The sequence below is a fragment of the Athene noctua genome, chromosome 22 (genome assembly GCF_965140245.1).
Source record: "Athene noctua chromosome 22, bAthNoc1.hap1.1, whole genome shotgun sequence".
NCBI lineage: Eukaryota > Metazoa > Chordata > Aves > Strigiformes > Strigidae > Athene > Athene noctua.
This window is the reverse complement of record NC_134058.1, coordinates 8,743,900-8,813,090: the sequence shown is the minus strand read 5'-3', so window position 1 is coordinate 8,813,090 and position 69,191 is coordinate 8,743,900. Positions and strand designations below refer to the sequence as shown.

The 69,191-nt window shown below is 53.0% G+C and overlaps 3 protein-coding genes across 5 annotated transcripts; 2 read left to right on the top strand and 1 right to left on the bottom strand.

The window, feature by feature from the left end:
• The first annotated feature begins 17,658 nt into the window (after positions 1–17,658).
• On the top strand, positions 17,659–18,946 carry LOC141969316 (ankyrin repeat domain-containing protein 26-like). The gene is made up of 2 exons (XM_074924947.1): positions 17,659–17,982; positions 18,673–18,946. The coding sequence occupies exons 1-2, from the start codon at positions 17,659–17,661 to the stop codon at positions 18,904–18,906; spliced, it is 558 nt and encodes a 185-aa protein (XP_074781048.1). The 3' UTR covers positions 18,907–18,946.
• Positions 18,947–43,681: 24,735 nt separating this feature from the next.
• Positions 43,682–55,988, bottom strand: LOC141969233 (uncharacterized). 3 transcript variants are annotated; one of them, XR_012635008.1, is made up of 9 exons: positions 55,903–55,988; positions 55,350–55,414; positions 54,696–54,719; positions 54,152–54,196; positions 53,668–53,710; positions 51,012–51,104; positions 48,170–48,309; positions 45,635–45,811; positions 45,146–45,282 (listed from the first exon to the last, which is right to left on the bottom strand). XR_012635008.1 is itself a non-coding variant. In XM_074924799.1 (7 exons), the coding sequence occupies exons 2-7, from the start codon at positions 47,286–47,288 to the stop codon at positions 43,715–43,717; spliced, it is 1,137 nt and encodes a 378-aa protein (XP_074780900.1). In that variant the 5' UTR covers positions 47,289–47,456; positions 47,681–48,142; the 3' UTR covers positions 43,682–43,714. The 3 variants fall into 3 exon arrangements, 1 of the variants encoding a protein (XP_074780900.1); XR_012635009.1 differs by lacking the exons at positions 45,146–45,282; positions 45,635–45,811 and adding exons at positions 47,288–47,456; positions 47,681–47,769; XM_074924799.1 differs by lacking the exons at positions 48,170–48,309; positions 51,012–51,104; positions 53,668–53,710; ... (2 more) ...; positions 55,350–55,414; positions 55,903–55,988 and adding exons at positions 43,682–43,857; positions 44,316–44,425; positions 46,125–46,277; positions 46,968–47,456; positions 47,681–48,142 and having other exon boundaries at positions 45,050–45,282.
• Positions 55,989–59,084: 3,096 nt separating this feature from the next.
• LOC141969407 (uncharacterized) lies at positions 59,085–64,118 on the top strand. The gene is made up of 9 exons (XM_074925138.1): positions 59,085–59,332; positions 59,521–59,672; positions 60,069–60,157; positions 60,377–60,865; positions 61,556–61,708; positions 62,022–62,198; positions 62,551–62,783; positions 63,408–63,517; positions 63,976–64,118. Exons 1-9 carry the CDS (start codon positions 59,085–59,087, stop codon positions 64,116–64,118), a joined length of 1,794 nt encoding a protein of 597 aa, XP_074781239.1.
• The last annotated feature ends 5,073 nt before the right edge of the window (positions 64,119–69,191 follow it).

Below are 69,191 nucleotides of genomic sequence, written 5' to 3'. Positions count from 1 at the left end.
CAAGAAGTGAGTGATCAAGATGAGGCTGAAACCCGTGTACACCACACTAACCCATTTGTCGTTAGTGAGTATTATGACCAACATCAGAGGGGCCCTGCCTCCAGCCAGGCAGAGGACAGGGACAACCGAGTTTATTGGACCGTGTGGATTTGATGGCCTGGCACATCAGGCCCCCTGCACTATAAGGCTCTAGTGGACACCGGTGCGCAGTGCACCCTAATGCCATCAAATTCTAAAGGAGCAGAACCCGTTTGTAGTTCAGGAGTGACAGCGGGGTCTCAACAGCTGACTGTATTGGAGCCCGAGGTGAGCCTGAGTGTAAAAGAGTGGGAAAAACACCCCATTGTGACTGCCCCAGGCACTCCATGTGTTCTTGGCATAGATTATCTCAGGAGAGGGTATTTTAAGGACCCAAAAGGGTATCAGTGGGCTTTTGGTATAGCTGCCTTGGAGACAGAAGGAATTAAACACCTGTCTGTGTTGCCTAGTCTATCAGAGGATCCTTCTGTTGTGGGACTGCTGAGGGTTGAAGAACAACGGGTGCCAACTGCCACTACAACCGTGCTCCGACGGCAATACCGCACCAATGGAGACTCTGTAATCCCTGTCCATAAACTGATTCATCAGCTAGAGAGCCAAGGAGTCATCAGCAAAACGCGCTCCCCCTTTAAGAGCCCCGTATGGCCAGTGCGAAAGTCTAATGGAGAGTGGAGGTTGACAGTGGACTATCGTGGCCTGAATGAAGTCACACCACTGCTGAGTGCTGCCGTGCCAGACATGTTAGAACTTCAGTATGAACTGGAGTCGAAGGTGGCCAAGTGGTAAGCCATGACTGATATTGCCAATGCATTTTTCTCCATCCCTCTGGCAGCAGAGTGCAGGCCACAGTTTGCTTTGACTTGGAAGGGTGTCCAATACACCTGGAATTGGCTGCCCCAGGGGTGGAAACACAGCCCCACCATTTGCCATGGAGTGATCCAGACTGCACTGGAACAGGGTGAAGCCCCAGAACATTTACAATACGTTGATGTCATCCTTATATGGGATAATACAGCAGAAGAAGTTTTTGAGAAAGGGGAGAAAATAATCCAAATCCTTCTGAGAGCCGGTTTTGCCATAAAGCGTAGTAAAGTCAAGGGACCTACACAAGAGATCCAGTTTTTAGGAGTAAAATGGCAGGATGGACACAGTCAGATTCCAGTGGAGGTGACTAATAAAATAACAGCTATGTCCCCACCAACTAACAGAAGAGAAGCGCAAGCTTTCTTGGGTGTTGTGGGTTTCTGGAGACTGCACGTTCCAATTTACAGTCAGATTGTCAGCCCTCACTATCAAGTGACTCGGAAAAAGAATGATTTTGTATGGGGCCTGGAGCAGCGACAGGCTTTTGAACAAATTAAGTAGGAAACAGTCCATGCAGTAGCCCTCAGGCCAGTTCAGACAGGGCAAGAGGTTAAAAATGTTCTCTACACTGCAGCCGGGAAGAGTGTCCCTACCTGCAGTCTCTGGCAGAGAGCACCGGGGGAGACTCTGGGTCGACCCCTGGGGTTTTGGAGCCGGCGATAGAGAGCATCAGAAGACTGCTACACTCCAACCGAAAAGGAGATACTGGCAGCATACGAAGGAGTCTGAGCTGCTTCAGAAGTGATCGGGACTGAAGCACAGCTCCTCCTGGCTCCCTGACTGCCAGTGCTGGGCTGGATGTTCAAAGGGAGGGTCCCCTCTACACACCACACAACTGAGGCCACGTGGAGTAAATGGGTCGCATCAATCACACAACGGGCTCGAATAGGGAGCCCCAGCTGTCCGGGAATATTGGAAGTGATCACACAGTGGCCAGAAGGCGAAGATTTTGGAATGGTGCCAGAGGAAGAGGTAGCATGTGCTGAAGAGGCCCCACCATATACTGAACTACTGGTTAACGAGAAGCGATGTGCCCTCTTTACCGACGGGTCCTGTCACATTGTGGGGAAACATTGAAGGTGGAAGGCAGCTGTGTGGAGCCCCACACAACGGGTCGCTGAAGCTGCTGAAGGAGAAGGTGAATCGAGTCAGTTGTCTCGCTGAGCGAGAAAAATGGCCGGTGCTCTGTCTCTGCACTGACTCATGGATGGTGGCAAATGCACTGTGGTTACAGCAGTAGAAACGGAGCAACTGGCAGCGCAGACGAAAACCCGTCTGGGCTGCTGAATTATGGCAAGATATTGCTGCTCAAGTAGAGAATCTGGTTGGGAAAGTACGCCATGTAGACGCTCATGTGACCAAGAGCCGGGCCACTGAAGAACATCAGAACAACCAACAGGCGGATCAGGCTGCCAAGATCAAGGTGGCTCAAGTAGATCTGGACTGGCAACATCGGGGTGAACAATTTCTGGCTCACTGGGCCCATGACTCCTCAGGCCATCAGGGAAGAAATGCAACATATAGATGGGCTCATGACTGAGGGGTGGACTTAACCATGGATGTTGTTGCACAGGTAATCCATGAATGCGAGACTTGTGTGTGCTACAATCAAGCAAGCCGAATGGTTAAAGCCCTTTTGGTATGGAGGACGATGGTCAAAATATAAATATGGGGAGGCCTGGCAGGTTGGTTATATCACATTCCCTACCATGCACCAGCCTCTGGGAAAATTGAGCGATACAATGGATTGTTGAAAACTACACTGAGAGCAACGGGTGGTGGAACTTTCAAACACTGGGATGTGCACTTAGCAAAAGTCACCTGGTTAGTCCGTCCCAAAGGATCTGCCAAGCCAGCTGGCCCTGCTCAATCAAACCTCCTACATACCGTGGTTGGGGATAAAGCCCCCGTAGTGCGCATGAGGAATATGTTGGGGAAGGCCGTCTGGGTTGCCTCTGCATTGGGTAAAGGCAAACCCATGCACGGGATTACTTTTGCCCAAGGACCTGGGTGGACTTGGTGGGTGATGCAGAAGGATGGAGAAGTCTGATGTATGCCTCGGGGAGATTTGATTTTAGGTGTCAGTAGCCAATGAACCACACTGTCAAATAACCCTGTTCTTGCAATTTGTGCCTCGCAACATTCCCTTGCCAAATCCAAAGCCTCCTCCTCCACCGACTGAGCCAACTCCGCCTCATTCCTCAGCCTTATAGACTGTCATGAGAGATGGAACACGAAGTTATGGGCTAAATGAACTCATCAGACTTCGTGGAAGGATGCCCATAGACTCAGGGAGTGGTATCTGTGAGACCTGGGGAAAAAGGGGGTGGTGATACCTTAAGATGTATTTGGAAACCGGATCATAACGTCAGTGGTATGGAATAAGAGGTGGAGACTGGCCTGGTTTTGACCAGGATGAAGTTAACTTTCTTTGGAGTATTTCATACCATGTGATGGCATGCCCGAGAGAGCCCCGCCTGGGATTTTCGAGTCTGGCCCGGGTGTGTGTTGCTGTGGGGGCAGTCACTGCACTCAGTAAGGCACGGCTGCATTTAACCTGTTTCTTTTTGAACTCACTATTTTTACTGTAGTACTCTTGTTATATTTAGTAAATCCTTTTCTTTATTTATTCAGCCTATGAATCTTCTCTTTTTTGTCCCTCCCCTATTTCACCAGAGAAGGCAGGGGGGAGGTGAACTGCCAGCTACGTGACATCTGGCTGCTGGCTGTGTTCAAACCTCAAAACCTGAGCACAAGCCAGGAGCAGGGCGGTCGACTCCTGCTTCTCCTGTGCTCTCTCCAGCTCGAGTGCCTGAGCTCTAATGATCTGCTCCAGCTCGTTTCTCCAAGAGGCGACAGCGGTGTTCATCTCTTCTATTCTGGCTTTGGCTACTGCCTGTACCTAAAAGAGAAGATGCAACTTCAAGAAACGGGAAGACAAAGGCAATGCCCAGCCCTCTCAACAAACCTGCTCTTTCCGCCACTTTGACATAAAAGCTCTTAAACAGCCTAAACGCTGCCTGGACGAGGAGCAGCAAAATGGCTGCGTGTTTTTCATGCCCACTGGTCCCAGGACACACGACACACAGACTCTGATGCAGCCTTTTGCAGCTGCCCGCCTTCCCTACGGGAAAGCCAAACCCACAGCACTAACAAAGAGAACCACGTGCCCAAGACAAAACCCCCAGAAGTCGTGAGCGCAACCACAAGAGGACGCAACACCGACGACAGATACCAATGGTACATGAACTGACCTGCAAAAGCTGACTCTGATATCGCTTCTCTTCCTGCTCTGCTGTGGTGTGAGCTGGGCCAGGAGTCGCCAAGCGATCTGACAGAGTTGTCACCATCTGTCCCATCTCCTTATTTACACGTGTGGGCTGCAGAGATTTTTGGGACTGCAGCTTCAGCTGTGAGGAGAGTTCGCGCACCTGTATGTGGGGAAAAAGAACCTGCCTTGAGCAGAGGGGTCTCAAGTCTCGGTGAAACTCCATCAAAGGGATGCATCGAGATCATGGCTGTCAATGCACTGAGTTTGTATTTCAACCCAGGGAAAAGGCGCTTGGATTTCGGAAAGTACGTGCGCCTTTCAAGCCCTTGCCAACAAGATGCTCCAGCTTCCACCCATCCCTCCTTTCCAGACAGGCTCCGCGGCAAAGGCGCTCACTCCTCCTGCAGCATCACAGCACGTCCGTGCCTCAGAACAGCTTCAGAGACATTAACGTGTTGACAGCCGTTGTATACCTTGGCCTTCGCCTTGTCCAGGTCCTCCTGCAAGCGGGAGTTTTCTTCCTTCAGGCGACTGCACTGGTGCGTCGAGTCTTGCAGTGCAGTTTCTGCTGTGTGCTGCTTTCTGACAGCATCAGCGAGCTCTCCTTGCAGCTGTGCCTCTGTTCTCTAGGGAAACAACGAGTACAAAGAAAAATAAGCCCAAGTCCGTATTTTTACTTCCAGTTACTAGTTCACAGACCGAGATCAGTTTTCTAAGTGCATCGCAAAGCAAAGCCATCGCATCCACGGGAAGAAGAGGGCATCTGCACAGCTGATGGTCTCCAGCCATCCCTGGCGAGTGAAGACGACTGCAGAAATGTCATCACTCGGTGAAGATTTCTGTCTCCCAGCACATTCCCCTCGGAAGATGCCGAGACTGTGCCTTTGTGGGGTTTGGCTTGTTCCTTAAGTTAATGCTAAAATCTAACCGGAGGCCAACGCGGGAGCTGTCGTTGGACTGCAGCCCTTTCTCCCGTGATCCCAGCCAAGGCTTCCTAGAGCCAGCTCTGTGTATCAGCCTTCACGCCATTGTTCTGCTACACAAACGCAACCCAACGTCTGCCTCAGCGTTTCTACGTACGTGTGTGTCTATAAACATCTCAAGGCTTGTCAGAACCTTCCGCGATTCCAACAAAACCAGCGCAGAACAGAACCAAGCCGAGCGAAGGACTCCCGCGCACGTACCGCACACCTGCCGACTCTTAGAAGCGCCAGACGGCCTTGGGAACCGCTCTCCTTTAAGTCAGTCTTGGCCAGTGCTCACCTCACCTCTTTTTCTACCTTGTCGGCCTCGCATGTAAAGGCACCACCACTCACCATTCGTTCCTGGGCGGCCTTGTTCTGCGCGTCTCCCAGCTGCTGACGCAGCAAAAAGCGTACAATTTGGAGCTCGGCCAGTTGTTGCTGTAGCACTTCAGCCTTCTTGATGGAATTTTCTCTCTTCTTATTTTTCTTAAGGCAGAGACCATACAAGTCCAGTGTCTGCCTCTTGGACCTTTGTAATTCTCTTTCTGCCCGGTCTAAAGCCGATGTCTTTTCCAAGAGGGCTTTTTTCAGTTGGTCCACTTCCTTTTCCAGCCCATCAGCTTTTCTTTCGGCTTTGCTCAGCTGACGAGACAAGCTCTTGATTTCTTCTCGCATCTCAGTGATGTCCTCATAGAGCTGTCCTTGCACGCAAAGGCACTGGTGACATTCTGTCAGTAACACTTGCGCCTCGACACTTTCTGATGTCTGATGTGTCCCAGGGCTCAGGTGGGAAGGGGATGAATCTGACCCCACCAACAGTACTCGGGCTCTGACATTTTCTGCCTGTTCAAAGTTACAGAACACAAATGGACAGCACTTAGGGAATCAGCTCAAACCAGGAGACAGCAGCAGCATTTCATACAACCAGAAGAGGACTGTCAGCTGCTTGACATCAGATGATCAAAGAGTTTTCAATAACTCTGCCTTAGACACGATTCATGGAAAAGTCTGGCTTTGCATTAGCACGGGAAGGAGGACTCGAATTGAAAATCTCTGGTTTTGCATACCTCCGGCCCAAAGCTCTGGCTCTCCTTGACGCCTTCTTCATCTGATGGCGACTTACGGACGGCCGACTCCAAGCAGGCGGCAGGCTCATCTACATTAAACACACATATTGTTGAAACCAGAGTGAGCTCACACAGCTCCTTGATGCCTACAGTGCTTTCCCAACCGTCGTGCTTCCAGAGACAACCCTAGCACAGCCACACACCCCAAAGCCAGGGGGACCTGTCAAAATGCAGATTCCAGACACGTCTCTTTTCCCTGTGCCAGGGGGATGACGGGATGGCTCAAAGTGATCAGCAATGAGCCCCGAAGGAATGAGCGTCTCGAGAGTTCTGCTTTGCAGGGACAAGGCCCGGCAGTGCACGTTTTCCTGGATCCTCAGCCACACCACATCATCGTTTCCAAACGGCCCGTCTCCACGGCAAGCCGCCACAAGGGCAGGCGACAGGCCTTCTGCCCATCCCTCCTCCACCCCGGAGAGTCCTACCTGCTTTCGGCAGGGCGGGTGCACACCGCCTCGCTGCTGCCCCACGGGGAGTGCTGGGTTCTGACACCCCTTTGGCTTGGCCTGGAGCAGCTTCTCCATTCTCTTCCCACCCTCTGCCGTCCACGGGCCGCGCGCTGTGACTGCGCCTGCGCCTGGAGAGACAAAGAGCAGAGCCAGTCGTGGGCACAGCTCACGGCAAGGAGAAGGGCCCGTTGTTGCCCGCCCTTTCCGTGTTGACCTCCCTCGAGGACCAACGTCCCCAGGCACAAAGCTGAGCCCCAGGGGAGGAAAAGAGCCCCGGAGCTTCCCAGCCAGCGCCTGCCTGCCTGCGCCCCGTTACCTGTCGGCCTTGTCCCGGCAGTCGGTGTCGCGCTCCTCCACCAGCGGCTGCGCTGGGGCCCAGTTGACGGTGGTGGCTGCACGGTGCAGTTCATCCCGTGCCTCCGGCGGCAGCTCGTGGCCACCGCTGATCCTGGAGGACACGGGACCCTCCGCTGCCCCCCTGCTCCTGTCCTTCCTGCACAGCCACTGCCAGATCCTCCTCAAGGCCCGGCGGGGGTGGGCACTGAACCGCCTCCCCTCCTCCATCCCTGGGGACCGGTGCCAGGCAGGACTTAGTGGGCGCTGCCTGGTGTCGGCTGCCAACAGAGGAGCCAACCCCAAGGAGTGGCAGGGCACGGGCAGCTGCCTGCAGGCTCAGCCACCACCAGCAGCGGTGGCAGCACCGGCTGCACCAGTACCAGCTCCACCAGCGCTGCCACCAGCTCCACTGGTAGCTCCAACAGAACTTGCACCAGCAGCACCAGTTCCCTTGGCAGCACCAGCTCTACCAGTGCCTCCAGCACCAGCCCACTGGCACAGCACTGGCAGCACCACCAGGTACTGTGTGTGCAGGGCCTGTGCCAGAACCCCTTGACTGTGCGCTGATGTCATAAAGGGCTCAATGGGGGCTGGGAGGGGCCCGTTGCTCAGGACCTCTCTGTGTGTGTGTACAGGCCCCGTTGCCAAGGAAACAGCCCCTGGTGCACGTGTCCAGGGGCACAGGGTTGCCCAAGGCCACCTCTCCAAGGTTCCCACCTCCCTGTGGACCCCTGTCCTCCTCTTGCCTGCCAGGCTCGTCTGTGTGGGAGACAGACGGGCTCGGCAGAGCGGGCTCTCGCCAGCAAGGCTCCCTGCAAGCACAAGAGGCGGTGGCTGGACACGCCCATGTCCCTTTTTGTGCTTCCTGGGTTCTCAGCCTGAGTTTTGGAACACCCTGGACCCATTTCTGTGCCTCTCTCTGCATCCCTGGAGCCCTGGCTGTCGCTTTAATGGCACCCCAAGTCCCCGGGCTCCATTTCAGGATGCCCTATACCTCGCTTTGCTTTCTGGTGTGCCCAGTCCCCATGCACGTGCCTTTCGATGCACCCTGGACCTGTGGCTGCGCCGACTGGGTCTCCCCTCACCCCTCAATGCGCCTTTCGATTCACCCAAAACCCCCTGGTGTGCCCTTGGTGCACCCTGCAGCCCTCTGTTTGTCAGAGGCGCCTTTGGTGACATCTCCACGTCCCTCGGGGGGCTCCCTCCTGCACCCCCGGTTGCAGTCAAGGTGACAAATTAATCTGCTACGAGATTAATCCCCTTGAGATCGAGCCAGTCCTCAAAGATTAGAGGAGCTGGGGGTGGCTGGACTTATCTCTTCAGAGCTAGGCCAGTTACTGCCAGAGAGGGCCATCCTGGACAGGGGAGGAGGGGGAGGTTTCTCCTCTGGTTTAACACCTGCCGGTTCTTGTATGGGGAGGATTTTAGGTGCTCCCTTCTCTCTTAGGGGTATGACAATAGGGATGTCTTTGTGCAACCCCTGCCCCTCGGCAGCCCTTTTGGCACACCCTGGACCCCGGGGCTTTTGGCCGCTCTCTGGCTGAGCCTTTTGCAATGTCCTTGCTGATCCCAGCAAGAGACGGCTAGAGGCTTTTAAGTCTTGCAAAGATTTTTTTTTTCTTTTACTGTGTTGTCATTCCTCCTTCTCCTGTCCCCCCAAACAAATTTCTGTTAGCTCTGTGGAGAGAGACCCTAGGTATGGAAACAAGTGTCTAGTACAAAGGATAGTTAAATTAAAACTAACTGATTTATTAGTGAATTGTCTGACAATAGAAAAGAATTTTGTGCCCGCAGTGGTGGTCGTGCTCTGGCTTAGGGATAAGCCGAGGATACGGGGAAGCCTGGAGGACCACAGGGTCTCTTCCCTGTCCTAGGACCCAGTAAAACTATTTCCTTCCTGGAAGTATTTCAAAACATGAGGGGGATGATAAAGCTCTTTTGATACAAAATTGATAGAGCTTGGTTGTGTGAAAGTCACCGAGAGACCTGACCGCAGAGCGGGTGGCTCAGCCACCCCAGACTTGCAGGTAGTTGCTGATTGTGATGCTGCTCAGCTGTCCCAGTGGACTTTATTACTTCCATGAAGCTCAGCAAGCATTGCAGATTGCACCAGTATTTGTGATTCATAAATTACACTTGCTAGAGTTCCACTTGAGGAGCAAGGACAGTCACACTGACCACTCGAAATGGGTCTGTGTTCCTGTCTCGGAGCTGAGAGTAAGCTAGACAGAACAGGGGAGAAAGAAGCAAAGGCTAGGCAAGCAGAGCAGCAGATGTGGAGCTGCACATGGTACATTACTGGCATCTTATCTTCCTGTTAAGTTTGTCCTCCTAAAGAACGTCTGTCTTAAGTAGAAAGGCAGTGAAGGGAGGCAGGTTGCAGCAAGGCAGAAGAAATGGGGCTGAAGTGACACAGGAAGGGGAAATGATCTCAGGGAAGGGATCTGACCCCTGTGCTGGGCACTGGGGAGGCTGCACATTGGCCCTGAAGACATGGCTTTCTGGAAGCAGGAGGTCAGGCCCAGCCACAAGTCCCGAGGAAAAACTCCACAAGGCCACGGCTTTGACCTGGCTGCAAAGGAATTACATGAAGCCCTGAAAACGTACCAAACGTACATGGAGAAAAGCAGATCCCTGTCTGATCCTAACTTGGAGCGGGTCTTCCGAAAACCTCCTGACCACTCTCCTTTCTCAGCACATCAGGATGTGGATGTTCTTGAAGAAAAGGTGCAAGTTTTTGCCGTCGGTCAGTGGCCTTGTGTGAAGCTCTGCAGGCTCGGGTGAGCCTGACTACCAAAGCTGCAGCGAGGAGGTGCCGGCTGCGACAGGGAGGGGACGGCTGAGGGCCGTCCCCAGCACCTGTGACAGGGCTCTCCTCCCCTCCTGGTAGTGCAGGTACCAGTGGGGCAGGAGGCAAGGCGTGACGGGTGCCCCAGCTGCCGATACATGCAATTGGAGCAGGTGGAGAAACGACTAAATGAGTGGGCACGGAGACAGATACAGATACGTCCTCTGTGGAAATGACACGCAGGTAGAGGATGTTTAACCTGTACCTCCTGCTGTGTAGGTCTACGGAGATGCCGGCTGGAAGGGAGCAGATGTTAACCTCGACTAGGAGAGGCCACACCCCACAAGGGCCGGGGGAATCCAGCGGTGTTCCCCGGGCACAGTCTCCCCTCCGTCAGGTAGAGGGAAAGGACCGCGGGCTCCCTGTCGCACCCGAGGGGCCAGGGGCCGTACATCCCCGCCTCAGGGTGTCCCATTCTCACAGGGGGTGTGTTTCAGGGCAACTCAGGAGCCCTGGGTGTGCCTTTCTGGTGACTCACCCCTGCACCCTTCCAGAGACCCCTGATAAGCTCAGCCCTGAGGCGTGGCTTTCTGGAAGCAGGAGGTCAGGCCCAGCCACAAGTCCCGAGGAAAAACTCAACAAGGCCACAGATCACCCAGTCCAACCACGAACCTCCTACTCGTCGCCAAAGAGCCGGGATAAAAACTTATCGACACCAATTGGATGCAGATAAGCAGACACTTCTTTATTGACGGCCAGGTGCGCGGGTGAGTGCTCTCACCAACAACACACACCAGTCACAAGAACCATACAGTTTATATATGATTCAGCCATACATATTCATTAAGAATTCATACATAAACACGAGAATTCCTGGAAATCATTATCATACTTCCCTCCTACTTCCGATTCTGCGTACTAAAGCTTAAAAATCTCTAGAAATGAGTCTGGGGTGTAATTTGGGTCAGTGGTCCATGAGTCGATGGTCGCGATCTCCCCCTGCCGGAGTTACCCATTACCTGGTTTCACTGTTCCTTGACAGAGATCTGTAAACTGTGACAGCTCATTCTCCCCAGTTCTCGTTAATCTCAGGTTGTGGTACATCTGAGACATTATCCAATGTATTCTAGGTAATAAATTACTTCTGTGTCTAGACATCTCTGACAACTTCAAACAGAATTATTTTCAATTATAAATCTAATTACCTAATCAGTATCTAGGTGTACCTAGTAAATGATTACTGACCAATTCTTTGGCCTTGGTACAGGGCTGTACAGAGGAATTCACAGTAGCATTGGTTTCTGGTTAGATGTGCAAAATGCAAGATAAATGTAAACATGTAACCCTACTAAAATATTTCTGTATTCATACTGGAATCAAACATTATTAATTCTGATTGGTGGCAAAACACTGACTGTTCCCAACTACGCCATGTCCCTCAGCGCTATGTCAATCTGACCCTTAAAACCCCTCCAGGGATCCCGGGGACTCCCCCCCTGCCCTGGGCAGCCCATTCCAACGCCCAGCAGCCCCTTCTGCACAGAAATCCTTCCTCAGAGCCAGCCTGACCCTGCCCTGGGCAGCTTGAGGCCATTCCCTCGGGGCCTGGCGCTGGCTCCTTGGCTCCAGAGACTCATCCCCCCTCTCTGCACCCTCCTGGCAGGGAGTTGCAGAGGGCCAGGAGGTCTCCCCTCAGCCTCCTCTTCTCCAGACTGAACCCCCCCAGTTCCCCCAGCCGCTCCCCAGCAGACCTGTGCTCCAGACCCTGCCCCAGCTCCGTTGCCCTTCTCTGGCCATGCTCGAGTCATTCAATGGCCTTTTTGGGGTGAGCAGCCCAAAACTGAACCCAGGTATCAAGGGGCGGCCTCACCAGTGCTGAGCACACAGGTCAGATCCCTTCCCTGTCCCTGCTGGCCACGCCAGTGCTGACACCAGCCAGGATGCCACTGGCCTTCTTGGCCCCCAGGGCACTCTGCTGTCTCATATTCAGCTATCTGTCAATCACCCCCCCAGTCCCTCTCTGACTGGCAGCTCTCCAGCCACTCCTCCCCAGGCCTGTAGCCCTGCTGGGGGTTGTGGCCCAAGGGCAGCCCCCGGCATTTGCCCTTAGTGAAACTCCCCCAGTTGGGCTCAGCCCATCGCTCCAGCCTGGCCAGGTCTCTCTGCAGAGCCTCCCTACCCTCGAGCAGATCAACACTCCCACCCAACTGGGTGTCCTCTGCAAACTGACTGAGGGTGTACTCCATCCCCTGCTCTAGATCATCAATAAAGATGTTAAACAGGAGTGGCCCCAACACCCAGCCCTGGGGGATGCCACTCGTGACCGGCCATCAACTGGATTTAACTCTGTTCACCCCCACTCTTTGGGCCCCGTCATCCTGATCCCTTCTCGGAGCGGGTCTTCCAAGAACCTCCCCACCACTCTCCTTCCTCGGCACATCAGGATGCCGATGTTCTTGAAGAAAAGGTTAGGTTCCCCCCGAGCCGGGCCAGGGCTCAAGGGAGAAGCTCAGGGAGTTCCCTGCTTATCTAATTGGATTAGGTGCAGGGGCTCACATCAGGCCACAATGACAGACAACTGTCTCCATGACCCTGTTATTTTATCCACACACAAACAAAGATAAATGTACACTCAAGACGGCTACATCTTCCATACATATTTCACTGATGATTACGTACAGAGTGAGGAGCTTTGGCTCAGGGCCTGTTGTTCAGGTTTCAATACTTGCACTTTTTACATCAGAATAGGTGGTTTGTTACAACTTACTGTAATACCTATTGGCACAAAGGTTATCCCTTACAAAAGATACAGGATTCATCTCTAGGTCAACTCTGGCTTGGGCGTGTTGTCCAAGCCTTAGCACTCCATGCGGTTGAAAAGGAAAATGCTCCTCTGAGAACGTAGCGTGGCTGGAAGGGAAATAACTTGTGCTTTGTACGTGCAACGTGCTCAGAGCGAAGATCGTGGATGAGGAGAAGGTGCGGCTGCAGGAGAGCAAACTCCAGCTCCCCGGCCACGTGCCCACCACACCGACCACGCTGAGGGGCATCCACACTCCCAACACGGAGGTGAGACTCTGAGAGGGCTCGGGCTCAGCAGACGGGCTGCAGGAGCTGATGTCTCCTGCGAGCGTGGTGTGGTGTTTGTAGCTGCAGCTGAGGGTGCTGGAGAAGAGCTGAATCGATCCTTGGGTTGGGATGGAAAGGGGCAGCAAACACCCAGAGTGCGGCGGCTTTAGGGGAGAGGGGGGACTCTGGGGAGCTGCAGCTCAGTGCCCTTGGCACACTGCTCCACCCCCGAGCTGCTGTCTGAGGAGATCCTTTTTCACAAGGACAGAAGTTTCACTTTGGCTCTTTGGCGGTTTCAAGAGTTGTCAAAAGACCTTAGTTTTAAGTCAGCTTTAAAATTAGGAGAAGTAACACAGAGCGGTGTGGTTGGGAAAGTTACTTTTGTCAGCCAAAAAAGGTGAGACCAAGCTGACGGATAATGTCGACTAAACTGAACTGAATGGAGATCTGCCTTCCCCAAACACTCGGGTTGGGATTGACCAAGTTTATGAAGAACTTTGGGGGAAGAAATGAAGAAGAATCCAGGAAACCCCAAGATTGTGTTTCGCCAACTCCTCAAATAAAACAGGTGGATTTGGAAGTTTGTTGGTGCATTTTGGAATTTGGAGGGAACGCAGTTTGGTTGGAAATGAGCTATTAAGGGTGAAAGTGCTGTTTGGGGCCTGGCAGAAAGAACTGATTGTGTGTTCCACTCTGTTGTATTTCTTTCTGTTTGTTTCACCTGGGCTAGTGAGGTGGGGTTTTGAGTTTAAATTCAGACCCAGAGGACAAACCAATGATTAGTACCTCAGTGGGGCTGGAGTTCATGGGGGGAACTGTCAGTGGAGCTGGGGGAACTGTAAAGACCAAGACTAGGTGGAAATTTGGGGTCTGACACGCACCTCCTCCTTGGAAATCTCTGTTACTTGAAGAGCGTTAACTTCTCTGAAGGCCAACTCCAGAGTAAGATGTTGCCATCTGCCCGTACCAGGTACCGTGGGGTAAACGGAGGAGGCAGGGATTGCCTCTCTGCATGTGGTGAGGGAGAGGTTCAGAACTTTGGCTGCACCACCTTGTGCTTTTCAGCTTCCCATCACGAGAACCGCCAGACTCGCTCAGCCCCCTGAAGGCTGCGCAAGACACGAAGCCTGCAGGAGGAGCTGAAAGCCAAGGCTCCTCCTTGTGCTTATCCCCCTCTCAGCCTTCTGAAAGCTACTTAAATGTGGCTTCACCTGGAGACACCACAGCCTCCCAGCTGCAGGAGGAGAGTCAGAGCATCAGCTCCGAGAACATCTAAAGTTTGGTGAGGGATGTTTGTAGAATGTTAGCTGGGCTGCAAGGTTTTGGGCTTCTGTTGCTGGGGGATGACGAGGACTGCAGGGGAGAATTGCCAGATTGACTGAGTTGGAAATTTCTGTTTCAGCTGTACTATTGACCAGCTTTTTTTCCATTTATCCTCCTGTAAGTGTGTGTGTGAGAACCCAAACGGAGTCTGGAATATGTAGATAAACTCAGGAAAATGGAAGAGGGGTGGGGTGAAGCATATCTTCCCCTTAACCCTAATTCCTTGTCCAGTCCAAAATTACCAGTTCTGTGAATAAAACTCGGAGAAGTTCCCTTCCACCATGTGCCTGCTTTCCTCCATTCCCCTCGATCTGTGGAGGACTGGAAAGATCTGTGCCTACTCAGGAGGGCTGGGGATGAATCGGAATTGCGGTTTGCACGAGGGGGAACCAAGGAGATGGGAGTGCTCGGAGGAGGAAGGGGAGAGGTGCTCAGAAAGAGTGAATTGTCCTGGAGGGCATCTGAGCATGCCTGGTGGGGGCTGGAGGGGACCTGAACTGGCACAGAGGGCCACAGTGGGGATAAGAGCGGTCCCCAAGGGAAGAGAGCAGGTCTCCCCTGGGAAGGAACAGCGGAGGGCTACAGGATGCCCAAAAGAGACACCTGATGGGATCAGCAAGGACATTGAAAAAGGCTCAGGCGGCAAATGGCCCAATGCCCCAGGGTCCAGGGTGTGCCAAAAGGGCTGCCGAGGGGCAGGGGTTGCACAAAGACATCCCTATTGTCATACCCCTAAGAGAGAAGGGAGCACCTAAAATCCTCCCCATACAAGAACCGGCAGGTGTTAAACCAGAGGAGAAGCCTCCCCCTCCTCCCCTGTCCAGGATGGCCCTCTCTGGCAGTAACTGGCCTAGCTCTGAAGAGATAAGTCCAGCCACCCCCAGCTCCTCTAATCTTTGAGGACTGGCTCGATCTCAAGGGGATTAATCTCGTAGCAGATTAATTTGTCACCTTGACTGCAACCGGGGGTGCAGGAGGGAGCCCACCGAGGGATGTGGAGATGTCACCAAAGGCGCCTCTGACAAACAGAGGGCTGCAGGGTGCACCAAGGGCACACCAGGGGGTTTTGGGTGAATCGAAAGGCGCATTGAGGGGTGAGGGGAGACCCAGTCGGCGCAGCCACAGGTCCAGGGTGCATCGAAAGGCACGTGCATGGGGACTGGGCACACCAGAAAGCAAAGCGAGGTGTAGGGGCGTCCTGAAATGGAGCCCGGGGACTTGGGGTGCCCTTAAAGCGACAGCCAGGGCTCCAGGGATGCAGAGAGAGGCACAGAAATGGGTCCAGGGTGTTCCAAAACTCAGGCTGAGAACCCAGGAAGCACAAAAAGGGACATGGGCGTGTCCAGCCACCGCCTCTTGTGCTTGCAGGGAGCCTTGCTGGCGAGAGCCCGCTCTGCCGAGCCCGTCTGTCTCCCACACAGGCGAGCCTGGCAGGCAAGAGGAGGACAGGGGTCCACAGGGAGGTGGGAACCTTGGAGAGGTGGCCTTGGGCAACCCTGTGCCCCTGGACACGTGCACCAGGGGCTGTTTCCTTGGCAACGGGGCCTGTACACACACAGAGAGGTCCTGAGCAACGGGCCCCTCCCAGCCCCCATTGAGCCCTTTATGACATCAGCGCACAGTCCACAATAAAAGGGGTTCTGGCACAGGCCCTGCACACACAGTACCTGGTGGTGCTGCCAGTGCTGTGCCAGTGGGCTGGTGCTGGAGGCACTGGTAGAGCTGGTGCTGCCAAGGGAACTGGTGCTGCTGGTGCAAGTTCTGTTGGAGCTACCAGTGGAGCTGGTGGCAGCGCTGGTGGAGCTGGTACTGGTGCAGCCGGTGCTGCCACCGCTGCTGGTGGTGGCTGAGCCTGCAGGCAGCTGCCCGTGCCCTGCCACTCCTTGGGGTTGGCTCCTCTGTTGGCAGCCGGCACCAGGCAGCGCCCACTAAGTCCTGCCTGGCACCGGTCCCCAGGGATGGAGGAGGGGAGGCGGTTCAGTGCCCACCCCCGCCGGGCCTTGAGGAGGATCTGGCAGTGGCTGTGCAGGAAGGACAGGAGCAGGGGGGCAGCGGAGGGTCCCGTGTCCTCCAGGAGCAGCGGTGGCCACGAGCTGCCGCCGGAGGCACAGGACGAGCTGCACCGTGCAGCCGCCACTGGCAACTGGGCCCCGGCGCGGCCACTGGTGGAGAAGCGCGACACCGACTGCCGGGACAAGGCCAACAGGTAATGGGGCGCAGCCAGGAGGGCGCTGGCTGGGAAGCTCCGGGGCTCTTTTCCTCCCCTGGGGCTCAGCTTTGTGCCTGGTGGCGTTGGTCCTTGAGGGAGGTCAACACAGAAAGGGCGGGCAACAACAGGCCCTTCTCCTTGCCGTGAGCTGTGCCCACAACTGGCTCTGATCTTTGTCTCTCCAGGCGCAGGCGCAGTCACAGCGCGCGGCCCGTGGACGCCCGAGGGCGGGAAAAGAATGGAGAAGCTGCTCCAGGCCAAGCCAAAGGGGTGTCAGAACCCAGCACTCCCCGTGGGGCAGCAGCGAGGCGGTGTGCACCCGCCCTGCCGAGAGCAGGTAGGACTCTCCGGGGTTGGTGGAGGAGGGATGGGCAGAAGGCCTGTCGCCTGCCCTTGTGGCGGCTTGCCGTGGAGACGGGCCGTTTGGAAACGATGATGTGGTGTGGCTGAGGATCCAGGAAAACGTGCACTGCCGGGCCTTGTCCCTGCAAAGCAGAACTCTCGAGACGCTCATTCCTTCGGGGCTCATTGCTGATCACTTTGAGCCATCCCGTCATCCCCCTGGCACAGGGAAAAGAGACGTGTCTGGAATCTGCATTTTGACAGGTCCCCCTGGCTTTGGGGTGTGTGGCTGTGCTAGGGTTGTCTCTGGAAGCACGACGGTTGGGAAAGCACTGTAGGCATCAAGGAGCTGTGTGAGCTCACTCTGGTTTCAACAATATGTGTGTTTAATGTAGATGAGCCTGCCGCCTGCTTGGAGTCGGCCGTCCGTAAGTCGCCATCAGATGAAGAAGGTGTCAAGGAGAGCCAGAGCTTTGGGCCGGAGGTATGCAAAACCAGAGATTTTCAATTCGAGTCCTCCTTCCCGTGCTAATGCAAAGCCAGACTTTTCCATGAATCGTGTCTAAGGCAGAGTTATTGAAAACTCTTTGATCATCTGATGTCAAGCAGCTGACAGTCCTCTTCTGGTTGTATGAAATGCTGCTGCTGTCTCCTGGTTTGAGCTGATTCCCTAAGTGCTGTCCATTTGTGTTCTGTAACTTTGAACAGGCAGAAAATGTCAGAGCCCGAGTACTGACGGTGGGGTCAGATTCATCCCCTTCCCACCTGAGCCCTGGGACACATCAGCCATCAGAAGGTGTCCAGGCGCAAGTGTGTCTGACAGAATGTCACCAGTGCCTTCGGGTGCAAGGACAGCTCTGTGAGGACATCACTGAGATGCGAGAAGAAATCAAGAGCTTGTCTCAGCGGCTTAGCAAAGCCCAAAAGAAAACTGATGGGCTGGAAAAGGAATTGGACCAACTGAAAAAAGCCCTCTTGGAAAAGACATCGGCTTTAGACCGGGCAGAAAGAGAATTACAAAGGTCCAAGAGGCAGACACTGGACGTGTATGCTCTCTGCCTTAAGAAAAATAAGAAGAGAGGAAATTCCATCAAGAAGGCTGAAGTGCTGCAGCAAAAACTGGCCGAGCTCCAAAGTGAAAACTTTTTGCTGCGTCAGCAGCTGGGAGACGCGCAGAACAAGGCCGCCCAGGAACGAATGGTGAGTGGTGGTGCCTTTACATGCGAGGCCGACAAGGTAGAAAAAGAGGTGAGGTGAGCACTGGCCAAGACTGACTTAAAGGAGAGCGGTTCCCAAGGCCGTCTGGCGCTTCTAAGAGTCGGCAGGTGTGCGGTACGTGCGCGGGAGTCCTTCGCTCGGCTTGGTTCTGTTCTGCGCTGGTTTTGTTGGAATCGCGGAAGGTTCTGACAAGCCTTGAGATGTTTATAGACACACACGTACGTAGAAACGCTGAGGCAGGCGTTGGGTTGCGTTTGTGTAGCAGAACAATGGCGTGAAGGCTGATACACAGAGCTGGCTCTAGGAAGCCTTGGCTGGGATCACGGGAGAAAGGGCTGCAGTCCAACGACAGCTCCCGCGTTGGCCTCCGGTTAGATTTTAGCATTAACTTAAGGAACAAGCCAAACCCCACAAAGGCACAGTCTCGGCATCTTCCGAGGGGAATGTGCTGGGAGACAGAAATCTTCACCGAGTGATGACATTTCTGCAGTCGTCTTCACTCGCCAGGGATGGCTGGAGACCATCAGCTGTGCAGATGCCCTCTTCTTCCCGTGGATGCGATGGCTTTGCTTTGCGATGCACTTAGAAAACTGATCTCGGTCTGTGAACTAGTAACTGGAAGTAAAAATACGGACTTGGGCTTATTTTTCTTTGTACTCGTTGTTTCCCTAGAGAACAGAGGCACAGCTGCAAGGAGAGCTCGCTGATGCTGTCAGAAAGCAGCACACAGCAGAAACTGCACTGCAAGACTCGACGCACCAGTGCAGTCGCCTGAAGGAAGAAAACTCCCGCTTGCAGGAGGACCTGGACAAGGCGAAGGCCAAGGTATACAAAGGCTGTCAACACGTTAATGTCTCTGAAGCTGTTCTGAGGCACGGACGTGCTGTGATGCTGCAGGAGGAGTGAGCGCCTTTGCCGCGGAGCCTGTCTGGAAAGGAGGGATGGGTGGAAGCTGGAGCAGTCTTGTTGGCAAGGGCTTGAAAGGCGCACGTACTTTCCGAAATCCAAGCGCCTTTTCCCTGGGTTGAAATACAAACTCAGTGCATTGACAGCCATGATCTCGATGCATCCCTCTGATGGAGTTTCACCAAGACTTGAGACCCCTCTGCTCAAGGCAGGTTCTTTTTCCCCACATACAGGTGCGCGAACTCTCCTCACAGCTGAAGCTGCAGTCCCAAAAATCTCTGCAGCCCACACGTGTAAATAAGGAGATGGGACAGATGGTGACAACTCTGTCAGATCGCTTGGCGACTCCTGGCCCAGCTCACACCACAGCAGAGCAGGAAGAGAAGCGATATCAGAGTCAGCTTTTGCAGGTCAGTTCATGTACCATTGGTATCTGTCGTCGGCGTTGCGTCCTCTTGTGGTTGCGCTCACGACTTCTGGGGGTTTTGTCTTGGGCACGTGGTTCTCTTTGTTAGTGCTGTGGGTTTGGCTTTCCCGTAGGGAAGGCGGGCAGCTGCAAAAGGCTGCGTCAGAGTCTGTGTGTCGTGTGTCCTGGGACCAGTGGGTGTGAAAAACACGCAGCCATTTTGCTGCTCCTCGTCCAGACAGCGTTTAGGCTGTTTAAGAGCTTTTATGTCAAAGTGGCGGAAAGAGCAGGTTTGTTGAGAGGGCTGGGCATTGCCTTTGTCTTCCCGTTTCTTGAAGTTGCATCTTCTCTTTTAGGTACAGGCAGCCGCTGAAGCCAGAGTAGAAGAGATGAACACCGCTGTCGCCTCTTGGAGAAACGAGCTGGAGCAGATCATTAGAGCTCAGGCACTTGAGCTGAAGAGAGCACAGGAGAAGCAGGAGTCGACCACCCTGCTCCTGGCTTGTGCTCAGGTTTTGAGGTTTGAACACAGCCAGTATCCAGATGTCACGTGGCTGGCTCTTCACCTCTCCCCTGCCTTCTCTGGTGAAATAGGGGAGGGACAAAAAAGAGAAGATTCATAGGCTGAATAAATAAAGAAAAGGATTTACTAAATATAACAAGAGTACTACAGTAAAAATAGTGAGTTCAGAAAGAAACAGGTTAAATGCAGCCGTGCCTTACTGAGTGCAGTGACTGCCCCCACAGCAACACACACCCGGGCCAGACTCGAAAATCCCAGGCGGGGCTCTCTCGGGCATGCCATCACATGGTATGAAATACTCCAAAGAAAGTTAACTTCATCCTGGTCAAAACCAGGCCAGTCTCCACCTCTTATTCCATACCACTGACGTTATGATCCGGTTTCCAAATACATCTTAAGGTATCACCACCCCCTTTTTCCCCAGGTCTCACAGATACCACTCCCTGAGTCTATGGGCATCCTTCCACGAAGTCTGATGAGTTCATTTAGCCCATAACTTCGTGTTCCATCTCTCATGACAGTCTATAAGGCTGAGGAATGAGGCGGAGTTGGCTCAGTCGGTGGAGGAGGAGGCTTTGGATTTGGCAAGGGAATGTTGTGAGGCACAAATTGCAAGAACAGGGTTATTTGACAGTGTGGTTCATTGGCTACTGACACCTAAAATCAAATCTCCCCGAGGCATACATCAGACTTCTCCATCCTTCTGCATCACCCACCAAGTCCACCCAGGTCCTTGGGCAAAAGTAATCCCGTGCATGGGTTTGCCTTTACCCAATGCAGAGGCAACCCAGACGGCCTTCCCCAACATATTCCTCATGCGCACTACGGGGGCTTTATCCCCAACCACGGTATGTAGGAGGTTTGATTGAGCAGGGCCAGCTGGCTTGGCAGATCCTTTGGGACGGACTAACCAGGTGACTTTTGCTAAGTGCACATCCCAGTGTTTGAAAGTTCCACCACCCGTTGCTCTCAGTGTAGTTTTCAGCAATCCATTGTATCGCTCAATTTTCCCAGAGGCTGGTGCATGGTAGGGAATGTGATATAACCAACCTGCCAGGCCTCCCCATATTTATATTTTGACCATCGTCCTCCATACCAAAAGGGCTTTAACCATTCGGCTTGCTTGATTGTAGCACACACAAGTCTCGCATTCATGGATTACCTGTGCAACAACATCCATGGTTAAGTCCACCCCTCAGTCATGAGCCCATCTATATGTTGCATTTCTTCCCTGATGGCCTGAGGAGTCATGGGCCCAGTGAGCCAGAAATTGTTCACCCCGATGTTGCCAGTCCAGATCTACTTGAGCCACCTTGATCTTGGCAGCCTGATCCGCCTGTTGGTTGTTCTGATGTTCTTCAGTGGCCCGGCTCTTGGTCACATGAGCGTCTACATGGCGTACTTTCCCAACCAGATTCTCTACTTGAGCAGCAATATCTTGCCATAATTCAGCAGCCCAGACGGGTTTTCGTCTGCGCTGCCAGTTGCTCCGTTTCTACTGCTGTAACCACAGTGCATTTGCCACCATCCATGAGTCAGTGCAGAGACAGAGCACCGGCCATTTTTCTCGCTCAGCGAGACAACTGACTCGATTCACCTTCTCCTTCAGCAGCTTCAGCGACCCGTTGTGTGGGGCTCCACACAGCTGCCTTCCACCTTCAATGTTTCCCCACAATGTGACAGGACCCGTCGGTAAAGAGGGCACATCGCTTCTCGTTAACCAGTAGTTCAGTATATGGTGGGGCCTCTTCAGCACATGCTACCTCTTCCTCTGGCACCATTCCAAAATCTTCGCCTTCGGGCCACTGTGTGATCACTTCCAATATTCCCGGACAGCTGGGGCTCCCTATTCGAGCCCGTTGTGTGATTGATGCGACCCATTTACTCCACGTGGCCTCAGTTGTGTGGTGTGTAGAGGGGACCCTCCCTTTGAACATCCAGCCCAGCACTGGCAGTCAGGGAGCCAGGAGGAGCTGTGCTTCAGTCCCGATCACTTCTGAAGCAGCTCAGACTCCTTCGTATGCTGCCAGTATCTCCTTTTCGGTTGGAGTGTAGCAGTCTTCTGATGCTCTCTATCGCCGGCTCCAAAACCCCAGGGGTCGACCCAGAGTCTCCCCCGGTGCTCTCTGCCAGAGACTGCAGGTAGGGACACTCTTCCCGGCTGCAGTGTAGAGAACATTTTTAACCTCTTGCCCTGTCTGAACTGGCCTGAGGGCTACTGCATGGACTGTTTCCTACTTAATTTGTTCAAAAGCCTGTCGCTGCTCCAGGCCCCATACAAAATCATTCTTTTTCCGAGTCACTTGATAGTGAGGGCTGACAATCTGACTGTAAATTGGAACGTGCAGTCTCCAGAAACCCACAACACCCAAGAAAGCTTGCGCTTCTCTTCTGTTAGTTGGTGGGGACATAGCTGTTATTTTATTAGTCACCTCCACTGGAATCTGACTGTGTCCATCCTGCCATTTTACTCCTAAAAACTGGATCTCTTGTGTAGGTCCCTTGACTTTACTACGCTTTATGGCAAAACCGGCTCTCAGAAGGATTTGGATTATTTTCTCCCCTTTCTCAAAAACTTCTTCTGCTGTATTATCCCATATAAGGATGACATCAACGTATTGTAAATGTTCTGGGGCTTCACCCTGTTCCAGTGCAGTCTGGATCACTCCATGGCAAATGGTGGGGCTGTGTTTCCACCCCTGGGGCAGCCAATTCCAGGTGTATTGGACACCCTTCCAAGTCAAAGCAAACTGTGGCCTGCACTCTGCTGCCAGAGGGATGGAGAAAAATGCATTGGCAATATCAGTCATGGCTTACCACTTGGCCACCTTCGACTCCAGTTCATACTGAAGTTCTAACATGTCTGGCACGGCAGCACTCAGCAGTGGTGTGACTTCATTCAGGCCACGATAGTCCACTGTCAACCTCCACTCTCCATTAGACTTTCGCACTGGCCATACGGGGCTCTTAAAGGGGGAGCGCGTTTTGCTGATGACTCCTTGGCTCTCTAGCTGACGAATCAGTTTATGGACAGGGATTACAGAGTCTCCATTGGTGCGGTATTGCCGTCGGAGCACGGTTGTAGTGGCAGTTGGCACCCGTTGTTCTTCAACCCTCAGCAGTCCCACAACAGAAGGATCCTCTGATAGACTAGGCAACACAGACAGGTGTTTAATTCCTTCTGTCTCCAAGGCAGCTATACCAAAAGCCCACTGATACCCTTCTGGGTCCTTAAAATACCCTCTCCTGAGATAATCTATGCCAAGAACACATGGAGTGCCTGGGGCAGTCACAATGGGGTGTTTTTCCCACTCTTTTACACTCAGGCTCACCTCGGGCTCCAATACAGTCAGCTGTTGAGACCCCGCTGTCACTCCTGAACTACAAACGGGTTCTGCTCCTTTAGAATTTGATGGCATTAGGGTGCACTGCGCACCGGTGTCCACTAGAGCCTTATAGTGCAGGGGGCCTGATGTGCCAGGCCATCAAATCCACACGGTCCAATAAACTCGGTTGTCCCTGTCCTCTGCCTGGCTGGAGGCAGGGCCCCTCTGATGTTGGTCATAATACTCACTAACGACAAATGGGTTAGTGTGGTGTACACGGGTTTCAGCCTCATCTTGATCACTCACTTCTTGTGAATACAAATCGGAAGTTCTTCTCATAGGGTCATGAGCAAAGTCGACCTGTCTGCTCTGTTTGGGGTCTTGATTACTGGAGAGCAGAGCAGTATTTCTCCTGAAAGGACCACGTTTTGGACTTGTTCTTCCTTCCAGCTCACATACCCGCTTTTCTAGGAGGTAGGTAGGTTTTCCATCCCATTTCTTCATGTCTTCTCCATAGTCACGCAGGTGATGCCACAGCTTCCCCCGTGGTGTGTACCGCTTCTCTCAAGTAGAGAAACGATTGCCTCTAATAGCTGAGATTCTGGTCTCTGCAGGCGGGGAGTCGGACATGTTCTCTTTAAGTTGCTGGAAATCTTGAGATAATTTGTTCAGAGCCGCCATGATCGGGAAGAGACACTTTCTTCATATTGTCATAGTCAGCGAGCCGGTTCATTCACGGTTGATCCCTCTTCATCTTTCCGGTCCATTAGTGCTAATGCTAATTTTCCTAAGTTAACTAAAGCATTCACAGAAGTAATACCTGGTGCTAACATGGAGGCAAAAAATAGCTGTGTTCTAGTCATTAATTCCACATTGTCCTTGCAGTCTTCAGTTAAGATTTTTAAAGATCGTGCATTCCTTCTACCTTGTGTGAGATCATACTGTGTGGCTGCAAACAATGTAAGTTTCTCTACATAACAAGGTCCTCCAAAGGCATATCCTGGGATGCCTCCCCAAGCGCGATCTCCACAAATCAAAAAATACCCTTTGGGCAACATTTTAGCACGACCATTATTCCATATTCCTTTTTCTGGTAATCGTGAACCTAAAAATCCAGAAGCTTCTATGCTTCCACAATAATTGCTGAAAAGATGTAGACCGGGCCAGGGAGGAGAAACATCAGTAGCATAGGGCAAACGACTATCTGCTAAGCTTGGCTGAAGTCTAGTCGGGCTGATGTTTGAGGAGTGTAAATGAGTATCAAATGTTGCAAAAGAGAAACATCCCTATGGCATTCCTCTTGTGCTTTTACTTTCACGAACCATAAGGGTTCCTTTTAATTGTAATTCATGTATTGGATTCGGGGCACTGGTGTTGAGACTATTGATTATTCGTCCTTGAAATAGAGGCCAAGACACATCATGACATGTTTGTGTACAGTTATAGATGGTCATGCAATTCCTTATGACATCATGAAAAACATCTTGAGCCTGAGTAAAGTTGATTATCATGCCATCAAAATCTTTAAGGTCAAAGTAGGTATATCCAATTAAACACGTTCTAAAAGGATCAGTGGCAGAAGTAAGGCTCAAACAAAATGAATCTTGGCCAGTTTGGTTCACCCATGTAACCCACATATTTGTTCTGACGTCAATTCTTATCAAATCTGCTATTACTAGTGTTAACACATTTACCAAAATCCACATTAATAGCAACCACATTGTGATAGCCTAATGGCGTTTTCTTCTTTTAGTTTTACATTTCCATGCAAACCTTTTTGCACAATTTGTTTTAGTTTTTTCCCATAATGGGGCAGGGACTGTCCAAATATAAGGCACTAATAAATCTTTAGCACATTCAGTGTTGATTAACTCGACATCTAAGGCCTGCTGTTAGAGCTGATCTATCAAGTCCAAATAAGCTGTGGCTAATTTTTCCACTCTATTTTCATGAGTGATAGACAATATATGCAAAAGATCATGTGCACTGCGAGGTACTGCAGATTTACAGCACTGGCATCCTTGATAATAAAACTCGGAGCTTACCCAAAATTTATCCTCACAGGATTTACAATACACCAAAACCCACGGTTTGCACATCTGGCAAACACAACAAGTTATTGAGTTCATTTACATATGTTTTGCCAATTATTAGGCCTAGCATAAAGGACACAGCCAGCATAAAGATGAACCAATAACCAAATTGTATTTGATACAAAAAGGTCAGTACGTGGGTGAGCACTGGGGGTACAAACAAGTCAGTCAGATTATACATAATTGACATCAATCCCACTGACCCCAACAACAACACCGCACGACCAACAATGGGTGGGATAAATGGTGAAATGCAGTTTCCCATAGAAGGAACAGGAGACAACCAAGTCAACAAGCCAAGCACATAAGACCAAGGAAGCCATATACTGAATCTCTACACAGCCCGCGTTTACAAAAGCCAGACCTGACTGGAGCCCAGTCCCAGGGAGGCGGGAGGTCCTTCCCCAACAGGGAACTCTGCACAGGGCACCCACCTCACAGACAGACAGAGCTTTCGACCATGTCAATACTGAAATTTTTGGTTGCTGTCTGTAAGAAGACCCATTCTAAGATCACCATCTCTTCTTCTTGTAAACCTTTCTCTCGCAACTCCCCCTTTTTCTTTTTAAGCCATTGACATAGAACACTAAAAGAGTGGGTTACGACGTTGACAACATAAACAGAAATTGCAGTGTCTTCCAGACGTCAAGAGCTCCAGTGAGAAGAGATTTTTTGTGCTATGTTATGCAAGGCCTCTTGTTGTTCTGCTGTACACATATGAGGTTCTGCTGCATCAGTGCCTTGTAGCCATGGTAAAAATGAAGCAATATCATAATTAGTAATTCCAACAATATTTCGAACCCATTAAATATCACCTAGTAATTTTTGAGCATCATTTAGTGTTTGAATAGTGGTGCGCAGATGGATCTTTTGTGATCGTATCTGGCTATCTGTAATGATCCATCCAAGATACTTCCATGGTGCTGAGTGTTGAATCTTTTCTGGTGCTACAATTAATTTCTTTGTGGCCAATGACTGAATTATACTTTGAACAAGTTCATCAGAAATCTCATGCGGGTGTGCAAGAAGAATATCATCCATGTAATGATATATAAGCATCTCAGGAAACGACGCAACGGTGCCAACGCCCATGCTACATATAATTGACACAAAGTAGGTAAATTTTTCATTCCTTGAGGACACTGTCCGTTCATATCTTTGGCTTGGGGCTTCGCGGTTTACCGCTGGTAGAGTAAATGCAAAACGTTCAGTGTCAGTTTGATGAAATGGAATAGTAAAGTAGCAATCTTTTAAGTCTATTATAAAAAGAGACCAACCAACAGGCAACATGGTAGAGGTAGGAAGTCCAGGCTGCAAAGCACCCATAGATTGCATTTGCGCATTTACAGCTCGCAAGTCCTGTAATAAACGCCATTTTCCAGATTTTTTTGGTATAATGAATATGGGAGTGTTCCAGGGGCTTACAGAAGGTTGAATGTGACCAGCAGCTAATTGTTCTTGAACCAATTGTTGTGCAATTTGCAGCCGTTCTTTTGTCACTGGCCATTGATCTACCCATACAGGTGTTTCTGTAAGCCATGTGAGGGGCAAGATGGGCGGCTGTTGATCAATGGCCACCATTTTAAAAGCCGCTTATTTGTAGTTAGTACTGCGCCAATTTGTGACAAAACATCTCTTCCTATCAGTCCTTGAATTCCAGCCGGTAATGACATAACATACGGTCGTAACATGACTCTTTGTTGATCTGGGAGTATAATGGATACTGGATCAGTACTTAAGGCAGGTGCTTCTACACTCCCTACTCCCAAAACTCTTGTAGTAGGCTTTTGTACAGGCCAGTGATGTGGCCAATGTTGTCTGCTAATAATAGTAATGTCTGCTCCCGTGTCTAGTATAACTTGTATTTGTAAGTGAGTCGAGACCTTATGTAAGGTAACTGTTCCGGTCGGCCAGATAATTCTTGAGTGAATAAAATGGCAGGTCCAGTAGAGCCAAAACCTTTTGCTCCCCTTTTGTTTGATGTTTAAGAAACAAGTCACCGGCTTTAGGCTGTGAATTCCACAGTGCAACGATTTGAGCTATTTTGCTGCCAGCAGGAATAGTTAGAGGAGGAAACAACGTATAGGCCATAACATGAATTATTCCAGTGTAGTCAGCATCAATTACTCCTGGTAAAATTAGAAATCCTTTTATTCCAGAAGAGGATCTTCCGATTAACAAACCACCTAATCCGCCTGTGACATACTCTGGTACAAATAATGGTCCTTTTGCAGTAGTTGGAATTAAGGTGACTTTGTTATCCGTTAAAGTGCATCTATTGCTGTTGCCACATCCACTCCGAGGCTTCCGTATGTGGCTGGTGCATGTTGGGAAAGATACCCGTTGTTGATTGAGAACAGTTATTTTTGTTGACGCGCGCTGTCCCACCGCACTGTGCTTCCCGTTTCCCGATCAGAGACAAGCCACAGTTGCATGAGAGGATTTATTACAATTGTGACACCATACTGCTAGTTTTTGACAATTTCTTCTAAGGTGTCCACTTCCTCCACAACGATAACATGGACCCATATTCTGAATGGATTTTTTTCTTTCCTGGCATTTTGTTACTTATCTTAGTAACAGCAGCGATTACTGTTTTTTCTTTTTCTGCCTGTAAAGCACCTTTTACAGCAGAGGCAATCATGGCTGCTTGGGCATTCTGTTCTGCTCTGGAAGCACGTAGTAACATTTCATCAACAGGAGCTCCATTTGGTAAACCTGCTAATATAATCCTTGTCTTGGCATTGGCATTTTCAAAAGCTAACAACCGAAACATATAGTTTTTCATTTCATCAGGTAAATCTGCCTGATCTTTTCTAGCTTGAGATAGTTGATCAATAAAGGCACTATATGGTTCTGCAACTCCTTGTCAAACAGCCGCAACTGGAGCTGGCTTTTTCCCTTCAGGACTCTGCAGAAGAGCCTGGTGGGCTAGGTGTTTTAACATTTGATGAAAAATTGAAAGAAGAGTTACCTGTACGTTAGTGGTGGCATATGGGCCTTGACCTGTTAGCATATCTACAGTCACAGCATAAAATGGATCGTTCTGATCATGTTGATGTTTATTTAGTTCAGTAATTACAAGTTGTTTCCATGTTCTTTCCCAAATTAAATATTGAGAAGGAGTCAATAAAAGTGAGGCAATGTTCTGACAATCAGCAGGAGCCATCAAATCTGCTGTAAATATGAATTTGATAATGTTCTTTGCTGCTTCTGGTTTTAATCCCTAAGTAGTTACTGCCTGCTTTGCTTGTTGTAAAATTTTCCAATCATGTGGTTCCCACTTCCCAGCTCCTCCTTCAGTAACCACAGGGCAAGCTAAAGATCCAGCTGTTTGCCAGTCTCCTTCTAAAATAGCATCTCGGACTACTCCAGTCCATCGTCGCTGCACAGGATCAGTGTTGGAGGTTGTAGTGTGGTAAAATGGAGGTCATTGTATAGCCGGAGCTGTATTTCTTGTAGCTGCTGGTGGTGGTGGTGGTGGTGCAGAAGGAAGTGCAGGGCCTGCGCTGGAGTGCCACCAAGTGGTAGATTTTAAAGAGTCCTTTTTTGTCTCAGCACTGGGATGCAACTCCTCCAGTTTTTCCATTAATTGATGTAACGGTTTGTCATTTTCCAAATCGCCTGCAGCAGGAGCTGTTGGAGGAGTGTTACTGCCAGAGTTGTTGGATGACGATGAGGAAGAGGAGGAACAGGAAACCGGAAGGGACGGATATGATCGTGGGCAGCAACTAGATCCGCCTTGCTCCACCTCCTCTGTCTTAATTTCCTCCATCTTAGGAGCAGGCTCTTTCACTTCCGTTTTATTCTCAGTTGAAATCGGAATTTCACTGGTTGTACCACCCCCTTCCACACGAGGTATAATGTCTGCTGCAGATGTAGCAACAGGACCCGACATACCACGAACAGGCAGCTTAGTAACATCGGGACCAAAAAATTTCGCTCCTCGACAATGTGGGTGGCTGCTTTGTTCACTTCTGTTTTATCTGATTGTAACGCCTCTATTGCTGCAGCAGCGACCTTCCGCTCAGCTTTCATCTCTTGTAAAGCAGTAATCACTTCCCGCCACACTAATCCAAGTTCCTTTGCCTTTTTTCCTGCTTTTCCACCCTCTATAGTAAAGTTCCACAGTAAGTCTCCTACAGCCCTCCACTCAGACGGATTCAATAACATAGAGGCGCTGAGGCAAAGCTGTTGTTCCTGCGCCCATTGCACCAAGTCCTTTAGCTTGGACTGACTCACATCACTACCTCTCTTAGAGAGTATACTTGTGAGGAGCCGTATCGCTGCTACCACTTCTTGTGCCATAGCAGCTTACCTTCGCAGAGGACAGCCTGCAGAACCGTCTCCTGACTCCAGAAGTGCGTCTATGCACCAGCTTCTGTGTTTCTCCGCGCCGCTTCTACCCGAAGTTCTCCGCTCACCGCCACGTCTCAGTCGATGTTTTAAGAAAAGCGCCGTCCCTGTTCGGGTGTTATTTGTGGACAGATAAAGCCCAGGTATCAAGAACAACACCAATATGGTTTGCCAGCTTGATCCCATTTTATTAAGTACAGAGCATCTTATGTACTGTTAGAGAGTGATCACATGAAGCTAAACAAACTGTGATTGGTTCTAAGCTACTGTCCACATGATATAATTCATATTTCATTGGTACAATGTAAGAAGCACACGCGAAAGGCATAAGCCATGGACATCCTACTTGAGGTTTCAACTTCACACCTTATCTCTAATTAAAGAATCTGCTGAACAATAGCTGTCTATGCAGTGGCAAGCCAGAGAGGAATGCTGAACAGTAGTTCTTTATACAGAGGCAAACAGCAGAGAATTATTCATTTCGGTATCAAGGACCATGTGACCGTCATCATCCAAAAATTTCTCCACACCGATCACTTCTGAAGCAGCTCAGACTCCTTCGTATGCTGCCAGTATCTCCTTTTCGGTTGGAGTGTAGCAGTCTTCTGATGCTCTCTATCCCCGGCTCCAAAACCCCAGGGGTCGACCCTGAGTCTCCCCCGCTGCTCTCTGCCAGACACTGCAGGTAGGGACATTCTTCCTGGCTGTCCTGGTTCAGCTACGATAGGGTTAAGTTTCCAAAGCAGAGAGGGGGAAGGGATCTCCGGCCAGGTTATTCATACCATGCTGACGGTCAGGTCCAGCAGGGCAGGGCAGGAAGCTTTTTCTTTTGTGGCTCTGGTGGCGGGAAAGCAGGCGTGGGCTGGCTGTGTCCATTGTGGTATTTCTCTGTGTATCTTTTGTCTTGTTCACTGTTATTACTGTTTATTGTTCTTATCATTGGTACTGTTGTTGTTCAGATTGTTATTTATCACACTGTTGTATTAAATTTCTTCTTATTTTAAACCGGGGTTTGTGCCCTACTTGTGTCTGAGGGCGGGGGAGGGATAACGGCAACGTGGTCTCTGCTCCCGGCAGGGCCTAAACCAGCACAGCCTTTTTGGCGCACCAACGTGGGGCACAAGAGGGTTGAAATAAGAATCAAAAAGGGACAGAGTCTGTTAGAGCAATCTGTTAGGTGTAATTTTTCTGTTTGTATTTGTACTGTTTGATAAGAAAATGTTTGCAATGCTGGCCCACTTGCTCACATGGTGGGGCTGGATTAATCCTTATATCCAGTATATCATCCCAGTGCTGGTGTTTGTTATCGGTGGAAAATGTATAAAGGGTCTTATTTTGCCGTACTGGCTACTGACTGCTTATAATGTGCTTGTATCGCTGTTTGTGGGGGCGGGCCGGTACCTGTTTGCTGCCTGGGCTTTTGTTTGGGGTCTCACCCCCTCTATGGGTGAGCCAGGAGAAGAGATCCTCTTGGTTTTTACAGAGATTCAGTTATCCTTGGAGCCTGCAGGCCATTGTAATTATGGCACAATGCTTTCTGAATGTCTGCCTGATTTTGGCTTTGGCCATGCAGCACTTCTCTAACAATAGCAGTGCCCGGAAACCTGCCCCGAGGTCAGATAATAGTGAGTGGCAAGGGCTGTGGGAAAAGATGGGCAAAGGCCTGAGTCAGTGGGCACCTCCAATGCTTTGGAATTTCACTCCCGAACAAATGAAGAACCCTGATAAACTGATGGAGTGCTTGGAAAGGTGTGTTACCAATCTGGCAAAACCCAGGAGACACAACTCGCTGCAATGTGTTTGGGACTTGCCCATGCCTACCGTGTCCTCTTTAATACCGCTCCCTGCCCTCAAGGGGGAGAAAGGGCTGCAGGATCTGAGAATGAACTTACTAGTACAGCAGCTGGGCTGAGGGAACAGACAGAGCCAGTATCAGTCGCTTCCACCAGCACAGCAGCTGAGCCAGAGAGCCGGCCAGTGCCGGCGCCAGTCGCCCCGATACAGAAAACCAAATATACCAGAAAGACAGTTCGCAAAGTGGGGGATGGGGATGAGCCAGGCCCATCAGGGGAACAGGAGGAAGGGCCAGAGGTGATCGTCCGATCTCTGCCCCCGACTGAGCTGCGAGATATGCGGAGAGATTTCAGCCGCCTGGGAGGCGAGCAGATTTGCCCCTGGCTGCTCCGATGCTGGGACAATGGAGCCAGTGCTTTTGAGATGGAGGGGAGAGAGGTCAAGCAGCTGGGATCTTTGGCCAAGGATGCTGGCATTGATAGGGAAATAGGGAAACAGACTCAAACCCTCAGCCTTTGGAAGCGACTCCTGCTCAGTGTAAGGGAGAGGCACCCCTACAAGGATGATATCCTATGTCAGCTAAGCAAATGGACCAACATTGAGAAAGGCATCCAGAACCTCAGGGAACTGGCTGTGTTTGAGATGATCTATGGTGATCTGAATAATGAGCAGTCACCCATCGACTCAGGCCCCTTGCACACACCTGATGTGGCGAAAGTTCCTGAAGAGTGCACCAGCAGCACACTCGAAAGCATTGGCAATAGTGTCCTGGTGGACAGACACCCACACTCTGACAGTGGATGGAGTGGTTGGCCAGCTCCGGCAATATGAGGGAAATCTCCCTTCATCTCAGCATTCCTGGGTCTCAGCTGTGGAGGAACTGTCTCAGAGGGTCCAGAAAATGGAAGAGGACATGTCCTACGTTCCACCTGCATGGGCTGATGTCTCAGCCATTAGAAGTAAACATTTCCCCACCCAAGAGAAAGGCAGCAGAAGGTACACACCACGAGGCACCCTGTGGTTTTTCCTCCGCAACCATGGAGGTGGGATGGACAGCCCACTGCCGCCCTAGCTGCACGAGTAGAGCAGCTGAAAGGGAAGACCATCACAAAAGGGGAGTCCTCCAAGAGGAGCGCAGCTCCAGTGTCCAGTCAGAAATCCCCCAGGCAGAACAGAATGGTGAACGTGATGTCTGACCCTCTTGAGGGGACCAGTAAATCATTCTTACAAGAAGTGAGTGATGATGAGCAGGATTAGAGGGGCCCTGCCTCCAGCCAGGTGGAGGAAAGGGATAATGGGATTTACTGGACAGTGTGGATCCGATGGCCTGGCACGTCAGACCCACAAGAGTATAAGGCTTTGGTGGGCACTGGCGCACAGTGCACCCTGATGCCATCGAGCTACAGTGGGGTTGAATCCATCTGCATCTCCAGGGTGACAGGGGGATCCCAACCGCTGACCCTACTGGAAGCTGAAGTGAGCCTGACTGGGAGGGACTGGCATAAGCACCCCATTGTGACTGGCCCAGGTGCCCCGTGCATCCTGGGCATAGACTGCCTCAGGAGAGGGCACTTCAGAGACCCAAAAGGGTACCGGTGGGCTTTTGGTGTAGCTGCCCTGGGGGAGGTTGAACAGTTGTCCACCTTACCCGGCCTCTCAGAGGATCCCTCAGTGGTGGGGCAGCTTAAGGTTGAGGAGCAGGAGTGCCGATCGCTACCAGGACGGTGCACCGGCGGCAGTACCGCACCAACCGAGATTCCCTGGTCGCCATCCATCAGCTGATCCGTCAACTAGAAAGCCAGAAGGTGATCAGCAAAACTCACTCACCCTTCAACAGCCCTATATGGCCAGTGAGAAAGCCTAATGGCGAATGGAGGCTAACTGTGGACTATCATGGCCTGAATGAAGTTACGCCAGCGATGAGTGCTGCAGTGCCGGACATGCTGGAGCTCCAGTATGAACTGGAGTCGAAGGCAGCCAAGTGGTACGCCACGATTGACATTGCTAACGCGTTCTTCTCCATTCCGATAGCGCCAGAGTGCAGGCCACAGTTTGCGTTCACTTGGAGAGGCATCCAGTACACCTGGAGTCGATTGCCCCAGGGGTGGAACCACAGCTCCACCATTTGCCATGGACTGGTCCATACTGCACTGGAGAAAGGTGGGGCCCCAGAACACCTGCAGTATATTGATGACATCATTGTATGGGGGGACACAGCCGAGGAGGTCTTTGAGAAAGGGAAGAAGATAATTGAAATCCTCCTGAAGGCTGGCTTTGCCATTAAGCAAAAGAAAGTTAAGGGGCCTGCAAGGGAAATTCAATTCCTAGGGATAAAATGGCAAGATGGGCGTCGCCACATCCCAATGGAGGTGATAAACAAGATAACAGCCATGGCCCCACCAACCTCTAAAAAGGAGACTCAGTCTTTTCTGGGCGCTGTGGGGTTCTGGAGGATGCACATCCCGAACTACAGCCTGATTGTGAGCCCTCTCTACCATGTAACCTGTAAGAAGAACAATTTCGAATGGGGCCCTGAGCAACAACAATCCTTTGAACAAATTAAGTGAGAGATTGCCCAGGCAGTAGCCCTCGGGCCAGTCCAGGAAGGGCAGGAGGTTAAGAACATGCTCTACACCGCAGCCGGGGAGAATGGCCCTACCTGGAGCCTCTGGCAGAGAGCATCTGGGGAGACCCGAGGCCGACCTCTGGGCTTTTGGAGCCGGGGATACAAAGGCTCTGAAGCTAATTATACACCAACTGAGAAGGAGATACTGGCAGCGTACGAAGGAGTTCGGGCTGCCTCAGAAGCGATCGGCACTGAAACACAGCTCCTCCTGGCACCCCGACTGCCGGTGCTGGGGTGGATGTTCAAAGGAAAGGCCTCCTCCACGCATCATGCAACAGATGCCACGTGGAGTAAATGGGTTGCGTTGATAACACAACGGGCTCGAATAGGGAACCCCAGCCGCCCAGGAATACTAGAGGTGATCACGAACTGGCCAGAGAGCAAAGATTCCAAGATGTCACCAGAACAGGAGGTGACAGTGCTAAGGAGGCCTCACCATATAACGAGCTGCCGGATGAGGAGAAGCGATATGCCCTGTTCACTGATGGGTCTTGTCATAGTGTGGGAAAACATCGACGGTGGAAGGCTGCTGTGTGGAGTCCCACACGACGGGTCACTGAAGCTGCTGAGGGACAGGGGGAATCGAGCCAGTTTGCAGAGGTGAAAGCTGTCCAGCTTGCTTTGGATATTGCTGAGCGGGAAAAGTGGCCGAGGCTCTACCACTACACCGACTCGTGGGCAGTGGCGAATACCCTGTGGAAATGGCTGCAGCAATGGAAACAGAGCAACTGTCAACGTAAGGGTAAAACCGTCTGGGCTGCTGAAGTATGGCAGGACATTGCAGCCCGTGTGGAAAACCTCGTTGTGAAGGTGCGCCATGTGGATGCCCATGTACCCAAGAGTCGGGCCACTGATGAACATCGACACAACCAGCAGGCAGACCAAGCTGCTAAGATCAGAGTGGCTCAGGTGGACTTGGACTGGCAGCGCAAAGGTGAACTGTTCATAGCCCGGTGGGCCCACGAGACCTCGGGCCACCAGGGTAGGGATGCAACATACAGGTGGGCTCGAGATCGAGGGGTGGACCTTACTATTGACACCATTACAGAGATCATCCACGGATGTGAGACGTGTGCTGCAATCAAACATGCCAAGCGGGTGAAGCCCCAGAGAAATGGAGAGCGATGGCTGAAATAGAGATATGGAGAGGCCGGGCAGATCGACTCCATCACACTGCCACAGACCCGCCACAGGAAGCGCCACGTGCTCACAATGGTGGAAGTAACCACTGGATGGCTGGAAGCTTACCCAGCACCCCACGCCACCGCCCAAAACACCATCCTGGGCCTTGAGACCCAAGTGCTGTGGCGACACGGCACCCCAGAGAGAATTGAGTCAGACAACGGGACCCACTTCCGAAACAACCTCATAGATGCTTGGGCAGAAGAACACGGCATCGAGTGGGTCTACCATATCCCCTACCACGCACCAGCCTCTGGGAAGATCGAGCGCTACAATGGACTGTTAAACACCACATTGAAAGCACTGGGAGGTGGGACCTTCAAAGACTGGGACATGCATCTAGCAAAGGCCACCTGGCTAGTCAACACAAGAGGGTCTGCCAGTCGAGCTGGCCCGGCTCAGTCGAAACCTCCACATGCTGTAGATGGGGATAAAGTCCCTGTGGTGCGCATGAGGAATATATTGGGAAAAATGGTCTGGTTTAGTCCTGCGCCAGGCAAAGGTAAAGGCAAACCCATCCACAGGATTGCTTTTGCTCAAGGACCTGGATGCACCTGGTGGGTGATGGAGAGGTCCGATGAGTACCACAGGGGGACTTGATTCTGGGTGAGAACGTGCCGTGAATTATGCTGTGCCTGTGTAAACTGTTATTTTGTTATTGCTAACTGCTAAATGGCAGCTGGGCATGACGCAGACGGTATAGAATAAAAGGGTGGATTATGTCCTGGTTCAGCTAGGATAGGGTTAAGTTTCCCCAGCAGAGAGGGGGAAGGGATCTCCAGCTGGGTTATTCATACCATGCTGACGTCGGGTCTGGCACGGCAGGGCGGGAAGCTTTTTCTTTTGTGGCCTTGGTCGTGGGGAGCACGTGGCGAGCTGTCTGTATCCATTGTGGTATTTCTCTGTATATCTTTTGTCACGTTCACTGTTATTACTGTTTATTGTTGTTCAGATTGTTTATCACACTGTTGTATTAAATTTCTTCTTATTTTAACCCAGGGTTTGTGCCCTACTTCTGTCTGAGGGGGGGGGAGGGAAAACGGCAACGTGGTCTCTGCTCCCGGCAGGGCCTAAACCAACACAATCTTTTAAATCTATTACACTGTACCAAGTATGTTTTGGGGTTATATGACTTAGTAAACTGTAAGGATTGGCCACCATGGGGAATTTAGTAATTGTTCACTGATTCACAGCTCTTAGGTCTTGTACCATTCTGTATGTCCCATCCGGTTTCTTTACAGGGAGGATGAGTGTATTATGGGGTGACATGCATGGTTCTAAAGTTCCTTTTTCTGTAAGTCTATCAACTATAGGTTTTAATCCTCTTTGACCCTCCATTGGTATAGGGTACTGTTTGATTCTGATTGGACGACCTGGGTCCATTATTTGAACGCTTATGGGGGTCATTTCTATTTTTCCAGTTTCCCCTTCCTTATACCATACTGAGGGGTCTATAGCTTTTTCATTTTCTTGTGTTAAAGTACATAGCCGGATCTGTAATTTGTCCCCTTGGCTTCGGATGCTTAGATTTAATTTAAAAATCAAATCCCTTCCTAATAAATTGTATTCTGCCTCAGGGACTAAAAGGAAGTCATTGAGACAGACTTTGTTTTCCGTTTCTATTTCTACATCTTTCAGAATAGGAACTTTAAAAGGCTCCCCTTTTGCTCCTATTACTGAAATATAATCCTTTCCTTCTTCTATCCCCTTTGGGAGTCCTTGAATAGTTGACTTTTCAGCTCCTATATCTACTAAAAATAAAACCTCTTCTTTGTGGGGACCTATCAATAATTTTATCAAGGGCTCTGTTGATGTTCAAGTCCCCAGTAAGTATAGCCCCTGACATCCTTAATCATCGTTAAACATCTTCTCGTCTTGCTCCCGTTTACGGCAGTTCCTTTTAACATGTCCCTTCTTATTACAGTAGTAACATACAGGGACTGTGAATTTTTCTTGATAAAGCTGTTCTCGGGGTGATTTTTCTATCCTCTTGCCCTTTGTTTCTCCAGATGGAACCTTATTTTTCTGACTTTCCTTCACTGCTGCTACAAAAATTTTTGCTTTCGCTTTTTGCTTCTCCTCATCTCTCCTAACATAAACTTTTTGAGCTTCTCTAAGCAATTCTTCCAATGCTCTTTCTTGCCAATCCTCTAGTTTTTCTAGTTTTCTCCTTACGTCTCCCCAAGATTTGGCTACAAATTGGGTTCTAAGAAGTGCGGTTCCAGCCACTGTATTCGGATCAATTCCAGAATACAAATGGCAAGCTTTTTCTTAACCTTTCCAACCATTCCGTTGGAGATTCATCTTTTCCCTGCTGTTCATTAAACGCTTTATTAATGTTCTGTCCTCAGGGGAACCACTTCCCTTATCCCTTGAATAATTAGCGTTCTTAGATCTCTCGTATTTTGTCTCCCCTGGGGTTGTTGGTGATCCCAGTGGGGATCCACATTTGGCCATTTATGATCCCCTGGGGGTCCTGCCTGAATTTGTCTCTCCCAAATTCTCATTCCGGCTTGCCTGATCATTCCTCTTTCTTCGCCAGTAAATAAGATGCCTAAAATGGACTGTACTTCTTCACAAGTACTGGGACCTAAAAATTGATCTAACCTCTCAGCTACTCTGAGAGGATCATTTAATAGAGTCCCCATCTCTTTCTTAAAATTTAGGACATGGGAGGTGTTTAACAGGACTGCCACAAATCCGATGCCTCCTTGATTGCCTCCGAGGGGTACCTTCCGTAAGGGATATAAAGAAGCTCCCTCAGTTACGGCAGTTTTACTCCTTGTACATGCAGCCGGAGGTGGAAGGGGAACCGCCACCGGGGTCGTTAAAGCCACCGGGGCTGTTAAAGCCGCTGGAGCCGTTAAAGCCGCCGGGGCTGTCGGAGCTGGATAATTAAAGTATGGGGGCGGCAAGTTATCTAGTGGTTCCTGTTTATCATCTTTCTCTTCCTCCTTTTTATTTTTATCTCCTTTCTCCTCAAACTTTTTGTCTGTTTTTAAGGTAAGTATTGAGGCTGGAAAATGACGTGAAGTCCTCCTCCACAATCCTGCGTAATCACTCTCTTCTGCATTAAAAGGTTCCTCTGAATTAACATATTCATTTAAAGCTTGACAGATCCAAACTTTGAAGGATCCAAAACCAGGCCAAAAGACATGTGGTCGTAAAGGTTTCTTTGGCCATTCAACCATACAATTTCAATTTACTTTTTCCTTTTCTGGGGTCCCTTTGGTTCCAATTCTTAATCATTGTGCCTAATGGACTCTCCGGTGGTATGTCTAATAATTTGCTCCATTTCTTCTGGTCCTGGGTCTTTGATTTCTTCTGACCCATCTAGGAATTTTACAGTGGTAATTCCTAGAGCCCTGGGTTGCTGGTGAGAGTGTCTCGCAGGGGGCTTAGGACCTATCTCCCACCCACGAATCCTATAGGAATCGCTTCGGTCCTTCACAAGCCTATTCCCTCGTGGGAGATTGGAACCATGGTTAGAAGACCTCCACAATCGCTTCGGAACCAGGATCCATCTCAGTCAAACTCTCACTCACACACAGGCAACCGAATCCCACCCAACCGAAAGGTATACGCAACGCTTACGACTCTGTCTTCTTCGTCTGGATCTTTGCACGCAGAATTACGGGTAAAATAAACTGCTGCAGCTGGCAAGGGAGCTCACAAAAAAAATTAAGTACTTTGCTTGTCTCTGTTCGGGTTCAAGATGGTGTTAGTCCCCATCTGACTCAACCAGGAGCCACCTAGTGGTGGGGCGCCCCTCCTGTATTGTCAGAATGCAGGATCTAAGACCATCCCGGACAAGACCCCAATTGTTATAAATAAATTTAGACTCATCAAGATTTCAAACCAAATTCCAAATTTATTGTTTGAATAGAGACAAGCAAACAGCGCTGAGTGTGCCGGGAGTCTCCACTCCACCAAGACACACACACACATAACAAACCCGAGTCTTACTATAGTGTAGTCCTTTTACATATTCATGAGGATGGGCATGCTCTCTGAGGGGTCTGCGTAGTTGGAGTAAAGTTTCCCGGGCTTTCCTCAGGTTTCCATCATGGAGGGGAGAATGACTCAGCACAGGGAATGACTCAGCACAGGTGTTTTATCAGTCATAACATAGTCTGATCACAGCATAGTGCAAACATACTGCTGTCTGGTTTGGTGACGGAGGCCATCTTGGCTCCTTTCTTTAACAACAGCAACTGGCCTAAACAACAAGAACTATGTACATGAGACCTTATTTCCCTTAAACCTGTGACTACATGAAAAAAGTACAGAAGCATTTAAGAGTTCCATACTTAAGAGAGTTGCATCTTATCACTCACATGGGCACGAATTAGACAAACACATCTCACAAGGGGAAGATACGATTCACCCCACCCCTCTTCCATTTTCCTGAGTTTATCTACATATTCCAGACTCCGTTTGGGTTCTCACACACACACTTACAAGAGGATAAATTGAAAAAAAGCTGGTCAATAGTACAGCTGAAACAGAAATTTCCAACTCAGTCAATCTGGCAATTCTCCCCTGCAGTCCTCGTCATCCCCCAGCAACAGAAGCCCAAAACCTTGCAGCCCAGCTAACATTCTACAAACATCCCTCGCCAAACTTTAGATGTTCTCGGAGCTGATGCTCTGACTCTCCTCCTGCAGCTGGGAGGCTGTGGTGTCTCCAGGTGAAGCCACATTTAAGTAGCTCTCAGAAGGCTGAGAGGGGGATAAGCACAAGGAGGAGTCTTGGCTTTCAGCTCCTCCTGCAGGCTTCATGTCTTGCGCAGCCTTCAGGGGGCTGAGCGAGTCTGGCGGTTCTCGTGATGGGAAGCTGAAAAGCACAAGGTGGTGCAGCCAAAGTTCTGAACCTCTCCCTCACCACATGCAGAGAGGCAATCCCTGCCTCCTCCGTTTACCCCACGGTACCTGGTACGGGCAGATGGCAACACCTTACTCTGGAGTTGGCCTTCAGAGAAGTTAACGCTCTTCAAGTAACAGAGATTTCAAAGGAGGAGGTGCGTGTCAGACCCCAAATTTCCACCTAGTCTTGGTCTTTACAGTTCCCCCAGCTCCACTGACAGTTCCCCCCATGAACTCCAGCCCCACTGAGGTACTAATCATTGGTTTGTCCTCTGGGTCTGAATTTAAACTCAAAACCCCACCTCACTAGCCCAGGTGAAACAAACAGAAAGAAATACAACAGAGTGGAACACACAATCAGTTCTTTCTGCCAGGCCCCAAACAGCACTTTCACCCTTAATAGCTCATTTCCAACCAAACTGCGTTCCCTCCAAATTTCAAAATGCACCAACAAACTTCCAAATCCACCTGTTTTATTTGAGGAGTTGGCGAAACACAATCTTGGGGTTTCCTGGATTCTTCTTCATTTCTTCCCCCAAAGTTCTTCATAAACTTGGTCAATCCCAACCCGAGTGTTTGGGGAAGGCAGATCTCCATTCAGTTCAGTTTAGTCGACATTATCCGTCAGCTTGGTCTCACCTTTTTTGGCTGACAAAAGTAACTTTCCCAACCACACCGCTCTGTGTTACTTCTCCTAATTTTAAAGCTGACTTAAAACTAAGGTCTTTTGACAACTCTTGAAACCGCCAAAGAGCCAAAGTGAAACTTCTGTCCTTGAGAAAAAGGATCTCCTCAGACAGCAGCTCGGGGGTGGAGCAGTGTGCCAAGGGCACTGAGCTGCAGCTCCCCAGAGTCCCCCCTCTCCCCTAAAGCCGCCGCACTCTGGGTGTTTGCTGCCCCTTTCCATCCCAACCCAAGGATCGATTCAGCTCTTCTCCAGCACCCTCAGCTGCAGCTACAAACACCACACCACGCTCGCAGGAGACATCAGCTCCTGCAGCCCGTCTGCTGAGCCCGAGCCCTCTCAGAGTCTCACCTCCGTGTTGGGAGTGTGGATGCCCCTCAGCGTGGTCAGTGTGGTGGGCACGTGGCCGGGGAGCTGGAGTTTGCTCTCCTGCAGCCGCACCTTCTCCTTATCCACGATCTTCGCTCTGAGCACGTTGCACGTACAAAGCACAAGTTATTTCCCTTCCAGCCACGCTACGTTCTCAGAGGAGCATTTTCCTTTTCAACCGCATGGAGTGCTAAGGCTTGGACAACACGCCCAAGCCAGAGTTGACCTAGAGGTGAATCCTGTATCTTTTGTAAGGGATAACCTTTGTGCCAATAGGTATTATAGTAAGTTGTAACAAACCACCTATTCTGATGTAAAAAGTGCAAGTATTGAAACCTGAACAACAGGCCCTGAGCCAAAGCTCCTCACTCTGTACGTAATCATCAGTGAAATATGTATGGAAGATGTAGCCGTCTTGAGTGTACATTTATCTTTGTTTGTGTGTGGATAAAATAACAGGGTCATGGAGACAGTTGTCTGTCATTGTGGCCTGATGTGAGCCCCTGCACCTAATCCAATTAGATAAGCAGGGAACTCCCTGAGCTTCTCCCTTGAGCCCTGGCCCGGCTCGGGGGGAACCTAACCTTTTCTTCAAGAAAATCGACATCCTGATGTGCCGAGGAAGGAGAGTGGTGGGGAGGTTCTTGGAAGACCCGCTCCGAGAAGGGATCAGGATGACGGGGCCCAAAGAGTGGGGGTGAACAGAGTTAAATCCAGTTGATGGCCGGTCACGAGTGGCATCCCCCAGGGCTGGGTGTTGGGGCCACTCCTGTTTAACATCTTTATTGATGATCTAGAGCAGGGGATGGAGTACACCCTCAGTCAGTTTGCAGATGACACCCAGTTGGGTGGGAGTGTTGATCTGCTCGAGGGTAGGGAGGCTCTGCAGAGAGACCTGGCCAGGCTGGAGCGATGGGCTGAGCCCAACTGGGGGAGTTTCACTGAGGGCAAATGCCGGGGGCTGCCCTTGGGCCACAACAACCCCCAGCAGGGCTACAGGCCTGGGGAGGAGTGGCTGGAGAGCTGCCAGTCAGAGAGGGACTGGGGGGGTGATTGACAGATAGCTGAATATGAGACAGCAGAGTGCCCTGGGGGCCAAGAAGGCCAGTGGCATCCTGGCTGGTGTCAGCACTGGCGTGGCCAGCAGGGACAGGGAAGGGATCTGACCTGTGTGCTCAGCACTGGTGAGGCCGCCCCTCGATGAGTGGGTTCAGTTTTGGGCCCCTCACCCCATAAAGGCCATTGAATGACTCGAGCATGGCCAGAGAAGGGCAACGGAGCTGGGGCAGGGTCTGGAGCACAGGTCTGCTGGGGAGCGGCTGGGGGAACTGGGGGGGTTCAGTCTGGAGAAGAGCAGGCTGAGGGGAGACCTCCTGGCCCTCTGCAACCCCCTGACAGGAGGGGGCAGAGAGGGGGGATGAGTCTCTGGAGCCAAGGAGCCAGCGCCAGGCCCCGAGGGAATGGCCTCAAGCTGCCCAGGGCAGGGTCAGGCTGGCTCTGAGGAAGGATTTCTGTGCAGAAGGGGCTGTTGGGCGTTGGAATGGGCTGCCCAGGGCAGGGGGGGAGTCCCCGGGATCCCTGGAGGGGTTTTAAGGGTCAGATCGACATAGCGCTGAGGGACATGGCGTAGTTGGGAACAGTCAGTGGGAGGTTCGTGGTTGGACTGGGTGATCTGTGGCCTTGTTGAGTTTTTCCTCGGGACTTGTGGCTGGGCCTGACCTCCTGCTTCCAGAAAGCCACGCCTCAGGGCTGAGCTTATCAGGGGTCTCTGGAAGGGTGCAGGGGTGAGTCACCAGAAAGGCACACCCAGGGCTCCTGAGTTGCCCTGAAACACACCCCCTGTGAGAATGGGACACCCTGAGGCGGGGACGTACGGCCCCTCGGGTGCGACAGGGAGCCCGCGGTCGTTTCCGTCTACCCGAGGGAGGGGAGACTGTGCCCGGGGAACACCGCTGGATTCCCCCGGCCCTTGTGGGGCGTGGCCTCTCCTAGTCGGGGTTAACATCTGCTCCCTTCCAGCCGGCATCTCCGTAGACCTACACAGCAGGAGGTACAGGTTAAACATCCTCTACCTGCGTGTCATTTCCACAGAGGACGTATCTGTATCTGTCTCCGTGCCCCCTCATTTAGTCGTTTCTCCACCTGCTCCAATTGCATGTATCGGCAGCTGGGGCACCCGTCACGCCTTGCCTCCTGCCCCACTGGTACCTGCACTACCAGGAGGGGAGGAGAGCCCTGTCACAGGTGCTGGGGACGGCCCTCAGCCGTCCCCTCCCTGTTGCAGCTGGCACCTCCTCGCTGCAGCTTTGGTAGTCAGGCTCACCCGAGCCTGCAGAGCTTCGCACAAGGCCACTGACCGGAGGCGGGAGCAAGGTCCACAGCGCTGCACTCCAGGGCTCCTCCGGACCGCTCACCCGCAAGGGCTCCACGGGCCACTGAGCTGCCAAAGCCATGCCTGGAGAGGCGGCTGTTCCGGGCGCCGGCTGTGGCAGAACCCTTTTTCCTGCAGGCCTCCATGGCTGCTTTCACTCGCCAGAATGGGGGCGACAAAGAATTTCCACCAACTTTCCTGAGTGTTTTCTATCACTTTAATAACTCTCCCTCAAAACTGTCACTGTCGGACAGTGTTGCCCCAGCAGGGATATCCCAGGCTTTGGTGACCTTTGGCAGAAGAGCAGATGTCCGGCGACAATCCTCACCAGATCTGGTTTTACGTTTACCGGTGGCTGGGAGAGAAAAAGAAAGATCCGATGTTACTTCCACAGCAGACCGAGCCCACAAAGGCAATGGACAACTCTCAACTGCCACAGGACGCTGTGAAGGTCTGGAGAGATTTAAGGCCTCCAGAGGAAACCAGAAGGGATGAAAGGGACACACACAACAGAAGAAATAAGATTTTCCGTGTTTGACCATAAGGAGCCAACCTTCTAAAGCCCGTGAAAGAAACTCCAGAGGAAGCACTGTCAGGAAATTCTTCTCTGGAGATCCCGCTCCCTGTTCTGGGGTTCCACCTAACAAGACCTGCTTTATGCTCTGCAGGATGAGCAAGCAACTTCTGTCTCCTAATTCCACGTGACCAGGAATGACATGGAAAAGGCTTCTACGCTTTCAATATCTCAAGCCAAACCCAACCGTAATCCCTAACCCGCCCGAGCACTGAAGAATCACATCTGGAGCTGCTTACCTGAGCCCGATGGGTTGACGCTCGGTGCCCTGGCCTTGCTCGCACCTCCGCTTTCTGGCTGCAGAGTCTCGCCGCTGTTCCTGCTGGCTTCTGCCAGCCTCTCATTAGCCCTGTGAGAAATGCAGGAGCGTGCAAAAACGACTCTTGCTCACGGTGGCACCAAGCGGTTCCCCAGGTGTGACGCTGCACTGTTGGGCTGAGGAACACAAGACTTCCGAGCCACCCGCGTGTGCTGCTGCTCGGGCTTCCAAGCAGTCTGTGTGAGGTCTCTGTCAGACCTTTCCCAGAGGGTCGTAAGGACTCCGGGCTCTTTCCCTCCTCCCGCGGTAAACACAGACTGTTATCACGGACAGCAAAGAGATTATTTTTGCCTCACAGCCTCCTGTTCTGTCCCCTCTGCCTTTTCCCGTGTGTCTCCCCTCAGCTGGAGGGTAACAGCAGAAGGGAAAGGAAGCTCCTCTTTTCCACCATACGTGCAGCAAGAGGAGGCGGCTGCAGAAAACCTTTCCAAGAAAACTAACTAAACCACCCTCCAGACAGGCCTGATCGGCTTGGTTACTTCAGGGTCCGTCAAGAGAAACAAAACCAGGGCTCGGCAATGGGAGAGCCCAAGGTGGGCTCTGCAGAAGTGCACACATCGTGCTGCCCAGATCCAAGAAAGGGACGTGGGCTGGAAAAGCCACAATGAAAAGGGTCCTGTTGTATTAGGTGGGGAAAAAAAAGTTTGGACTTACTTATTCAGTTTGTTTCTGAGAACTCTTGCAACGTCCTCCATCACACAGAAACGCTTGTGAGAGCTCTTCAGTTCTGCCTGAGCATAAGCCAGGAGCAGGGCGGTCGACTCCTGCTTCTCCTGTGCTCTCTCCAGCTCGAGTGCCTGAGCTCTAATGATCTGCTCCAGCTCGTTTCTCCAAGAGGCGACAGCGGTGTTCATCTCTTCTATTCTGGCTTCAGCGGCTGCCTGTACCTAAAAGAGAAGATGCAACTTCAAGAAACGGGAAGACAAAGGCAATGCCCAGCCCTCTCAACAAACCTGCTCTTTCCGCCACTTTGACATAAAAGCTCTTAAACAGCCTAAACGCTGCCTGGACGAGGAGCAGCAAAATGGCTGCGTGTTTTTCACGCCCACTGGTCCCAGGACACACGACACACAGACTCTGACGCAGCCTTTTGCAGCTGCCCGCCTTCCCTACGGGAAAGCCAAACCCACAGCACTAACAAAGAGAACCACGTGCCCAAGACAAAACCCCCAGAAGTCGTGAGCGCAACCACAAGAGGACGCAACGCCGACGACAGATACCAATGGTACATGAACTGACCTGCAAAAGCTGACTCTGATATCGCTTCTCTTCCTGCTCTGCTGTGGTGTGAGCTGGGCCAGGAGTCGCCAAGCGATCTGACAGAGTTGTCACCATCTGTCCCATCTCCTTATTTAGAGCTTCCAGCCGCAGAAATTTTTGGGACAGCAGCTCCAAGTCTGCGGAGAGTTCGCGCACCTGTATGTGGGGAAAAAGAACCTGCCTTGAGCAGAGGGGTCTCAAGTCTCGGTGAAACTCCATCAAAGGGATGCATCGAGATCATGGCTGTCAATGCACTGAGTTTGTATTTCAACCCAGGGAAAAGGCGCTTGGATTTCGGAAAGTACGTGCGCCTTTCAAGCCCTTGCCAACAAGATGCTCCAGCTTCCACCCATCCCTCCTTTCCAGACAGGCTCCGCGGCAAAGGCGCTCACTCCTCCTGCAGCATCACAGCACGTCCGTGCCTCAGAACAGCTTCAGAGACATTAACGTGTTGACAGCCTTTGTATACCTTGGCCTTCGCCTTGTCCAGGTCCTCCTGCAAGCGGGAGTTTTCTTCCTTCAGGCGACTGCACTGGTGCGTCGAGTCTTGCAGTGCAGTTTCTGCTGTGTGCTGCTTTCTGACAGCATCAGCGAGCTCTCCTTGCAGCTGTGCCTCTGTTCTCTAGGGAAACAACGAGTACAAAGAAAAACAAGCCCAAGTCCGTATTTTTACTTCCAGTTACTAGTTCACAGACCGAGATCAGTTTTCTAAGTGCATCGCAAAGCAAAGCCATCGCATCCACGGGAAGAAGAGGGCATCTGCACAGCTGATGGTCTCCAGCCATCCCTGGCGAGTGAAGACGACTGCAGAAATGTCATCACTCGGTGAAGATTTCTGTCTCCCAGCACATTCCCCTCGGAAGATGCCGAGACTGTGCCTTTGTGGGGTTTGGCTTGTTCCTTAAGTTAATGCTAAAATCTAACCGGAGGCCAACGCGGGAGCTGTCGTTGGACTGCAGCCCTTTCTCCCGTGATCCCAGCCAAGGCTTCCTAGAGCCAGCTCTGTGTATCAGCCTTCACGCCATTGTTCTGCTACACAAACGCAACCCAACGCCTGCCTCAGCGTTTCTACGTACGTGTGTGTCTATAAACATCTCAAGGCTTGTCAGAACCTTCCGCGATTCCAACAAAACCAGCGCAGAACAGAACCAAGCCGAGCGAAGGACTCCCGCGCACGTTCCGCACACCTGCCGACTCTTAGAAGCGCCAGATGGCCTTGGGAACCGCTCTCCTTTAAGTCAGTCTTGGCCAGTGCTCACCTCACCTCTTTTTCTACCTTGTCGGCCTCGCATGTAAAGGCACCACCACTCACCATTCGTTCCTGGGCGGCCTTGTTCTGCGCGTCTCCCATCTGACGGAGCAAAAAGTTTTCACTTTGGAGCTCGGCCAGTTGTTCCTGCAGCTCTTCTGCCTTCTTGGTGACATCTTCTCTCTTCTGATCGTTTTTAAGATATAGACCATACCAGTCCACTGTCTCTCTCTTTGTCTGTTGTAATTCACTTTCTGCCTTCTCTAAAGCCGATGTCTTTTCCAAGAGGGCTTTTTTCAGTTGGTCCACTTCCTTTTCCAGCCCATCAGCTTTTCTTTCGGATTTGCTCAGCTGACGAGACAAGCTCTTGATTTCTTCTCGCATCTGAGCGTTTTCCTCACAGAGCTGTCCTTGCACCCGAAGGCACTGGTGGCATTCTGTCAGACACACTTGCGCCTGGACACTTTCTGATGGCTGATGTGTCCCAGGGCTCAGGTGGGAAGGGGATGAATCTGACCCCACCACCAGTACTCGGGCTCTGCCATCTTCTGCCTGTTCAAAGTTACAGAACACAAATGGACAGCACTTAGGGAATCAGCTCAAACCAGGAGACAGCAGCAGCATTTCATACAACCAGAAGAGGACTGTCAGCTGCTTGACATCAGATGATCAAAGAGTTTTCAATAACTCTGCCTTAGACACGATTCATGGAAAAGTCTGGCTTTGCATTAGCACGGGAAGGAGGACTCGAATTGAAAATCTCTGGTTTTGCATACCTCCGGCCCAAAGCTCTGGCTCTCCTTGACGCCTTCTTCATCTGATGGCGACTTACGGACGGCCGACTCCAAGCAGGCGGCAGGCTCATCTACATTAAACACACATATTGTTGAAACCAGAGTGAGCTCACACAGCTCCTTGATGCCTACAGTGCTTTCCCAACCGTCGTGCTTCCAGAGACAACCCTAGCACAGCCACACACCCCAAAGCCAGGGGGACCTGTCAAAATGCAGATTCCAGACACGTCTCTTTTCCCTGTGCCAGGGGGATGACGGGATGGCTCAAAGTGATCAGCAATGAGCCCCGAAGGAATGAGCGTCTCGAGAGTTCTGCTTTGCAGGGACAAGGCCCGGCAGTGCACGTTTTCCTGGATCCTCAGCCACACCACATCATCATTTCCAAACGGCCCGTCTCCACGGCAAGCCGCCACAAGGGCAGGCGACAGGCCTTCTGCCCATCCCTCCTCCACCAACCCCGGAGAGTCCTACCTGCTCTCGGCAGGGCGGGTGCACACCGCCTCGCTGCTGCCCCACGGGGAGTGCTGGGTTCTGACACCCCTTTGGCTTGGCCTGGAGCAGCTTCTCCCTTCTTTTCCCGCCCTCGGGCGTCCACGGGCCGCGCGCCGCGCCTGGAGAGACAAAGAGCAGAGCCAGTCGTGGGCACAGCTCACGGCAAGGAGAAGGGCCCGTTGTTGCCCGCCCTTTCCGTGTTGACCTCCCTCGAGGACCAACGCCCCCAGGCACAAAGCTGAGCCCCAGGGGAGGAAAAGAGCCCCGGAGCTTCCCAGCCAGCGCCCGCCTGCCTGCGCCCCGTTACCTGTCGGCCTTGTCCCAGCAGTCGGTGTCGCGCTCCTCCACCAGCGGCCGCGCTGGGGCCCAGTTGCCAGTGGCGGCTGCACGGTGCAGCTCGTCCCGTGCCTCTGGCGGCGGCTCATGGCCACCGCTGATCCTGGAGGACGCGGGACCCTCCCCTGCCCCCCTGCTCCTGTCCCTCCTGCACAGCCACCGCCAGATCCTCCTCATGGCCCGGCGGGGGTGGGCACTGAACCGCCTCCCCTCCTCCATCCCTGGGGACCGGTGCCAGGCAGGACTTAGTGGGCGCTGCCTGGTGTCGGCTGCCAACAGAGGAGCCAACCCCAAGGAGTGGCAGGGCACGGGCAGCTGCCTGCAGGCTCAGCCACCACCAGCAGCGGTGGCAGCACCGGCTGCACCAGTACCAGCTCCACCAGCGCTGCCACCAGCTCCACTGGTAGCTCCAACAGAACTTGCACCAGCAGCACCAGTTCCCTTGGCAGCACCAGCTCTACCAGTGCCTCCAGCACCAGCCCACTGACACAGCACTGGCAGCACCACCAGGTACTGTGTGTGCAGGGCCTGTGCCAGAACCCCTCTTGTTCTGTGCGCTGATGTCATAACGGGCTCGGTGGGGGCTGGGAGGGGCCCGTTGCTCAGGACCTTTCTGTGTGTGTACAGGCCCCGTTGCCAAGGAAACAGCCCCTGGTGCACGTGTCCAGGGGCACAGGGTTGCCCAAGGCCACCTCTCCAAGGTTGCCACCTCTCCCAAGGTTCCCACCTCCCTGTGGACCCCTGTCCTCCTCTTGCCTGCCAGGCTCGCCTGCGTGGGAGACAGACGGGCTCGGCAGAGCGGGCTCTCGCCAGCAAGGCTCCCTGCAAGCACAAGAGGCGGTGGCTGGACACGCCCATGTCCCTTTTTGTGCTTCCTGGGTTCTCAGCCTGAGTTTTGGAACACCCTGGACCCATTTCTGTGCCTCTCTCTGCATCCCTGGAGCCCTGGCTGTCGCTTTAAGGGCACCCCAAGTCCCCGGGCTCCATTTCAGGACGCCCCTACACCTCGCTTTGCTTTCTGGTGTGCCCAGTCCCCATGCACGTGCCTTTCGATGCACCCTGGACCTGTGGCTGCGCCGACTGGGTCTCCCCTCACCCCTCAATGCGCCTTTCGATTCACCCAAAACCCACTGGTGTGCCCTTGGTGCACCCTGCAGCCCTCTGTTTGTCAGAGGCGCCTTTGGTGACATCTCCACACTCCTCGGGGGGCTCCCTCCTGCACCCCCGGTTGCAGTCAAGGTGACAAATTAATCTGCTACGAGATTAATCCCCTTGAGATCGAGCCAGTCCTCAAAGATTAGAGGAGCTGGGGGTGGCTGGACTTATCTCTTCAGAGCTAGGCCAGTTACTGCCAGAGAGGGCCATCCTGGACAGGGGAGGAGGGGGAGGTTTCTCCTCTGGTTTAACACCTGCCGGTTCTTGTATGGGGAGGATTTTAGGTGCTCCCTTCTCTCTTAGGGGTATGACAATAGGGATGTCTTTGTGCAACCCCTGCCCCTCGGCAGCCCTTTTGGCACACCCTGGACCCCGGGGCTTTTGGCCGCTCGCTGGCTGAGCCTTTTGCAATGTCCTTGCTGATCCCATCTGTCATCTTTTGGGGGCATCCTGAAGCCCTCGCTGTGCTGCTTGAGGGTCCCTGGACTTCTTCCTGCACCTTTAGGGGCACCCTGCTCACCGCGCTGTGCTGTTGGGGACAGCCCAGACCGCTCCGTGGGGCACACACAACCCCCTGCATGTGCCCTTCCGTGCACCCCCAGACATTCTGGGGGGATCCTCCAATCACAGAACGGTTTGGAATGGACTTTTAAAGGTCACTTAATCCAAGGCCTCTGCAATGAGCTGGGACATCTTCACCTCCATCAGGTTGCTCAGAGCCCCGTCCAGCCTGACCTTGACTGTTTCCAGGGACGGGGCCTCCACGGCCTCTCTGGGCAACCTGGGCCAGTGTTTCACTACCCTCCTCATAAAGAATTTCTTCCTTCTATCTAGTCTGAATCTACCCTCCTTTCGTTTAAAACCTTTACTGCTTGACCGATTGCTACAGGCCCTGCTAAAATGTTTGTCCCCGTCTTTCTTATAAGCCCCCATAAGTATTGAAAGGCTGCAATAAGGTCTCCCCGGAGCCGCCTCCAGGTGCCCACAGCCCGTGTCAGAGCTGTCGCCACCCACCCACTGCCCTCTCCCCACGACACCCAAAGAGCTGCAGACAACCAACACAGACAACTTCCAAGCCACCCACATGTGCTGCTGCTCAGGCTGCCAAGCAGGTAAAAAAGAAAGGATGCTGCAGGATCAGGACTGTGTCGCTCAACACATTAACTCATGAGGAGCCTTCTGGCCAGGAGCTACAAAGCAGGTCTTTTAGACCTTGTATCCGGTGCTGGAGATTCCTGTTGTCTGGCAAATCACTTATACGCTTCGGAAAAGGGCACAGAGAAAATACCAAAAGCTTTTTGGTCTTAGAATGTCCCTATTTTATACTCACCATAGAGAGCAGCCCAGGAGCAGAGTGTTTCAGTTTGAAGTTTTCATCCGCAAAAGGACCCCTGTATATACTGGCTACTCCAGTGCCGTCGCCCTGCGCGAGAGAGGTGCCCACTCAGCCACAGCAACTGCTACGGAACAGCTCCATTTAAAAACTAAATTTAAAATGCCCAAGCCAAAGGACAGGGTTAAACCCAGCCCAAAATGGGTGCCGTCCTGCCATCTGCACACACCAGCAGTGAACACGTTCAATGTTTCATTTCTGAAGAGGATCATCGAGTGGATTCTAACTCCACAGCACATCCTTTGCCATCCACGTGTTGGCAGAAACCCACAGAGGTGGTAAGGATCAGGTTCAAGTCTCCCAGAGAGAGACAGAGGCTACAGATGGCTTGGGATGGACCCCCCTGGCCTCGGCAGGGAAAGGGGAGGGGACATCAAAGTAGGGGCTGGTGAGAAAAGGGAAGTGGTTGCCTGGAAAAAGTTGGTTGCTGCTTCCTTATTTCACCTTATTTTCTGTGATTTTATAGGAATTAGGGAAGTGATCTCACTGTTCATCAAAGACAGTTTCTGAAAGATGGAGCTTCTACCTTTTGCTGAACTTTCTACCAAGTCGAGACATCCTGTACTACAAGGACAAGCCCCAGCCCTCAGCCCTCAAGACGCTTCTAAGTTAAAGCAGCGTGGCCCCTAGCAGCTGCACATTGCAAGCTTTGACTGCTCACAAATTTGTAACTTTGCACAAGCCTGACGCATGGTTCAGGCAAGACACATAAGTCGTGGCGTGGCTGAAAGGCCACCCTGCCCTTTGGTCCGGGGTTGCAGAGACACTCCCGTGTATGACGCCAAAAGGACTGAGCAGGGACCCTTCGACAGAACAGCCTGACAGATGCTGCAGTGAGGAACCATTTGGGGAAAGCTGCAGAAGCAATGCAGCCCGGTATCTCTGGCACAGTCAGTTACATTCACTATTCCAACAGCCACTTCCCTGGGTTGATTTCACAGAATCACAGAATCGTCTGGGTTGGAAAAGCCCTTGAAGCTCCTCCAGTCCAACCATGAACCTCACCCTGACCGTTCCCAACTGCCCCAGATCCCTCAGCGCTGGCTCAGCCCGACTCTTCAACCCCTCCAGGGATCCCGGGGACTCCCCCCCCTGCCCTGGGCAGCCCATTCCAACGCCCAGCAGCCCCTTCTGCACAGAAATCCTTCCTCAGAGCCAGCCTGACCCTGCCCTGGGCAGCTTGAGGCCATTCCCTCGGGGCCTGGCGCTGGGGCCTTGGCTCCAGAGACTCATCCCCCCTCTCTGCACCCTCCTGGCAGGGGGTTGCAGAGGGCCAGGAGGTCTCCCCTCAGCCTCCTCTTCTCCAGACTGAACCCCCCCAGTTCCCCCAGCCGCTCCCCAGCAGACCTGTGCTCCAGACCCTGCCCCAGCTCCGTTGCCCTTCTCTGGCCACGCTCGAGTCATTCAATGGCCTTTTTGGGGTGAGGGGCCCAAAACTGAACTCATCGAGGGGCGGCCTCACCAGTGCCCAGCACAGGGGTCAGATCCCTTCCCTGAGATCATTTCCCCTTCCTGTGTCACTTCAGCCCCATTTCTTCTGCCTTGCTGCAACCTGCCTCCCTTCACTGCCTTTCTGCTTAAGACAGACGTTCTTTAGGAGGACAAACTTAACAGGAAGATAAGATGCCAGTAATGTACCATGTGCAGCTCCACATCTGCTGCTCTGCTTGCCTAGCCTTTGCTTCTTTCTCCCCTGTTCTGTCTAGCTTACTCTCAGCTCCGAGACAGGAACACAGACCCATTTCGAGTGGTCAGTGTGACTGTCCTTGCTCCTCAAGTGGAACTCTAGCAAGTGTAATTTATGAATCACAAATACTGGTGCAATCTGCAATGCTTGCTGAGCTTCATGGAAGTAATAAAGTCCACTGGGACAGCTGAGCAGCATCACAATCAGCAACTACCTGCAAGTCTGGGGTGGCTGAGCCACCCGCTCTGCGGTCAGGTCTCTCGGTGACTTTCACACAACCAAGCTTTATCAATTTTGTATCAAAAGAGCTTTATCATCCCCCTCATGTTTTGAAATACTTCCAGGAAGGAAATAGTTTTACTGGGTCCTAGGACAGGGAAGAGACCCTGTGGTCCTCCAGGCTTCCCCGTATCCTCGGCTTATCCCTAAGCCAGAGCACAACCACCACTGCGGGCACAAAATTCTTTTCTATTGTCAGACAATTCACTAACAAACAGTTAGTTTTTATTTAACTATCCTTTGCACTAGACACTTGCTTCCGTACCTAGGGTCTCTCTCCACAGAGCTAACAGAAATTTGTTTGGGGGGACAGGAGAAGGAGGAAAGACAACACGGTAAAAAAAACCAAAACAAACTTTGCAAGTTTGAGAAGCCTCTAGCTGTACCGCCATGCTTCTTTTAGAGAGAAAATATCTTGGGAAGGACAAGCTATGCTCACCCAAGATTTGGTTCCAAGTACATTATAGTCTGTGGCAGTAAGACGGCAGCAATGCTACGAGGAAACCTCCAGTGACTAGAGTACCTCAAAAGAGAGCCAAGAGACCCCACAGATCAGCACGGACCCTGGGAAGCAGCTGCTTAATATACCACGTAGGAAAAGCACCAAAGGAATATAGCAGTACTCACGTTTACAAAGTCACCTCCTTGGATCATGAAATCCTTGATTACCCTGAAGAAGTAAAACAATGCTCAGTTCTCAGTAGACAGATGTCTCAAGAAGCTTCTTCACATGGGGCAAACAGGAGTTCTGCCTCGCTGCACAACGACACTTACCAGCGGCTGTGAATGCTACAGTCTAACGTCTACAACAAAGATTAACTACTCGCTGCTAGCGGGCAATTCGGGACCCGCTGCTGCTCGACCAGGGATAGCGATTAGAGGACGGATGCCAGAACGTGATCTCTGACCTGACGCACCGGGCACGGGGGATCCCTCCCAGTGACCCCAGCGTACACACCTGACAGACCCCCAAAGGCCCCAGAGCTACAGAAGGTCGCTATCAGCCAAGACCTGCAGATGCCTCCCAGACCAATAACGCCCCAGGCAGCTCTCAAAACCACATCTACCTCAGACTGCTACTTCAGTGCCTAAACAAAAGCAGAGGAATTACCTGTGGAAAGTGCTTCCTTTATCACCTACAGGGACACCATCCTTCCTGCAAGGAAAGGACAAGGAAAACCATTGCAACTTACTGCATATCCCGACACAAAACCCTCCCAGGAATTCCAAGGGCTTGTCCTACACGTTACTACTGCCTTGACAGACCACCCAGTGCTGCAGCCTGGCTCCGGGCTGGTGCTGCCCGAGGCAAAGGCAAACCTCGAGCGAGCTCTGCCCGCTAAATGACACGGTTCCCTACACCACCCAAGCCAGCACCTTTAGGGGATCCCACCGCCCTCTGCAGCACGAGCAGGTGGGATGTGCAGACAGGGCTTTTCAGAGCAACCTGAGCACGAACAAAGTCATGCCCGCAAGGGAACGGCCGCCACCTCTGCGACGGACCGAGCTCATCCCAATTTCATCAGAGCAGTTGTCTGCAACTCTTTCATTTTGTACTGGCAGGGTAAGAAACGCTTCCAAGCGAGCCTTCTTCCCACTCAGCCACTCCTGTTTCTCCGGGTGGGCTACTTTACAGGACACCGTAAGCCGCTTACCTGAATTCGCCCGTACAAAACTGCCTGCAAGACAAAAAAGAGAGCGGAGCGTGAGGCACATCTGCCCCCGCAGGACACAGAGCGCTGCGTTCAGCCAACGTGCACTGCCTGGTGTGCACGACTTCCCTTGCTGCATCGGGGACGACCCCGGTGCAACCGTAACCGGCAGCAACTCCTCCCCACTGCCATTTTAAAAGAGACTTCTCTGCTTTCTGCAGTCGAGCAGGGCAGATATTTAACGCCGAGCTCGTAAGGGGCAGTGAACGTGGAGCAGGCACCGTCTTTCCCAGAGAAGAGGCTACATCCATCTCTCCCGTGGCAGTGGGACGCCCAAGCGGTGCATCCCGCGGTCAGCGCCAAGAGAACCGCGTGGCCGTGCCCTCAAGGTACGGCCTTTCCCAAGGGCACCGAGCGTACGAGAAGCTCCACACGGGGAGCGGAGCGGGACTGGAGCCCTTCACCTTCCGGCCAGGCGGCCTCCCCCAGGGCATCGGGGTGCCGCACGGCCGCACCTCTCCGGCAACGGAGAGAGGAGCAAAGCAGCGCAGCGGCTCTGGGGGGCAGGCGGCCCCTCCGCCCCCTGAGCCCTTCCTGCACACACAAGTCTCCACAGCCGACCCAGGCCGAGCTGCAGAAACGCCGCCTGCTCCTCACCTGAAGTTCGCTGCTGTTTTGGGTACAACGTCGGCGAACAGCTCGATCTTCATGCGGCCGACCTCCTGGGGAGACGGTGGCCCCGTGAGCCCTCCGGGCCCCCCTCGCACACGCACCAGCCTCCCCACCGCCGCGCCCGGGGAAGCGCCACAAACTCGCCCCCCCGCTGCACCCCCCACCCCTGCCAGCCCCCTCCCGCGCACCCCTGCACCCCTCCCCTGCAGCCCTGCTGCCAGCCCTGCCCCGCGCGCCCCTGCAGCGCTGCAGCCCCCGACTCTGCCCCGCGCCCCGCTCCCGCTGGGCCCCTCCGAGCGCTTTCAGCCGCCCCCCCGCAGGCCCCGCAACGAACGCTCGAACGCCCCCAAGCAACCGCAGCAGGGCACCCCGGCGGGCACCCCGCAACCCCCTCCCGGAGCACCCCCGCAAGCCCCCCGGCCACTGCTCCCCTGCGAGCCCCGCACCCCCTCCCGCTGCACCCCCACCACACCCCAGCTCACCCCCGCAGCGCCTCCCGCTGCGGCCCCCGGCTCCGCCGCGCAGCGCCCGAGCCCACCTGCCCGCCGATGGTGACATCGAAGAAGACCACGGGGTTGCTGGGGTTGGACGCCAGCACCGCCATGCCAGCCGCCTCGCCCGGAACCGGAGGCGGAAGCGGCGCCGGCCCCGGAAGTGTCCGCGGGGCGCGGGCGGGGCTGAGGCCTCCCCTCAGCGCGGGGCCCGGCGCTGCCGCGGGCGGGCGGGCGGGCGGCGGGACGGAGGGCGGGCGCCGGCATCGCAGGCAGCCGGTGGCCCGGCAGCGTTTTCCCGGCGGGCCCAGGCGGCCCCGGAGCCGGCGCCGCGGCCGTTCCTGACCCGAGCCGCCGGATGACGCCGGGAGGGTGTCGAGAGCCGTGGCGGAGGCGGTAGAGCAGCGGTGTCGGAGGGCTGGGCCCGGGTGGCCTTCACCCCTCGCGGGCAGCTCTAAGCTTCCCAGAAGCAAAGCCCTTATTGCCAGGGCAGCCTCCGTGCCTTGGTGCTCGCCCCGCCTGCGCCCTCCGAGGAGGTTCCTGTCGCTGGGACTTTCCCGGGACGCTTGGCAGGGCTGGGCCTCAGCAGGGCCTGGTTCTCCAGCCCCCTCCTTGATTTGTGTGGACACAGTACGGTGCACAGAGCATAGGGAGAAAATCTCCAGTGCCCAGGTGGAGATGTTCATGGGTTCTGGCAGGCGGTGCCTGAGGAGAAGGTGCTGACGTGTGCCAGGGTGAAGACGCAAATAAATTAACACTCAGAATCCAACAGAACTGTTTAGCAGGTATTCTTTGATTAGCAGCGCTGGGGTCGCCCTTGGGGGTGCTCCACCATATGGGCTCACAGGAATTAGCAAAGGCCATCAACTTAACGTGCACACAAATCACGTCTATTCATTAGATTTCCTGGAAAGGGGTGTCTTAGGAGCTCCTGGAATTCATTTACGTAGCCTGGGCACACGTAGTGAGAATCAGGTGAAGGTCTTTGTTGGTTGAGGGAAGAAGAAAGCAGTCTTCTTCACAGTGTTGGCTAGTTGACCTCCTTTCCAAAGCATGTGCTGTGAAGTCCAGGTGTCTCCCCCCTAAATCAAAAAAATCATTTTCCCTATAATGGGGTCTCTGCGTCTCTCTTTGAGCTCCCCTTATCTCATTCTACTGTTTGCCAAAGTTTCCGCTGAAGGCTTTGAATCTGCTCTCAGTGATTTCTGTATCAAACCAAAAGGTTCAGGATGCCCCGAAAAGACGACAGACAGGGTCGGCAAGGACAGTTGGAGTGAGAGTTATTAAAGTGATAGAAAACACTCAGGAAAGTTGGTGAAAATTCTTTGTCGACCCCATTCTGGGGAGTGAAAGCAGCCATGGAGGCCACGCCCCACAAGGGCCGGGGGAATCCAGCGGTGTTCCCCGGGCACAGTCTCCCCTCCCTCGGGTAGAGGGAAACGACCGCGGGCTCCCTGTCGCACCCGAGGGGCCAGGGGCTGTACGTCCCCGCCTCAGGGTGTCCCATTCTCACAGGGGGTGTGTTTCAGGGCAACTCAGGAGCCCTGGGTGTGCCTTTCTGGTGACTCACCCCTTCACCCTTCCAGAGACCCCTGATAAGCTCAGCCCTGAGGCGTGGCTTTCTGGAAGCAGGAGGTCAGGCCCAGCCACAAGTCCCAAGGAAAAACTCAACAAGGCCACAGATCACCCAGTCCAACCACGAACCTCCTACTGACTGTTCCCAACTACGCCATGTCCCTCAGCGCTATGTCGATCTGACCCTTAAAACCCCTCCAGGGATCCCGGGGACTCCCCCCCCTGCCCTGGGCAGCCCATTCCAACGCCCAACAGCCCCTTCTGCACAGAAATCCTTCCTCAGATCCAGCCTGACCCTGCCCTGGGCAGCTTGAGGCCATTCCCTCGGGGCCTGGCGCTGGCTCCTTGGCTCCAGAGACTCATCCCCCCTCTCTGCCCCCTCCTGGCAGGGAGTTGCAGAGGGCCAGGAGGTCTCCCCTCAGCCTCCTCTTCTCCAGACTGAACCCCCCCAGTTCCCCCAGCCGCTCCCCAGCAGACCTGTGCTCCAGACCCTGCCCAGCTCCTTTGCCCTTCTCTGGCCACGCTCGAGTCATTCAATGGCCTTTTTGGGGTGAGTGGCCCAAAACTGAACCCACTCATCGAGGGGCGGCCTCACCAGTGCTGAGCACACAGGTCAGATCCCTTCCCTGTCCCTGCTGGCCACGCCAGTGCTGACACAAGCCAGGATGCCACTGGCCTTCTTGGCCCCCTGGGCACTCTGCTGGCTCCTGTTCAGCCGGCTGTCAATCACCCCCTAGGTCCCTCTCTGACTGGCAGCTCTCCAGCCACTCCTCCCCAAGCCTGTAGCCCCGTTGGGAGTTGCTGTGGCCCAAGGGAAGCACCTGACATTTGCCCTTAGTGAAACTCCCCCAGTTGGGCTCAGCCCATCGCTCCAGCCTGGCATGGAGGGGCATCCTGAAATGGAGCCCGGGGACTTGGGGTGCCCTTAAAGCGACAGCCAGGGCTCCAGGGATGCAGAGAGAGGCACAGAAATGGGTCTAGGGTGTTCCAAAACTCAGGCTGAGAACCCAGGAAGCACAAAAAGGGACATGGGCGTGTCCAGCCACCGCCTCTTGTGCTTGCAGGGAGCCTTGCTGGCGAGAGCCCGCTCTGCCGAGCCCGTCTGTCTCCCACACAGACGAGCCTGGCAGGCAAGAGGAGGACAGGGGTCCACAGGGAGGTGGGAACCTTGGAGAGGTGGCCTTGGGCAACCCTGTGCCCCTGGACACGTGCACCAGGGGCTGTTTCCTTGGCAACGGGGCCTGTACACACACAGAGAGGTCCTGAGCAACGGGCCCCTCCCAGCCCCCATTGAGCCCTTTATGACATCAGCGCACAGTCCACAATAAAAGGGGTTCTGGCACAGGCCCTGCACACACAGTACCTGGTGGTGCTGCCAGTGCTGTGCCAGTGGGCTGGTGCTGGAGGCACTGGTAGAGCTGGTGCTGCCAAGGGAACTGGTGCTGCTGGTGCAAGTTCTGTTGGAGCTACCAGTGGAGCTGGTGGCAGCGCTGGTGGAGCTGGTACTGGTGCAGCCGGTGCTGCCACCGCTGCTGGTGGTGGCTGAGCCTGCAGGCAGCTGCCCGTGCCCTGCCACTCCTTGGGGTTGGCTCCTCTGTTGGCAGCCGACACCAGGCAGCGCCCACTAAGTCCTGCCTGGCACCGGTCCCCAGGGATGGAGGAGGGGAGGCGGTTCAGTGCCCACCCCCGCCGGGCCTTGAGGAGGATCTGGCGGTGGCTGTGCAGGAAGGACAGGAGCAGGGGGGCAGCGGAGGGTCCCGTGTCCTCCAGGATCAGCGGTGGCCACGAGCTGCCGCCGGAGTCACAGGACGAGCTGCACCGTGCAGCCGCCACTGGCAACTGGGCCCCAGCGCGGCCGCTGGTGGAGGAGCGCGACACTGACTGCTGGGACAAGGCCGACAGGTAACGGGGCGCAGGCAGGCGGGCGCTGGCTGGGAAGCTCCGGGGCTCTTTTCCTCCCCTGGGGCTCAGCTTTGTGCCTGGGGACGTTGGTCCTCGAGGGAGGTCAACACGGAAAGGGCGGGCAACAACGGGCCCTTCTCCTTGCCGTGAGCTGTGCCCACGACTGGCTCTGCTCTTTGTCTCTCCAGGCGCAGGCGCAGTCACAGCGTGCGGCCCGTGGACGGCAGAGGGTGGGAAAAGAAGGGAGAAGCTGCTCCAGGCCAAGCCAAAGGGGTGTCAGAACCCAGCACTCCCCGTGGGGCAGCAGCGAGGCGGTGTGCACCCGCCCTGCCGAGAGCAGGTAGGACTCTCCGGGGTGGAGGAGGGATGGGCAGAAGGCCTGTCGCCTGCCCTTGTGGCGGCTTGCCGTGGAGACGGGCCGTTTGGAAATGATGACGTGGTGTGGCTGAGGATCCAGGAAAACGTGCACTGCTGGGCCTTGTCCCTGCAAAGCAGAACTCTTGAGACGCTCATTCCTTTGGGGCTCATTGCTGATCACTTTGAGCCATCCCGTCATCCCCCTGGCACAGGGAAAAGAGACGTGTCTGGAATCTGCATTTTGACAGGTCCCCCTGGCTTTGGGGTGTGTGGCTGTGCTAGGGTTGTCTCTGGAAGCACGACGGTTGGGAAAGCACTGTAGGCATCAAGGAGCTGTGTGAGCTCACTCCGGTTTCAACAATATGTGTGTTTAATGTAGATGAGCCTGCCGCCTGCTTGGAGTCGGCCGTCCGTAAGTCGCCATCAGATGAAGAAGGCGTCAAGGAGAGCCAGAGCTTTGGGCCGGAGGTATGCAAAACCAGAGATTTTCGAGTCCTCCTTCCCATGCTAATGCAAAGCCAGACTTTTCCATGAATCGTGTCTAAGGCAGAGTTATTGAAAACTCTTTGATCATCTGATGTCAAGCAGCTGACAGTCCTCTTCTGGTTGTATGAAATGCTGCTGCTGTCTCCTGGTTTGAGCTGATTCCCTAAGTGCTGTCCATTTGTGTTCTGTAACTTTGAACAGGCAGAAGATGGCAGAGCCCGAGTACTGGTGGTGGGGTCAGATTCATCCCCTTCCCACCTGAGCCCTGGGACACATCAGCCATCAGAAAGTGTCCAGGCGCAAGTGTGTCTGACAGAATGCCACCAGTGCCTTCGGGTGCAAGGACAGCTCTGTGAGGAAAACGCTCAGATGCGAGAAGAAATCAAGAGCTTGTCTCGTCAGCTGAGCAAATCCGAAAGAAAAGCTGATGGGCTGGAAAAGGAAGTGGACCAACTGAAAAAAGCCCTCTTGGAAAAGACATCGGCTTTAGAGAAGGCAGAAAGTGAATTACAACAGACAAAGAGAGAGACAGTGGACTGGTATGGTCTATATCTTAAAAACGATCAGAAGAGAGAAGATGTCACCAAGAAGGCAGAAGAGCTGCAGGAACAACTGGCCGAGCTCCAAAGTGAAAACTTTTTGCTCCGTCAGATGGGAGACGCGCAGAACAAGGCCGCCCAGGAACGAATGGTGAGTGGTGGTGCCTTTACATGCGAGGCCGACAAGGTAGAAAAAGAGGTGAGGTGAGCACTGGCCAAGACTGACTTAAAGGAGAGCGGTTCCCAAGGCCGTCTGGTGCTTCTAAGAGTCGGCAGGTGTGCGGTACGTGCGCGGGAGTCCTTCGCTCGGCTTGGTTCTGTTCTGCGCTGGTTTTGTTGGAATCGCGGAAGGTTCTGACAAGCCTTGAGATGTTTATAGACACACACGTACATAGAAACGCTGAGGCAGGCGTTGGGTTGCGTTTGTGTAGCAGAACAATGGCGTGAAGGCTGATACACAGAGCTGGCTCTAGGAAGCCTTGGCTGGGATCACGGGAGAAAGGGCTGCAGTCCAACGACAGCTCCCGCGTTGGCCTCCGGTTAGATTTTAGCATTAACTTAAGGAACAAGCCCAACCCCACAAAGGCACAGTCTCGGCATCTTCCGAGGGGAATGTGCTGGGAGACAGAAATCTTCACCGAGTGATGACATTTCTGCAGTCGTCTTCACTCGCCAGGGATGGCTGGAGACCATCAGCTGTGCAGATGCCCTCTTCTTCCCGTGGATGCGATGGCTTTGCTTTGCGATGCACTTAGAAAACTGATCTCGGTCTGTGAACTAGTAACTGGAAGTAAAAATACGGACTTGGGCTTGTTTTTCTTTGTACTCGTTGTTTCCCTAGAGAACAGAGGCACAGCTGCAAGGAGAGCTCGCTGATGCTGTCAGAAAGCAGCACACAGCAGAAACTGCACTGCAAGACTCGACGCACCAGTGCAGTCGCCTGAAGGAAGAAAACTCCCGCTTGCAGGAGGACCTGGACAAGGCGAAGGCCAAGGTATACAAAGGCTGTCAACACGTTAATGTCTCTGAAGCTGTTCTGAGGCACGGACGTGCTGTGATGCTGCAGGAGGAGTGAGCGCCTTTGCCGCGGAGCCTGTCTGGAAAGGAGGGATGGGTGGAAGCTGGAGCATCTTGTTGGCAAGGGCTTGAAAGGCGCACGTACTTTCCGAAATCCAAGCGCCTTTTCCCTGGGTTGAAATACAAACTCAGTGCATTGACAGCCATGATCTCGATGCATCCCTTTGATGGAGTTTCACCGAGACTTGAGACCCCTCTGCTCAAGGCAGGTTCTTTTTCCCCACATACAGGTGCGCGAAATCTCCGCAGACTTGGAGCTGCTGTCCCAAAAATTTCTGCGGCTGGAAGCTCTAAATAAGGAGATGGAACAGATGGTGACAACTCTGTCAGATCGCTTGGCGACTCCTGGCCCAGCTCACACCACAGCAGAGCAGGAAGAGAAGCGATATCAGAGTCAGCTTTTGCAGGTCAGTTCATGTACCATTGGTATCTGTCGTCGGCGTTGCGTCCTCTTGTGGTTGCGCTCACGACTTCTGGGGGTTTTGTCTTGGGCACGTGGTTCTCTTTGTTAGTGCTGTGGGTTTGGCTTTCCCGTAGGGAAGGCGGGCAGCTGCAAAAGGCTGCGTCAGAGTCTGTGTGTCGTGTGTCCTGGGACCAGTGGGCGTGAAAAACACGCAGCCATTTTGCTGCTCCTCGTCCAGGCAGCGTTTAGGCTGTTTAAGAGCTTTTATGTCAAAGTGGCGGAAAGAGCAGGTTTGTTGAGAGGGCTGGGCATTGCCTTTGTCTTCCCGTTTCTTGAAGTTGCATCTTCTCTTTTAGGTACAGGCAGCCGCTGAAGCCAGAATAGAAGAGATGAACACCGCTGTCGCCTCTTGGAGAAACGAGCTGGAGCAGATCATTAGAGCTCAGGCACTCGAGCTGGAGAGAGCACAGGAGAAGCAGGAGTCGACCGCCCTGCTCCTGGCTTATGCTCAGGCAGAACTGAAGAGCTCTCACAAGCGTTTCTGTGTGATGGAGGACGTTGCAAGAGTTCTCAGAAACAAACTGAATAAGTAAGTCCAAACTTTTTTTTCCCCACCTAATACAACAGGACCCTTTTCATTGTGGCTTTTCCAGCCCACGTCCCTTTCTTGGATCTGGGCAGCACGATGTGTGCACTTCTGCAGAGCCCACCTTGGGCTCTCCCATTGCCGAGCCCTGGTTTTGTTTCTCTTGACGGACCCTGAAGTAACCAAGCCGATCAGGCCTGTCTGGAGGGTGGTTTAGTTAGTTTTCTTGGAAAGGTTTTCTGCAGCCGCCTCCTCTTGCTGCACGTATGGTGGAAAAGAGGAGCTTCCTTTCCCTTCTGCTGTTACCCTCCAGCTGAGGGGAGACACACGGGAAAAGGCAGAGGGGACAGAACAGGAGGCTGTGAGGCAAAAATAATCTCTTTGCTGTCCGTGATAACAGTCTGTGTTTACCGCGGGAGGAGGGAAAGAGCCCGGAGTCCTTACGACCCTCTGGGAAAGGTCTGACAGAGACCTCACACAGACTGCTTGGAAGCCCGAGCAGCAGCACACGTGGGTGGCTCGGAAGTCTTGTGTTCCTCAGCCCAACAGTGCAGCGTCACACCTGGGGAACCGCTTGGTGCCACCGTGAGCAAGAGTCGTTTTTGCACGCTCCTGCATTTCTCACAGGGCTAATGAGAGGCTGGCAGAAGCCAGCAGGAACAGCGGCGAGACTCTGCAGCCAGAAAGCGGAGGTGCGAGCAAGGCCAGGGCACCGAGCGTCAACCCATCGGGCTCAGGTAAGCAGCTCCAGATGTGATTCTTCAGTGCTCGGGCGGGTTAGGGATTACGGTTGGGTTTGGCTTGAGATATTGAAAGCGTAGAAGCCTTTTCCATGTCATTCCTGGTCACGTGGAATTAGGAGACAGAAGTTGCTTGCTCATCCTGCAGAGCATAAAGCAGGTCTTGTTAGGTGGAACCCCAGAACAGGGAGCGGGATCTCCAGAGAAGAATTTCCTGACAGTGCTTCCTCTGGAGTTTCTTTCACGGGCTTTAGAAGGTTGGCTCCTTATGGTCAAACATGGAAAATCTTATTTCTTCTGTTGTGTGTGTCCCTTTCATCCCTTCTGGTTTCCTCTGGAGGCCTTCAATCTCTCCAGACCTTCACAGCGTCCTGTGGCAGTTGAGAGTTGTCCATTGCCTTTGTGGGCTCGGTCTGCTGTGGAAGTAACATCGGATCTTTCTTTTTCTCTCCCAGCCACCGGTAAACGTAAAACCAGATCTGGTGAGGATTGTCGCCGGACATCTGCTCTTCTGCCAAAGGTCACCAAAGCCTGGGATATCCCTGCTGGGGCAACACTGTCCGACAGTGACAGTTTTGAGGGAGAGTTATTAAAGTGATAAAAAACACTCAGGAAAGTTGGTGGAAATTCTTTGTCGCCCCCATTCTGGCGAGTGAAAGCAGCCATGGAGGCCTGCAGGAAAAAGGGTTCTGCCACAGCCGGCGCCCGGAACAGCCGCCTCTCCAGGCATGGCTTTGGCAGCTCAGTGGCCCGTGGAGCCCTTGCGGGTGAGCGGTCCGGAGGAGCCCTGGAGTGCAGCGCTGTGGACCTTGCTCCCGCCTCCGGTCAGTGGCCTTGTGCGAAGCTCTGCAGGCTCGGGTGAGCCTGACTACCAAAGCTGCAGCGAGGAGGTGCCAGCTGCAACAGGGAGGGGACAGCTGAGGGCCGTCCCCAGCACCTGTGACAGGGCTCTCCTCCCCTCCTGGTAGTGCAGGTACCAGTGGGGCAGGAGGCAAGGCGTGACGGGTGCCCCAGCTGCCAATACATGCAATTGGAGCAGGTGGAGAAACGACTAAATGAGGGGGCACGGAGACAGATACAGATACGTCCTCTGTGGAAATGACACGCAGGTAGAGGATGTTTAACCTGTACCTCCTGCTGTGTAGGTCTACGGAGATGCCGCCGGCTGGAAGGGAGCAGATGTTAACCCCGACTAGGAGAGGCCACACCCCACAAGGGCCGGGGGAATCCAGCGGTGTTCCCCGGGCACAGTCTCCCCTCCCTCGGGTAGAGGGAAACGACCGCGGGCTCCCTGTCGCACCCGAGGGGCCGTACGTCCCCGCCTCAGGGTGTCCCATTCTCACAGGGGGTGTGTTTCAGGGCAACTCAGGAGCCCTGGGTGTGCCTTTCTGGTGACTCACCCCTGCACCCTTCCAGAGACCCTGATAAGCTCAGCCCTGAGGCGTGGCTTTCTGGAAGCAGGAGGTCAGGCCCAGCCACAAGTCCCGAGGAAAAACTCAACAAGGCCACAGATCACCCAGTCCAACCACGAACCTCCCACTGACTGTTCCCAACTACGCCATGTCCCTCAGCGCTATGTCGATCTGACCCTTAAAACCCCTCCAGGGATCCCGGGGACTCCCCCCCTGCCCTGGGCAGCCCATTCCAACGCCCAACAGCCCCTTCTGCACAGAAATCCTTCCTCAGAGCCAGCCTGACCCTGCCCTGGGCAGCTTGAGGCCATTCCCTCGGGGCCTGGCGCTGGCTCCTTGGCTCCAGAGACTCATCCCCCCTCTCTGCCCCCTCCTGTCAGGGGGTTACAGAGGGCCAGGAGGTCTCCCCTCAGCCTGCTCTTCTCCAGACTGAACCCCCCCAGTTCCCCCAGCCGCTCCCCAGCAGACCTGTGCTCCAGACCCTGCCCCAGCTCCGTTGCCCATCTCTGGCCATGCTCGAGTCATTCAATGGCCTTTATGGGGTGAGGGGCCCAAAACTGAACCCACTCATCGAGGGGCGGCCTCACCAGTGCTGAGCACACAGGTCAGATCCCTTCCCTGTCCCTGCTGGCCACGCCAGTGCTGACACCAGCCAGGATGCCACTGGCCTTCTTGGCCCCCAGGGCACTCTGCTGTCTCATATTCAGCTATCTGTCAATCACCCCCCCAGTCCCTCTCTGACTGGCAGCTCTCCAGCCACTCCTCCCCAGGCCTGTAGCCCTGCTGGGGGTTGTTGTGGCCCAAGGGCAGCCCCCGGCATTTGCCCTCAGTGAAACTCCCCCAGTTGGGCTCAGCCCATCGCTCCAGCCTGGCCAGGTCTCTCTGCAGAGCCTCCCTACCCTCGAGCAGATCAACACTCCCACCCAACTGGGTGTCATCTGCAAACTGACTGAGGGTGTACTCCATCCCCTGCTCTAGATCATCAATAAAGATGTTAAACAGGAGTGGCCCCAACACCCAGCCCTGGGGGATGCCACTCGTGACCGGCCATCAACTGGATTTAACTCTGTTCACCCCCACTCTTTGGGCCCCGTCATCCTGATCCCTTCTCGGAGCGGGTCTTCCAAGAACCTCCCCACCACTCTCCTTCCTCGGCACATCAGGATGTCGATGTTCTTGAAGAAAAGGTTAGGTTCCCCCCGAGCCGGGCCAGGGCTCAAGGGAGAAGCTCAGGGAGTTCCCTGCTTATCTAATTGGATTAGGTGCAGGGGCTCACATCAGGCCGCAATGACAGACAACTGTCTCCATGACCCTGTTATTTTATCCACACACAAACAAAGATAAATGTACACTCAAGACGGCTACATCTTCCATACATATTTCACTGATGATTACGTACAGAGTGAGGAGCTTTGGCTCAGGGCCTGTTGTTCAGGTTTCAATACTTGCACTTTTTACATCAGAATAGGTGGTTTGTTACAACTTACTGTAATACCTATTGGCACAAAGGTTATCCCTTACAAAAGATACAGGATTCATCTCTAGGTCAACTCTGGCTTGGGCGTGTTGTCCAAGCCTTAGCACTCCATGCGGTTGAAAAGGAAAATGCTCCTCTGAGAACGTAGCGTGGCTGGAAGGGAAATAACTTGTGCTTTGTACGTGCAACGTGCTCAGAGCGAAGATCGTGGATAAGGAGAAGGTGCGGCTGCAGGAGAGCAAACTCCAGCTCCCCGGCCACGTGCCCACCACACTGACCACGCTGAGGGGCATCCACACTCCCAACACGGAGGTGAGACTCTGAGAGGGCTCGGGCTCAGCAGACGGGCTGCAGGAGCTGATGTCTCCTGCGAGCGTGGTGTGGTGTTTGTAGCTGCAGCTGAGGGTGCTGGAGAAGAGCTGAATCGATCCTTGGGTTGGGATGGAAAGGGGCAGCAAACACCCAGAGTGCGGCGGCTTTAGGGGAGAGGGGGGACTCTGGGGAGCTGCAGCTCAGTGCCCTTGGCACACTGCTCCACCCCCGAGCTGCTGTCTGAGGAGATCCTTTTTCTCAAGGACAGAAGTTTCACTTTGGCTCTTTGGCGGTTTCAAGAGTTGTCAAAGACGTTAGTTTTAAGTCAGCTTTAAAATTAGGAGAAGTAACACAGAGCGGTGTGGTTGGGAAAGTTACTTTTGTCAGCCAAAAAAGGTGAGACCAAGCTGACGGATAATGTCGACTAAACTGAACTGAATGGAGATCTGCCTTCCCCAAACACTCGGGTTGGGATTGACCAAGTTTATGAAGAACTTTGGGGGAAGAAATGAAGAAGAATCCAGGAAACCCCAAGATTGTGTTTCGCCAACTCCTCAAATAAAACAGGTGGATTTGGAAGTTTGTTGGTGCATTTTGAAATTTGGAGGGAACGCAGTTTGGTTGGAAATGAGCTATTAAGGGTGAAAGTGCTGTTTGGGGCCTGGCAGAAAGAACTGATTGTGTGTTCCACTCTGTTGTATTTCTTTCTGTTTGTTTCACCTGGGCTAGTGAGGTGGGGTTTTGAGTTTAAATTCAGACCCAGAGGACAAACCAATGATTAGTACCTCAGTGGGGCTGGAGTTCATGGGGGGAACTGTCAGTGGAGCTGGGGGAACTGTAAAGACCAAGACTAGGTGGAAATTTGGGGTCTGACACGCACCTCCTCCTTTGAAATCTCTGTTACTTGAAGAGCGTTAACTTCTCTGAAGGCCAACTCCAGAGTAAGGTGTTGCCATCTGCCCGTACCAGGTACCGTGGGGTAAACGGAGGAGGCAGGGATTGCCTCTCTGCATGTGGTGAGGGAGAGGTTCAGAACTTTGGCTGCACCACCTTGTGCTTTTCAGCTTCCCATCACGAGAACCGCCAGACTCGCTCAGCCCCCTGAAGGCTGCGCAAGACATGAAGCCTGCAGGAGGAGCTGAAAGCCAAGGCTCCTCCTTGTGCTTATCCCCCTCTCAGCCTTCTGAGAGCTACTTAAATGTGGCTTCACCTGGAGACACCACAGCCTCCCAGCTGCAGGAGGAGAGTCAGAGCATCAGCTCCGAGAACATCTAAAGTTTGGCGAGGGATGTTTGTAGAATGTTAGCTGGGCTGCAAGGTTTTGGGCTTCTGTTGCTGGGGGATGACGAGGACTGCAGGGGAGAATTGCCAGATTGACTGAGTTGGAAATTTCTGTTTCAGCTGTACTATTGACCAGCTTTTTTTCAATTTATCCTCTTGTAAGTGTGTGTGTGAGAACCCAAACGGAGTCTGGAATATGTAGATAAACTCAGGAAAATGGAAGAGGGGTGGGGTGAATCGTATCTTCCCCTTGTGAGATGTGTTTGTCTAATTCGTGCCCATGTGAGTGATAAGATGCAACTCTCTTAAGTATGGAACTCTTAAATGCTTCTGTACTTTTTTCATGTAGTCACAGGTTTAAGGGAAATAAGGTCTCATGTACATAGTTCTTGTTGTTTAGGCCAGTTGCTGTTGTTAAAGAAAGGAGCCAAGATGGCCTCCGTCACCAAACCAGACAGCAGTATGTTTGCACTATGCTGTGATCAGACTATGTTATGACTGATAAAACACCTGTGCTGAGTCATTCCCTGTGCTGAGTCATTCTCCCCTCCATGATGGAAACCTGAGGAAAGCCCGGGAAACTTTACTCCAACTACGCAGACCCCTCAGAGAGCATGCCCATCCTCATGAATATGTAAAAGGACTACACTATAGTAAGACTCGGGTTTGTTATGTGTGTGTGTGTCTTGGTGGAGTGGAGACTCCCGGCACACTCAGCGCTGTTTGCTTGTCTCTATTCAAACAATAAATTTGGAATTTGGTTTGAAATCTTGATGAGTCTAAATTTATTTATAACAATTGGGGTCTTGTCCGGGATGGTCTTAGATCCTGCATTCTGACAATACAGGAGGGGCGCCCCACCACTAGGTGGCTCCTGGTTGAGTCAGATGGGGACTAACACCATCTTGAACCCGAACAGAGACAAGCAAAGTACTTAATTTTTTTTGTGAGCTCCCTTGCCAGCTGCAGCAGTTTATTTTACCCGTAATTCTGCGTGCAAAGATCCAGACGAAGAAGACAGAGTCGTAAGCGTTGCGTATACCTTTCGGTTGGGTGGGATTCGGTTGCCTGTGTGTGAGTGAGAGTTTGACTGAGATGGATCCTGGTTCCGAAGCGATTGTGGAGGTCTTCTAACCATGGTTCCAATCTCCCACGAGGGAATAGGCTTGTGAAGGACCGAAGCGATTCC

Coding starts and splice junctions, on each gene's coding strand:
- LOC141969316 (XM_074924947.1), top strand. CDS start 17,659: ATGCGAGAAGAAATCAAGAGCTTGTCTCAGCGGCTTAGCAAAGCCCAA. Junction 17,983..18,672: donor AGGCCGCCCAGGAACGAATG/GTGAGTGGTGGT, acceptor TTGTTTCCCTAG/AGAACAGAGGCACAGCTGCA.
- LOC141969233 (XM_074924799.1), bottom strand. CDS start 47,288: ATGCGAGAAGAAATCAAGAGCTTGTCTCGTCAGCTGAGCAAATCCGAA. Junction 45,283..45,634: donor ATCAGAGTCAGCTTTTGCAG/GTCAGTTCATGT, acceptor CTTCTCTTTTAG/GTACAGGCAGCCGCTGAAGC. Junction 44,426..45,049: donor CTCAGAAACAAACTGAATAA/GTAAGTCCAAAC, acceptor CATTTCTCACAG/GGCTAATGAGAGGCTGGCAG.
- LOC141969407 (XM_074925138.1), top strand. CDS start 59,085: ATGGAGGAGGGGAGGCGGTTCAGTGCCCACCCCCGCCGGGCCTTGAGG. Junction 60,158..60,376: donor GCCAGAGCTTTGGGCCGGAG/GTATGCAAAACC, acceptor AACTTTGAACAG/GCAGAAGATGGCAGAGCCCG. Junction 62,784..63,407: donor CTCAGAAACAAACTGAATAA/GTAAGTCCAAAC, acceptor CATTTCTCACAG/GGCTAATGAGAGGCTGGCAG.